This window comes from Ovis canadensis, chromosome 13 (genome assembly GCF_042477335.2).
Source record: "Ovis canadensis isolate MfBH-ARS-UI-01 breed Bighorn chromosome 13, ARS-UI_OviCan_v2, whole genome shotgun sequence".
NCBI lineage: Eukaryota > Metazoa > Chordata > Mammalia > Artiodactyla > Bovidae > Ovis > Ovis canadensis.
This window is the reverse complement of record NC_091257.1, coordinates 83,485,338-83,557,426: the sequence shown is the minus strand read 5'-3', so window position 1 is coordinate 83,557,426 and position 72,089 is coordinate 83,485,338. Positions and strand designations below refer to the sequence as shown.

General features: G+C 41.1%; 1 pseudogene; it reads left to right on the top strand.

Moving 5' to 3' along the window:
* Positions 1–33,450: 33,450 nt before the first annotated feature.
* Positions 33,451–61,931, top strand: LOC138416881 (ubiquitin-like-conjugating enzyme ATG3; annotated as a pseudogene).
* Positions 61,932–72,089: the final 10,158 nt, after the last annotated feature.

Below are 72,089 nucleotides of genomic sequence, written 5' to 3'. Positions count from 1 at the left end.
AGATAAGAAAGCCTTCTTCAGTGATCAATGCAAAGAAATAGAGGAAAACAACAGAATGGGAAAGACTAGAGATCTCTTCAAGAAAATTAGAGATACCAAGGGAACATTTCATGCAAAGATGGGCTCAATAAAGGACAGAAACGGTATGGACCTAACAGAAGCAGAAGATATTAAGAAGAGGTGGCAAGAGTACACGGAAGAACTGTACAAAAAAGATCTTCATGACCCAGATAATCATGATGATGTGATCACTAATCTAGAGCCAGACATCTTGGAATGTGAAGTCAAGTGGGCCTTAGAAAGCATCACTATGAACAAAGCTAGTGGAGGTGATGGAATTCCAGTTGAGCTGTTTCAAATCTTGAAAGATGATGCTGTGAAAGTGCTGCACTCAATATGCCAGCAAATTTGGAAAACTCAGCAGTGGCCACAGGACTGGAAAAGGTCAGTTTTCATTCCAATCCCAAAGAAAGGCAATGCCAAAGAATGCTCAAACTACCGCACAATTGCATTCATCTCACATGCTAGTAAAGTAATGCTCAAAATTCTCCAAGCCAGGCTTCAGCAATACATGAACCATGAACTTCCTGATGTTCAAGCTGGTTTTAGAAAAGGCAGAGGAACCAGAGATCAAATTGCCAACATCCGCTGGATCATGGAAAAAGCAAGAGAGTTCCAGAAAAACATCTATTTCTGCTTTATTGACTATGCCAAAGCCTTTGACTGTGTGGATCGCAATACACTGTGGAAAATTCTGAAAGAGATGGGAATACCAGACCACCTGACCTGCCTCTTGAGAAATCTGTATGCAGGTCAGGAAGCAACAGTTAGAACTGGACATGGAACAACAGCCTGGTTCCAAATAGGAAAAGGAGTACATCAAGGCTGTCTATTGTCACCCTGCTTATTTGACTTCTATGCAGAGTACATCATGAGAAACGCTGGACTGGAAGAAACACAAGCTGGAGTCAAGATTGCCAGGAGAAATATCAATAACCTCAGACATGCAGATGACACCACTCTTATGGTAGAAAGTGAAGAGGAGCTAAGAAGCCTCTTGATGAAAGTGAAAGAGGAGAGCGAGAAAGTTGGCTTAAAGCTCAACATTCAGAAAACGAAGATCATGGCATCTGGTCCCATCACTTCATGGGAAATAGATGGGGAAACAGTGGAAATAGTGTCAGACTTTATTTGGGGGGGCTCCAAAATCACTGCAGATGGTGATTGCAGCCATGAAATTAAAAGATGCTTACTCCTTGGAAGAAAAGTTATGACCAACCTAGATAGCATATTCAAAAGCAGAGACGTTACTTTGCCGACTAAGTTCCGTCTAGTCAAGGCTATGGTTTTTCCAGTGGTCATGTATGGATGTGAGAATTGGACTGTGAAGAAGGCTGAGTGCTGAAGAATTGATGCATTTGAACTGTGATGTTGGAGAAGACTCTTGAGAGTCCCTTGGACTGCAAGGAGATCCAACCAGTCCATTCTGAAGGAGAACAGCCCTGGGACTTCTTTGGAAGGAATGATGCTAAAGCTGAAGCTCCAGTACTTTGGCCACCTCATGCGAAGAGTTGACTCATTGGAAAAGTCTCTGATGCTGGGAGGGATTGGGGGCAGGAGGAGAAGGGGACTACCGAGGATGAGATGGCTGGATGGCATCATGGACTCGATGGACGTGGGTCCAAGTGAATTCCAGGAGATGGTGATGGACAGGGAGGCCTGGCGTGCTGCGATTCATGGGGTCGCAAAGAGTCAGACACGACTGAGAGACTGAACTGAACTGAACTGAATGGAATTTATCTGATAAGGGGTTAATTCTGAAAATATATAAGAAACTCCCAGAATTATGCCTTATTTTTATAACAAGAAAAAATCAATAAAGATATTGTCATCTTTAACAGAAGATAAAATTAAGAGAAATCATGTTTGAAATTAATGAATTCAGAGGAAAAAGAAAGCCTGAGAACACAATGGCAAAGAAGGGGCTGTTGCTATGGAGGAAATAAAAAAGGAAGTGGCGGGGGCTCTTGAAGATGACCCCAACTTAAACATTCAACAGCCAGCAACAGACTTTTTACCTACCAAAAAAAAAAAAAAAAAAAAACCATCCTTAGCAAGCTCCCCTAAAGATATCCTAGGTGGAAAAATATCTAGTGGTCACATATCTTTAAATAGACACATCTAGAACCAGCATACATGTGCCACACACACAAATAGTGTCCTTCAGAGGTTCCTCCTTAGAAACAAATGTTGATCCCTTATTGGCACAGTGATTTCACAGGCGCAAATGATTTCATACAGCAAGCCTGCCAAAGTAGTCCAAACTCAAAACAGAGATCTGTGAAAACTTCCAACATGTTAATGATGGGAAAAAAATAATCTGCTTAATGCATGATCTTTTAGACAGATAGACAAACAGGTAGATCGATAGACAATAGATAGGTAGATAGATAAATAGGAAGATAGAGAGATACCCTTTGATCATATCTGTTCCTTTATGTTTCTTCATGCACAGTTCTTTTGTGGCAGAGGCATTTTTCAAAAACACAGACCCTCTTCTGTTTAATTAATAATCCCCCCAGAGATAAATCACGCCAGCGGCACCCTCTCTAAGCAGCCCTGTGGCAATGACCTAGTTTAAGAGCCTTTCATGTTTAGCTTGGGTTTACTATGTATTTTGAAAATTACTGCTCAATAGCTATTTTGGGAGATCAGCACTTTCCTTAGTAAGTTTAGCAATGAAGACTCATTTTTCCACACAGGAAGAAAGAACCATAGAATAACAAAACTGAATTGACAACGAAGAGGGACTCTTTACATCCCTAGGAAACTACTAATAATAAAGCTAACATTTATGAAGCACTTTACAGGCACTGCCTTATTTGATTCTCATAGAAATCCTTTATATTAGATGGTATTATTGCTCCCTGTTTAACTGGTGGGGAACCTGAGGCACAGAGAAGTTCAATAACTTTCCCCCAAATCACACAGCCAGCAAGTGGGAAAGATAGAATTCAGACTCAGGGAGTCCGGTTTCAAAGCCCACGCTCACCATTATGCTACGTACGCCATTCTAACGAATATAAAATTGATATTCATGTACTGACAGGGACGTGCCAGACATCGGATAAGCATCATCACACTTAGCTCTCACAATGACACTGAGTTGGCATAATCCCTATTCCTAGAGAAGTGAATTGAAACACAGCAAAGAATTTAGTGAGCTCTCTTTTATTTTTAATTACTGTGATGTGCTGTGTGCTGTTCTTACTCACTCAGTCGTGTCTGACTCTTTGCAACCCCATGGACTGCAGCCCTCCAGGCTCCTCTGTCCATGGAATTCTCCAGACAAGAATACTGGAGTGGATTGCCATGCCCTTCTCCAGGGGATTTTCCCAACCCAGGGATCGAACCCAGGTCTTCCTCATTGCAGGCAGATTCTTTACTGTCTGAGCCACCAAGGAAGCCGCTAAATTATTGTGATAAGAACCCTGAACATGAGATCAATGTTCTTCACAGATATTTACATGTACGGTACAATATTGTTAAATACAGGCACAGTGTGGTAGGGTACATCTTTAGACCTTACTCATCTTGCACAAGGACTTCCCAAGTGGTGCAGCGGTAAAGAATACTTCTGCCTATACAGGATATGTAGGAGATGCGGGTTCGATCCCTGGGTGGGGAAGATCCCCAGGAGGGGGAAATGGCAATATTCTTGCCTGGAGAATCGCATTGACAGAGGAGCCTGGCAGGATGCAATCCATGGGATTACAAAGAGTCAGACAGGACTGAGCGACTGAGAACACACGCACAGATCTTGCATAAGTGAAACTTTATACCCAGGAAACAGCCACTTCCTATATTTCCCTCCCCAGCTCCAGACAACCGCCATTTTACCTTTTGTTCGTATGTGTTTGGCTTTTTATTTTAACTTTTTGGACATGCTGAGCAGCATGTGGGATCTTAGTTCCTCAACCAGGGATCAAACCCATGTCCCCTGCATTAGAAATGCAGAGTCTTATTAACCACTGGACTGCCAGGGAAGCCCCATATTTGGCTACTTTATATGCCTCATAGAAGTGGAATGATGCAGTGTTGTCCTGCTGCTGCTGGCTTTTCACTTTAAAATGATGTCGCCTCAATTCATCCATATTTTCACGTATCTCAGGATTTTCTTCATTTTATGGCTGAATGGTATTCCATATGTTCAGACCACACACATGCAGAAGCTGAAAGATCAGGCAGGTCCAGAATCAGGAAGAAAGGCTGAGAGGGAAAGTGAGTGCAAGGCATAGGATAACCAAGTCTAAATGGTCTCTATGGAAATATGGGGATCAGGGTGGACTAAAATGAAGTTACTAAGGGGAAGTAGATATTGACACCGCATTTGCCTTCTTCTTATTGACTCTGGTCTTGGCCCCAATCCAGGTTATAAACGAAGAAGTCTTTGGCTTCATCCATCCTATTAATTAAATTAAACCTTTATCTTCTCTTAGAATGACACAATTTCCTGGATGGCGCACTAAATCCCAGTGAATATCCTCTCTGGGGAAGAAAGGACCCCATTCTTGCAGAGCAACCTTCCACCACATCCTATGTTTCCCGCTGCACACAGCTACCTCCACCCTGGCCCAGGAATTCTGGAATAAAATGGACCAAAACCTAACTTCCTCTTTGCTACAGAACTGAGGTGAAATATTGGCTTGAGTTTGAGAAGACTAAAATAAATGTGATGGATGTTATTTGAAAAATCTAAGATGTCATTGTGTATTGCATTTGTTTGCCCTAAATCCATTTTCCTATTAGGTTATTATTAATTAGCATTTATTTAGCATCAACTAGGTACTCAAATATAAGAGAATAACCCTGCCCAGGATGGGTCCCAAGTAGGATTTCTTTAAGCAGCTCACCACCTACACTTAACCCCCAGAGGAATTGCACATACTCCAAAGAAATGTTCTGACAATACATTTTCAGGAAAACAACTCAAAAAGAATCACTTTCTACCAGTGGGACTTTACACGCATTCACCATATGGGACAGGCAGAGTCTTGAGCCAAATAAAAATTTTTAAGGGAAAAAAGAGTGAGATTTCATACAAAATAACTGAAAATGTATGAGATTCAAAAGTCTCCTGAAAGTTGTAAATAACTGAAAATAGGAAGTGAGAAATTATTTTTCAATAATTTTATGGCAAGAACACTTAGTAGAGATGTAGATAAATCTGATAACTTCATACAAATGTGATGGACAGATCTAGATAAAGAGAAGCATCTCTCTGAACCACATGATAAAAAAAAAATAACGCCTGGATGGATTTTTGCCAAATTTGGCAGATACCTGTGGGGATTATCTGCGGTGTATTGTCTCAATTTGAATTCCCCTAAGAGCAGACCCAAAGGATGGGGTGGGAGTTGATTATTCAGCAAGACACGCAGCACAGTGAGAAAGTGGGGAAGGGAGGAAAGCAGGTGGAAGGATGTGATAATGTCAGTTACCACTGTGGGTGCTGGGACTCAGTCTCATTGGGGACCCACCGGAAAGAAGTGTTGTCCCCACTGAGGGGGCAAATCTGGGGTATTTTTCTACCAATGCCTGCGCATCACTAGTTACAGAGTTCCCAGAGGAGCATCTAAACACCTTAGGCTCTACTGTGTGTGGTCAGACGTCTGGGCAGGAAGACACAGGTGCATAGGAAGCTGTGTGTGTTTTACTCTTTCATTATACATGTGCTCAATATCGAAGACACGTGTTGCACTGAATATGCATACTGTATGTTATATATAAGCTAAATATATAATATGTATTCTTAATCTATTATATATAGATTCAAACACTGAGCTTCCCAGGTGGTGCCAGCAGTAAAGAACCCATTTGCCAATACAGGAGACAAAACAGAGGCGGGTTTGATCCCTAGGTTTGGAAGATCCCCTGGAGGAGGCAATGGCAATCCCCTCCAGTTTTCTTACCTGGAGAATCCTCATGGACAGAGGGGCCTGGCGAGCTACCGTCCTTGGGTCTCAAAGAGTCGGGCACAACTGAAGCAACTTAGCACAGCCCACCCAGACTCAAACACACTCAGCTTCCTACAGGTATTCTAGAGAACACATGCATAATATGCATGTATTACATATAGAACACATATATTTTAAGTATATATCCTACAGAATATAGGTCATATAGAGAAAAGCTTCATCCATGAGCAGAACCTGGCCTGGGTCCCGCAGACAGACATAGTCGTGGCAGCAGTGATCCAGGCATCCTTGGGCGGACAGCCAAGGATGAGCTGGACAGCCTCTGACCCTCAGTAGAGAAGCATGCGCCTGTTGTGCCCACAGCCTGGCCGAGTCCTTTTGGCCATGACCTGGGGAGCAGCTGATGGCTCCCAGGTCCAGGTATGAAACTAAGACAAAAGAGACATGGAGACTGGTGGATACTTTGAGGCTGATGCTTCTGAGCAGTTGGCTGCAGCCTCTGACACAAGTGTTCACTTGGGTTCCACTTTATTAAATTCTTTTAGTCGCAGACTCTGCTCTAGTACCATTTCTGCCTCTTAACCCCAGCACCAAAACTAAAGCATATGTTTAGGTTTCTAAAAATGCACATATATAATATAATTTATATAATATGATGGATTTTCCAAGCAGTGCTAGCGGTAAAGAACCTGGCTGTCGATGCAGGAGATACGAGACACGGGTTCAGTCCCTGGGTCACAAAGATCCCCTGGCGGAGGGCATGGCCACCCACTCCAGTATTCTTGCCTGGAGAATCCCATGGACAGAGGAGCCTGGTGGGCGACAGTCCAAAAGATTGCACAGAGTCAGACACGTCTGAAGTGACTTAGCATGTATGCACGCATGCCTATAATACTATATAACTATACCTCTTTCTGATGAAGAGCAAAAATCAGCCTGGATGAAGAGACTCAAATAAGATAGAACAGTACAATCAACAAGTTTGTATTCAGTGGACTTTTGAAAGTGACAACACTTCCAATTTCAGTGGTATTGTAGGAAAAACTATAAGTTAATGGAGCTACTCAGAACACCCCTGCCCTTGCTCTTCTACCATAAAAAGTTAAATTATTTAAAAAAGAAACATTCTCTTGAGTGGTTGCAGGTCACTTTGGATTAGCGAAGTTTCCCCCATAGAGTTTAGATGTGAAATATTCATAGGTTTGAGGGAGACCAGGTTTATCAACTTGGAGAGTTATCTGCCTTACCAGCTCCACCCTGCATGTCTCCCTCTGAAGGCATTTTCTTTGACAGCCTAGAGCCTAGGATTTGGGGAATCAGTGATGGAGGGAAAAGGGAGAGAGGGAAAGAGGGCAGGACAGAGCTCTCTGGGGAGGGTTGAAGGAATGAAACGAAATATCCCAGCTCTGCTACAAGGATTGAGAGAATTGCTTTCAGGAGTTGTTGCTCTCAGTGTTGTGGTCATGAATTCAATCTTCTTTAATGTTCGTTGAGAAATAGGAGTCCTAATGAGAATGCCTTCTCAATGCTTTGCACTGTCTTTGACTGTGATGCATGTAAAGACCAACAACCTGGCTCTCTGAACCACCTACCTAAGCCACTGCTACACCAACTGTGGTCCTCCAGCCAGAGCAGCGGAATCACCTGGAAGGTTATTAGGAATGCAAATTCTCAGGCCACAGCCCAGACCTACTGAATTGTGATCACCTACTGATGGTGATGTCCAAGAATCTGCATTTTAACAAGCTTTCCAGGTGGTTCTTCCAGAAGTTAAAGTTTGAGAACCACTGATCTTGATAATTTGATGACCTCTCTAGAGGCCCTGAGAGTTTTGTTCCTGAGTCCAGAGAGAAAGTCTATTCCAGAAAGGCACTTAGTAACCACTCAATAAATGTCTATTTCTTTACTTGCTGGAATCATGTATATAAAGATTTCCTAATCAAGTTAAATCACAGATATTCTTATGGCATAAACACAAGAGCAATGGGAAGTAACTATCTTTCAGCCCAGATCTTGAACTCAAAGTTAGCACTGGGAATCTCGTGTCTCTTATTATTTCTCTTAGCATAAATTCTTTCCAAAGCTGGTTTTAGCAGATTGGTCACTAACTTCTCCTCCTCCCCATCCAGGTTCCTCTGTTTCCTTTATGAACTTAACCATCTTTTTGAACTTCATACAATCAGTCATCTGTGCCAGAATAGAAAACCAATATTTCTCCTATTTTCCTGAGAAGTCTGAAGTCTCCTTGTCCTGACTGGGCAGAGTGTGTAGAAATAAAGGAGGGGATATTTTCATAGCAAGATCAGGGTCCAGATGGAGGATTTTCATTGCCTTTTTGTCAAATTCAGAACTACCTCCCTTCTGTTTCTACATCCATCCTATTTTCTGCAGAACTCACCTGAGTTCTGCCACCTATGGGCACTTAATGTTTTCCATTGTCTGACTTTTCTAGGCTGATCACAGCAAATCTCTCCAAAACCCCCAGCAGTTGTTTGTTTCCACACAGAGCTGGCTTCTTCTTAAAGAAACCACACAATTCTTTCCTGAATTGATGCATTATAGTGGGACTTGGATTCTGGGTTTTGGAGGGTTCTAGAAGAAGTCAAGCAGCCTTGGAGGGAGACCAGCATTTCTCCCTTGGGTTCTCCTGAGAAGATGGGTTTAGGATGTCCTGAGTTTGGAGAAGTACGGAGTTCAAAGCCGGATGAGAAAGGTGGGAGGTTACTGAAGTTCCCGCATCACTCTGGCCAGCTCTGGAGCCCACTTTTTTGGTCTTGGTGCTTATATCTTAGACACAATCTGTCACCATTTCTAGTATCAAAAGCTCTAGCTCCAGTGGGGGTCAACATAAAGAGAGAACCGGGCGTCCTAGAACAGAGAGCTGGCAGGGATGGACACATGGAGCCCCCAGAGCTCTAATAACATATTCTCCCTCAGAACAAAATCAAAAGAGTGACTCTTAACCTCCCAAGAATCATTAGGTCACCACACAACCTCTCAGTTCCGCCCAAATAGAAAGAGGTACAGGTACAGTTCACTAAGAGAAAATGAAAAACAATCCCGAGTTGCTGGCCGTGAACATGTATAGGTGCTCCATAGTGGATATAAAGTATGACTTCAAAGACCCCTTTCAGATGGTCTAGGAGTCCTCTCTCACACAGCCCCCTACCCCACCTCCTCTCTAACATCCCTAGAAGGACCTTGAATTCTGCTAAAGGATCAGCTGGAGACTCTGTGTTAGAGTTTAGGGCATAGCTCCAGCCTGGTCCTTCACATTCCTTGGGGCATCTCTGAGACTCTCCCAATGTACTGTCCCAACCTGTGTTATTTTGATGTGTTCATTTCCTAATAAGGTCTTCATCTCATTACTCTCCTTTTCCACCCAAAGTAAAAGATGAAAGAAAGGTCACCACTATTGTATGGAAACTCGGGAAATCTGAAATGAAACCTCTTAGTCTTTGAAAGAAACCATGCAGAAAGGCTTCCCTGGTGGCTCAGTAGTTAAGAATCTGCTTGCTAGTGCAAGAAAGGTGGATTCAATCCTCGATCCCGAAAGATCCCACATGCCACGAAGCAACTAAGCCCGTGAGCCAAAGCAACTGGAGAGTAGCCCCTGCTTACTGCAACTAGAGAAAAGCCTGTGCAGCGGCAAAGACCCAGCAGAGCCAAAAATGAATACAAGTATTTAAAAGAAACTGTAGGAGAAAGATAAATGTCAGAAGAACCAGATAGGAGCTATTTCTCACTGCTTCCCAGACCTTCTCTAAGTTGGATTCTTCACTCAGGTCTTCCTGGATGGTTCCCTTCCCCAGCCACTCACAGCTTCTGCACAACCTGAATATGGAAGGAAGGAAACCCAATCAAATAATGATGATGATGTTGATGGAGGTGCTGGTGGTGACAGCATTAAATATAACCGTGTCATGTATTGTTACATATCCTGGGTCTTTACCTGAAAACTGTTGATCTATTTAGTTCTCATATAGCTTTATAAGGTAGACACCAACAGCATGCCAATTTTTTAGATAAGGAAACTAATGCACAGAAAAGTTATGCAAAATCCCACAGCTAGCAGATCAGGGATATGAACCCAAATAGTCTGGCTTAAGAGCCTGTGTTTATAATCGCTAGGGGAAAGTCTTGGAGCTTGACAAACCTCGGTTAGAATCCCACCTCCATCATTTGCCTGCATGCTGTTAGACTATGACATATCTTTTTTGAGTCACTGTCTCATCTCCTGTAAAATGGAACTTTTCAATAGGAACCCTTATCTCAGTTCACTGAGGGAGGAGCAAACGAGACCAAGTCTGCAAAGCTCATGCCCATCAAAGAGTCACGCGCAGTGCACACTCGCCTCCCACATCTGACTCTGACTCTGTTCCTCAACACAGCACAAGAGCCGGCCCGTTTCTCCCAGCCCAGCCACCCTCCTCCATATTGAAATACAGAAAATGACAGAAAAGGGAGAGATTCTCTTCTCCACTTTAGCAAACCCTCGTGACATTTCTAGACACTGCTCTTCAAACTAGCCTACCAAAGGGCCGCTGCCCATCTTGGATGTCTGAGGAGTGTCTGGGTCCCATCACCTTCACCTGACAGCCGCTCTCCAGTATGCCACGCTCCCCTAGTGACGCAAAAGAGCAGGGTCTCCCTTAAGTTCCATCACTTTGGCTTCGATTTGGCTTTCCAACTTACTTACTCAAACAGTTTTACCTCCTCTTGGTCTGTTTCTCCAGCTGTAAAATGGGGCTAATATTTGTTTTGACTGCATAACGTTGTTGCTAGGGAGGATTCAGTGAGACAGTATTATCTACTACCACTTGATAAGAATATCATGTATGCATCTCCATGAGAAAGAAGTTAAAAAGGGCTTAGACTCTCCATGTTATCCTCCACATAAGTCCCTGTTCAGGAGCCCCTCCATCCTAGTTTCTGTCCACAGCCCACCACCACCACCACCACCACCAGACACCATCACCAAACTGACACAAAACAGCAGCTTCCCCTGGTTTCTTGACAAGCTTTTCTGGTCTTGGATTGATTCTGATGGAATTGCCTTGTATGGACAAGTCTTCATCATGAAAATAGTAAATTTTTCCCTACATCTGTCTCCCAAAATGGAGGTGCACAAGTTTGTTCAGGGAGCCAGAAGGGGGCTTCTGAGCCCTCAGCTCATTCTCAGGCTCTGGCTTAAAGATAGACCCATGACTGGAGAGGCTGCTCCATGATTTCACCCAACTCTACAAATCATTGGAACTCAACCAAAGTCATTGTGGTGTCCCTTTGTTTGAGCCCAAGTAGCATGAAATTTCCATTTCCTATATTTATTTTTCTTCCTATATTTTATTTCCTGTATTTACCTTGGTTCCTGTCTTTGGAAAATATCCCACCTCAGCCTCCACCTCCTTTTCCCCTCTGGCAACAGCTGACCTCTGCTTCTACCAAACAAAGCTGGGTTTCCACTGCTTTCAACCCCATATAATGAAAGTGAGAAGGATACTAAGCTCCTCCCTCATCTTGCCAGTCTCAGAGGAAGCTCCTCTGACCTTCCACTATTGTTATTATATTATCCTCATTACCGTGACCACTGCCAACCTGGGCCCACCCTGCATCCCACCTCCTTATTTCCCAAGGCCCCATTGTTCAGGGTTTCCACGGTCACTCCTCTGCTCTGCCCACTGCAAAGCCCATAAAGTAACCCAACATCTCCGAGCCATCACCCCACTCCCCCAGCCATGTCTTGCTTCCTGTCCACACACAGCACCTCCGCCTCTGAGTCATTCTCCCTCCGTCACCTCTTCCTGCCCCACATCCTGGCCTGCTCCCTCACCAGTCTTTCACAACAAACTTTCCCTCAACTCCTCACACTCTGGGGTCCTGCACTCAGAGAGGAACTTGAATTCTTGCATCGCTCTCCTAAGTTAAGCCTTGGTGCTTAACTAAGCACCATTGTTTAACTTAGCTAAGTTAAACAATGGGCTTCTGGAATCATCTCCCCAAAACTCAGAAGGATCAGTCTACCCACCCCTCTGCTTCCCATCCTGCAATGAGTCCCCATTCTGTAGGAAATAAAGGGCAAATTCCTTATTGTTTTATTTTTCTTTTCACTGCTTTTTTTTTCTGAAGTTGCAAAACTAATATATATTCTTTGCACAAAATTTTTAAAATTCAGGAGATTTTGTTCTTATGGTTCAGTCACTTAGTCATGTCCAACGCTTTGTGACCTCATGAACTGCAGCACACCATGGTTCCCTATCCTTCACCGTCTCCCGGAGCTTACTCAAACTCATGTCCATTGAGTCAGTGATGACATCCAACCATCTCATCCCCTGTCATCCCTTTCTCCTCCTGCCCTCAATCTTTCCCAGCATCAGGGTTTTTTTCCAGTGAGTTAGCTCTTTGCATCAGGTGGCCAAAGTATTGGAGCTTCAATTTCAGCATCAGTCCTTCCAAAGAATATTCAGGGTTGATTCCCTTTAGGATTGACTGGCTTGATCTTCTTGCTGTCCAAGGGGCTCTCAAGAGTCTTCTTCAGCACCATCACTTATTACTTTCTACCTAATAATATTATTATAATTTGGTTTTAATGATACATATTTTAACCAACCCATTCTGAAAGAGATCAGCCCTGGGTGTTCTTTGGAAGGAATGATGCAGAAAAGACTCTGATGCTGGGAGGGATTGGGGGCAGGAGGAGAAGGGGACGACAGAGGATGAGATGACTGGATGGCATCATGGACTCGATGGACGTGAGTCTGAGTGAACTCTGGGAGTTGGTGATGGACAGGGAGGCCTGGTGTGCTGCGATTCATGGGGTCACAAACAGTCAGACACGACTGAGTGACTGAACTGAACTGAACTGATTTTAAATATATATATTATATATATTTAAATAATAATATATATATTATTTAAATATATATAGTTAGCATGCATGTGTATATTTAGAATATATATGATTTGAAACCAAATATTAATAACACAAAGCATATATTTTATGTCTGTATCTATGTATATATTTTAGATGTCTATGTAGGTCATACTAGATATATAAGTATATAATGGGATAATATGCTTTTTTGCTAAAAATATACTGTGAACATTTCCCCATTTAGTAAATACTCTTCTAAATCTTGATTTTTGATGGTCACATAGTACTCCATTGCTAAATCTATGATAACCAGTCCTCTGCTGTTTGACATTTTTTTTCTCACATGTTTTTAAAATTATAAATAATAACTTGATTTTAAAAACTAAGCATTTCATATTTAGTTTCTATTGACCTCAAAATATCATCCTGGCCACTGACCACAAAGTCCCAAACACATTGAGATTCTTATTAGTTATAAACGCACTGTTCCTCTTTCTACTTCCGGCCTCTATAGCTTTGCACATCCTAATTCTCCTGCCAGGATGACCTTGAACTGGCCCCTTCCTGCCTGGCACACTCCTCTGGATGCTTTAAAACCCAATTCAACTGCAATACTTTATAGGAAGATCTTCCTTGATCACACTAATCCAGGAGTCAGCAGACTTTTCCTATAATGGGCCAGAGTAAATGTTTTAGGCTTTGTGGGTTTCACAGTCTCTGCTGAAACCACTCTGCTGTGCTATTTTAGTGTGACAGCAGCCATAGGCAATATGCCAACAAATGGGATGGCTGAGTGCCTATCATTATTTGTGGACACTGAAGGTTTAATTTCATATAATTTTTATGTAACATGAAATACTATTATTTTTGATTATTTTTCAGCCGATAAAATTTAAAAAGCATTTTGAATCCGTGACTCATATAAAAAGATGCATTGGGCTGAAATAGCTCACAAGGTATAGTTTCTTGACCCCAACACTAAACACTTCCTCCTTCCTCTGCTTTTCCAGTGTCCCAGGGTACCATAAACACAGCCATCTGGGTGCTGGACTAAGCACCCAAGCACCGAAATGGCTAAACCTTTCATTCTGCCACTACATGAGTCATTTTCAGAGATGAAAATTCAGAAATCATACTGAGTTTCCACCTCTGAAAATTTCCATCTTTCCCAGACCCTGACTTGGGTCTAGAGTCCAGGAGATACACAATCCATGTTTGTTGAAGGAAGGACGTAGCAGGGTTGGGAGGAAGTGAAAGAGACAAAATCCAGACTAGGGTATCTTTCATAAAATATTTTCTTCCACTGACTTGCAGAAATGAATCCTTCATTCAGAAGAGTTTGCTTATTATTCTTTGTGTTACCGTGTCCAGTGACACAAAATTGAAAGCTATTAAAATTTTCTAATGTATTTTTTTTAACAGATTGTATCCGAGATGCACAGAACCACGGATGTGTCACAGATCAAGTTCCCAGGAAGTCACCTCTGAGATGGATATTGGGCCAGAGTACATGCAGTTACATGCAGTTATTGGCGAGTGCTCTCAAGATCGACTTGTAAGGGTACGGGAAGAAAGACTGGCCGGGGGAGAAATTGAACTGTGATGCAGTTGCAACAGAAGCATCAGTCGGTTCCATAAGGAGTCTTGGAACTGGGATCGCTTTTCAGAGCTGTTCCAGACTGGGGTGAGAGGGACAAACCATTACAGCCTGCACTGATTGGTCATTGGGTGCAAGTTTCCACAAAAAGTGACATGACCCTGGACCAAGAGGCTTTCTTTGGCTGATGGCAACTTCCTGAGGATTCACTAGAGGACTCTCCGCTGCCAATGCCACCAGTACCTATAAGAGTAAGTTACAGGACTTTTCTGGTGGTCCAGTGGTTAAGAATCTGCCTGCCAGTGCAGGGCACACAGGTTCCATCCCTGGTCTGGAAAGATCCCACATGTCTTAGGGCAACTGAGCCTGTGCACCACAAGTACTCAGTACTCTAGAACCCATGTTCTGCAACAAGTGAAGCCTCCACAATAAGAAACTTGTTCACTCCAACTAGAGAAAGCCCACATGAAGCTATGAAGACTTGGCTCAACCAAAAATTAATAACAGGTTTTAAAAAGATAGTATACTCCCCAAGAGTCTTAAAAGCTTTGCCTCGAGGACTTCCTTGGCGGCTCTATGGATAGGAATCCACCTGCCAGTGCAGGGGACTCTGGGTTGACCCCTGGCCTGGGAAGATTCTATATGTTGCAGAGCAACTGAGCCCATGTACGACAACTATTGAGCCTGAAGCTGGAGCCCGCAGGCTGAAACTACTGAGCCCACGTGCTGCAACTACTGAAGCTCACACGCTCTGGGGCTTATGCTCAGAGACAAGAGAAGACACCGCAATGAGAAGCCCACACACCGCAACAAAGAGTAGCCCCCACTGGCCACAATTAGAGAAAAGCCCGAGCAGCCACAAAGACCCAACATAGCCAAAAAAATAACAAAATACACAAAATCTTAATGTCCTTAGAGCTGCCTGTGTTCACACAATGGCCACCACTAGCCACACATGACTATTTAAATTTACATGAATTAAAATTAAATAAATTTTAAAAATCAGCCCCTCAGTTGCACTGCTAACTACCCAGTAGCCACGTGTGGCTAGTGGCTAGCTAACCTACTGCTAAGTACATATATAGAACATTTCCATCATACTAGAAAGTTCTACTGGACAGTGCCTCACTAGAGAATAGACAGTGGTGGGAGGTTTCTAATACTGAAAGAATAAAAATAGACATGGCCCTCTGACAGGTCAATCTAGTTGAGAAAATAAAGCTACAAGGCAGAAATGATCATTTCTTAATGATAATTAAATAAAAGAACCCCAAGTAAAGTATTTATATTGACCACAACCCTTCACTCACCCCTCCTGGACTTCATCAGGTCTTTGCAGTTCAGCTTACCCTTACACTAGAGAAACTTCTAGGACATTGGTGAGCATGAACCTTAGCTACATACCAGGTGATCCAACTGTATTAAGAGAATATATTTTTAGAGCAGCATTGGGTCTTCCACATAGGTGTGGGGTTATTAACTGGCTAAAATCCAAAGTGTCTACCTATAGGAATGCTATTTTTCTACACGAAAGCAAGCAATCAGTTCGGCCCAGCCGTCTTCCTCTATGGTGTTGTCATCAATTGGAAGTCAGTCTAGAGCAGAGAAGGGTGGATTTGTGGGTCACTGGGACTCATGTCCCATCTCTGTTGCCACTAAATAGCAGTGTGACCTTGGGCAAGTCACACCATCTGTGTTTTCTCATTTTTCTCACTTATGATATGAAGTTAATATTCCCTATATTACTTATCCCACAAGTGCTTGGGGAAGATATAAAATGGAATCATGAAAGGTAGAATATTTTATAAACCAAGTACCCAGCTAATATAAAAGGGAAATAATCCATTTAATGCAAAGGTCAAACCCAACTCATCACTTTATGGATCTAAACTGCACAGTACCAAAAGTGATCCGCCCATAGCAGGTGCAGGCATACGGTCTCTAGGTTCCCAAGCAAGGTTTCCCAATCCTTGAATGCCCTTTGAATCCTTTGAAATGTCCATAGTGTGCTTAGCAGGATTGAAATCTCTGAATAGTGGATTTTAACATCAACCATAAAAATATCAGAGTTACTCCCATGTTGTAAAGTTGTCTTGAAACATCTATAAAAGCACTCACACTCCATGGATTGCCTTTTCTCTCCCTTCATTACTGCACTGTCCTGGAAATGCAATATTCACTCTCTGGCCTTCTCCCTAGGTGACATTCTCATGCACTTCAGGAGAACAAGGTCTTTCCTGGTTGGCATGAAGTTGTAACTCCTAGCTCTTAACCATAAGATATTAAACGTCATCATCATTCCATTCAGCCTTAAAAATCCATGTATAGCCATGATAGCCACAAACCCAGTTGTAGCAAAAATGTATATTACATGCTGACAAGACTTGGTAGCATGCCTACAATGGGGTGGATGGACAACCACAAACCCTGGTGTCCCATTTGGGAACTACAAGCTCTGTGTAAGCCAGGACTTCAGAACTAATAATAAGATGTGAACATCAATAATGGAGACTGATTTTAGAACCAAAATGCCAGAACAGGTGCTGTGTGTTTTCTTCGCATTGTAGCACATACATTTGAACAGCCCTTCATCAAACAAAGGGTATTTTTATGTTTCATCTGTGGGTCTATAAAGACCCCCCAGATCTCTGTCATCTGACAATGCCCTCTGTTCACCCCAACAATATCCTGTCCTCTCCTACTCTCCATTTCATTCAGTCTACTTCAGCCACAGTATCTTCCTGCTTTTCCTTGCAAGTGTCAGACTTCCTCTGGCTAAAGACTTCACTTGGAAGTCTTGAACATTGGGGTGCATTTATCTTTTTGCATTGGTATTTTTGTTTTGAGAGAACATATACCCAGGAGTGGGATTGCTGGATCATATGGTAACTCTATTTTTACTTTTTTGAGAAACCTCTGTATGGTTTCCCACAGTGGGGGGACCAATTTATATTCCTACTCACAGTGTACAAGGGTTCCCTTTTCTCCACATCCTCACCAACTTTTGCTTTTTGTGTTCTTTTTGATGCTGGTCATTCTAGCAGCTTTGAGGTGATATCTGATTATGGTTTTAATTGGAATTTCCCTGATGATTAGTGATGCTGAGCATCTTTTCACATGCTATTGGGTCTGGACTTTAAGCCAGACTCAGGATTCAGAAGCAGGGTGGTCTAAGGCTTTACCTAAGCCTGACATTCTTCCTTTCCAAAATAAGCATGGTTATCTCCATCTCAAAGCCTTGTAAACATGCTGATGAAGAAAGTACAGAGGCAACAGGAATGGCAAGGATGGGGTACAAACAGGGGGCAGAGATGGGTGGTCTCACCTCTGTGAGACCACTGTGGCTGAGCAAATGAACTAAAGTCTCCAGGAAAACAGAAGACCTGAACGTAAGCCGCAACCAACTTAGGTCCATGGGACTCTCTCCTGGGACCCCTGAGCCTCGGCTTGTTTCTCTGGGAAGCCAGGCTCTTGTTAAGTAAACACAGAGACTGAGACCAGCCTCCAGTTCCCACCCACTTTCACTTTCGCAGGACACATGGCACGGAGCAGGCCTCTCTTTGAACCAGACCCAAGATATCCCCCTGAGCAGAAGCAGATTGACTGGTTCACACACACCCTCGGGGCTGTTTTCCATGGCAGGCCCTCCTATGGTTGTTATCGTTTTCCTCTTTTAGAAATGGCTGAGTTATCACGCCTGCTGTCCAAGTTCCCCCATTGGTACGAGGGAATATGGCTCAGAGATCAGACCTGAGCCGCCGTTCACCTCAGCTTGACATTTTCCCTCTCATAGGGCTGTTATTTGGGACAACGTCAAAAGGCATGAAAGGAAAAGAACATTTTCACTCTGGCTTGAAGTTGGCCACGATTGCAGGTGTTCAGATTGCAGCCGAAAGGAAGTAAGAGCTGAGGATTTGTGATTTGAGCTGAAAGGCCAAATGGCTTTTTGACAACTCACAGTAAAATGTCCAGAAATGTGGATGCCATGAGAAAAAAGAAGTAAAAATATAGATAACTTTGAGAAATTGAACCAGTTGCAGTGTTTATTTTTTGACGTCTAGATGGATGAAATTTTCTCTAGAGTCTCTTGAAATGCTAATATCCTCTATTTCAAGATAAAAGTAATTTTATTATTTTAGTCATGATGTGAAAATTTTACTGGATCCAAACTATAATATGCTTGACTACTTTCCTAGAAAATAAATACAAACTTACTAACTGAATGCCTTTTCAAGTTTTCTGAATTTCTATATACATTAAGTTATACTTGGCTAAAATTTAAAGGATTTGCATACTTTGGTTTTTTAAGAGCTTTTTAAATTTTTATTTATTCATTCATTTATGACCTTGCTGGGTCTTCATTGCTGTGTGAGGGCTTTCTCTAGTTGCTGCAAGTGGGGGCTCTTCTTTGTTGCAGAGTATGGCCTCAGTAGTTGTGGCACACAAGCTCAGTTCCCTCACAGCATGTGGAATCCTCCTGGACTAGGGATCGAACCCATGTCCCCTGCATTGGCAGGCAGACTCCCAACCACTTGACCACCATGGAAGTCCTGCATACTTTAGATTTGTGAATATTTGAGAAGCCATCAGTTCAGTCGCCCAGCCGTGTCTGACTCTTTGCGACCCCATGAACCACAGCACACCAGGCCTCCCTGTCCATCACCAACTCCTGGAGTCCACACAAACCCATGTGCTTCGAGTCAGTGATGCCATCCAACCATCTCATCCTCTGTCGTCCCCTTCTCCTCCTGCCCTCAATCTTTCCCAGCATCAGGGTCTTTTCCAGTGAGTTAGCTCTTTGCATCAGGTAGCCAAAGTATTGGAGATTCAGCTTCAACATCAATCCTCATAATGAACACCCAGGACTGATCTCCTTTAGGATGGACTGGTTAGATCTCCTTGCACTCCAAGGGACTCTCAAGAGTCTTCTCCAACACCACAGTTCAAAGGCATCAATTCTTCAGTGCTCAGTTTTCTTTATAGTCCAACTCTCACATCCATACATGACCACAGGAAAAACCATAGCCTTGACTAGACAGACCTTTGTTGGCAAAGCAATGTCTCTGCTTTTTAATATGCTGTCTAGGTTGGTCATAACTTTCCTTCCAAGGAGTGTCTTTTAATTTCATGGCGGCAATCACCATCTGCAGTGATTTTGGAGCCCAGAAAAATAAAGTCAGCCACTGTTTACACTGTTTCCCCATCTATTTGCCATGAAGTGATGGGACTGGATGCCATGATCTTAGTTTTCTGAAAGTTGAGCTTTAAGCCAACTTTTTCACTCTCCTCTTTCACTTTCATCAAGAGGCTCTTTAGTTCTTCTTCACTTTCTGCCATAAGGGTGGTGTCATAATGAGAGATAAGAGAAATCTTTCTAATTGATGTCAGACTCAGCTGCAAAAATCACTCGACTTCATATTGAAAATTCTCCTAGCTCCTCCTCCTGCCCATACTCTATAGAACAAAGGAAATATTTCCAGAAACTCAGTCACATACAGAAAGGCATCTGATAAAGCCTCTGCCTTCTCAGATTCCCAATAAAATGCCCAAAAAATTGTAAATATGAAGCAAAGTCTGCACCAGCCCCAGAAATATTCTAGATGGGAGGGGAGCCAAGAAGAAACCAGGCTCCAATTTCCTCTATAATATGGCAGCCCATCTGGAGAGAGAATGGAAGATATTCAACTGAAATCTACTCATAGGGCTGCGAACTAGAGAAAAGACAAGTCAAAAGGCAGTAGGGGTGTTCCATTTGGAATTTCTCACTAGAAGAGGTTAGCAAGATTGTCTCCACTGCAGCTCTAGATGGTTCTATACCTTCTCCTGGCCCTGGTAGCTGCCATATGTAGAGTAGAGCTACTGGTATGTAAGACCAGAGAGTGGAATGCTACTCTCGCCAATTTCTGGTTGCCATGCCAACATGGAGAAGACATCGTATGTCCCACTGATGAAGACCTTTTCTGCGCAACCACCAGGCCCACTCGTGTCTCTAGCTCTTGCTCCTTCCTGAATCACCAGAAACTTCTGGATGTCTGAGTCAGGAACAGAAAGTAAGAGCAACCCAGACATTTTTGAACTTTCAACCTAAAGGACTATATAGAAACTTAGGAGACTCTAAATGAGAAAACTCTATCATATCTTATTTAACTAGGATCTAATGCTGGACAAGCACTGATCTTCTTCAATAGCAATTCTTCAGTTGTATAAAATTTTCATTTAAATTGTAGATTCTAAGATTCTGTTTCCAAGGTCTTGAATCAGTTTAATGAAAGGAAGGCCATGGAAAATTTAATAATCAAGATGATTCTACTGCTGACAACCTGTGGCCAATATGTTGAGCACTCTCCTAAAATGTTTTATAAAGAGTGAAAAGATGCTAAATCTAAGGAAATATACTCTGATTCAAAAAATTAGGCGTATTCAGAAGAATCAAATTAAATCACTAATAAACAAGGCAAAAAGAGTATTATTTTTGTTCATAAGAAAAATCAGAAGGACATTGAATTTATGAAACTATTGCAGTCAGACACAAAGATGATATGAGATCTAGAAAAACTGCAGAGATAAACAACATGACTTCAAAATCTAAAATAAAATGAAAAGATTTTTAACTTCTGAAAATATGACAGACTAAGAATGATGAAAAGCTATTTCTTCCTACAATGAATGGATAGAAATCCTGGATAAATTGCAAGATTTTTTTTAATGCATAGAAATCCTTGAAGAAAAGAAAAGAAACCCTATGGTTCCAAGATAAGGGAGGGAGGTCTATGAGCTGATGTGGCAATGGTCCAGAAGGGGTTCAGGTTTAGGAAACAGGTTTCAGGTGCCCAGAAGTTTCACTGTTCACAGAAGGATGGGGATACACAACTGAAGACAAACCAAGGGGTAGAATTAGCTATGCGGCTCAGACAGTAAAGCATCTGCCTACAATGTGGAAGACCCGGGTTCAATCCCTGGGTCGGGAAGATCCCCTGGAGAAGGAAATGGCAACCGACTCCAGTATTCTTGCCTGGAAAATCCCATGGACGGAGGAGCCTGGTAGGCTACAGTCAGTCTCATGGGGTCGCAAAGAGTCGGACACGACTGAGCAACTTCACTTTCACTTTCTTTCATAAGGTCAAGATCCTCAAAAAGCTGTTCAAACTCTGAAGCTCAGGCATCACTGTGCAGATTCAGCAAGGAAACTTCTACTGCAAAGACATGATGGATTCTGACAGAAGACTCTCAACCATTGCTAAAGATGAGCTAGAAAGCAAAAAACACAGACCAAATGAAGAACTGGGACCACAATGGTGGTGACTCCTCAGATCGAAGAAACAAAAGAAATAGGAAGTACCAGCTAGTTTTATGAAAGAGATGAGTAAATTAAATATATTACAGATGATTAAAGAAAATGGTGATGAAAGAAAAGATGAGGATACAAAAAAGATGAAGCAAATTTGAAAAAGACTCCTTGATTCCTTTCTGGAATATAACTTCTAGAATTAAAAATATAGATAGTGGATTGTATATACAGTAGCTTCTTAAAACATTGGGAAACTGAACGCAGCAGTATATAACAGGTACAGAAGTGTGTATATGTATGTGCGTGTATCAAGTTGGAGTTATGCCAGGAACTCCAGCATAATTAAATGCTAGAAATATCCATTAATGAAATTCACCTCATTAGCATGTTAAAGAAGTAAATCATACAGGCATCTCAAAAGAGTCCCCAAAAAGCAGTGGATAAAATCTAATAGCCTTTCTCAATTAAAAAAAAAAAATGGTCCTAGCAAAGTAGGGATGAGGGAAGAGAAGGATAGCTTCCCAGTACAGCGTATGTAACATCTTGCTCTAAAAAGCCCACCACATATCGTATGGAATGATGTGAGTCCAACAGCCTTCTCTTTAAAGTTAGGACAGAGGAAAAGGATGCTATTATTGCACCCACACAGCATTACATTCTAGTCAATGCAGGGATGCAAGGAAAAGCAAGAAAACATTTAAGGATTAGACAGAAATAAACTTTCCTGCTAGTCAGATAGACAACATTGATTACATAAGGCAATATAGGAAAAAAAGTATTACAACTATTAAAAATATTTATCATTATTGCCAGAGTAGTATATTAAAATTAACATCACATCTATAAAAGTAGAAACTATAATAAAATTTAAAATATAATTATTAAGACCTATAAAAGGTATATCTAAGAATAAGTGTAGCAAAGGAAAGACAGAAAAGAAAACATTTATGAAGAAAATTATAAAAAATTTTTAAGGGCATAAAAAAGAATTCTAAATACAGAGATAGCTATTCTATGTCAATACATAAAAGACCTCACTTTTGCAAAGGAAATGATGACACCTAAATTAATTTATAAATATATTTTTCTAATGAAGTCACAATAGAGATCCCCAGGTGATTGATAAACTAATGTTAAAATGCAAATGAAAGAATAAAAATTCAATATAAACCAAGATGATTTTGAAGAAAAACTGATGGGTGATTTGCTGTGTAATTTATTTATCTAACCTATTATGAAACTACAGGAACAAAAAGAGTGTGGCATTGCTACAGGTAAAGATAAATTGACCTGGCAGAACTGAGGAAAATGCTCCAAGAAAAATTTACCAATATATAGCGGCATTACAAATTTAGAGAAGAGAAGATTTCTTTAATTACATTGCAGCAACTGGCCACCATCCAAATCGGGAAAAAAAGAAAAAAAAGAAGTAGACTCCGTACCTCACACCATATGTAAGCATCAGCTCTTTATGGATTAAAAAACTTAGTTGTGAGAAGCAAGTTTAAAACCTTCAAAAGAAAGCTGTAGGCAAATACCTTTATAATCAGTAACAAAGATTTTCTTAAACAAAAGATAAAAAGCACAAAACATGGAAGATTGATGAATTTACTAAAGTATAGTTTTGTATGAAAAAAAAGAATATAAGCAAAAAGAGAAGGTGCAGACATGCAGAAGTTATTTCTAATTCATTTAATAGGAAATCAAATCCAGAAGATATAATGAATGCCTTTAAATCAATTTTTTTAAAAGACAAACCAGTAAGAAAAGGGCAAAGACTATAATCAGAAAGCCATGAAAGAGAAAGTAAGAATAGCCAAAAAAGCATCTGAGTGATGATCAATTTCTCAGCAGTTAGAGACACGTGAAATAAACTACAGTGAGATACTGTTATGCAACCATCAGATTTACACAAATTTTAAAAGTCTGATGATACCATGTGTTAGAGAAGATACAGTACTTAAAATCAAACAACCAAAAAAAGCTTTCTCTTCCAGGACAACTTTTCCTAGAACATTTACAAAAATATGATTACATAATTAGGCCTTGATGAAAACCTCAAAACGTTCCAAAGAGGAAAAGTCTCTTACAGTCTATTCTCCAACCATAGCAGAGGAAAACCAGAGATTCATTTCTAGAATGTGAATTCAAAAAACAGTCACTTGGAAATGTGACCTAAAGGCAAAATGTAAAAAACTTTCAGAAGAATATAAAACCTTCCAAAGTAATGATTAGCCTGTGTAAGAAATCAAAACTGCAAATTCAGACTATTTTGGAAATTATTGTAATAAAAGAAACAATAAAGATGAAAATGTAACTAAAAATGCTAAGACTTCAGATGGCTCTCTTTTCTATGTCATTCTGTTAGTCTTTCTTTCTATATACATAGAAATGTAAAAATTAAGTAAAAAAGAACGAGCTGTTAGTACAAATACATATATACGTATTCACACATACTTGCAAATGTGCTGCTGCTGCTGCTGCTGCTAAGTCACTTCAGTCGTGTCTGACTCTGTGCGACCCCACAGACAGCAGCCCATTGGGCTCCGCTGTCCCTGGGATTCTCCAGGCAAGAACACTGAAGTGGGTTGCCATTTCCTTCTCCGATATATGAAAGTGAAAAGTGAAAGTGAAGTTGCTCAGTCGAGTCCAACTCTTAGCGACCCCATGGACTGCAGCCTACCAGGCTCCTCTGTCCATGGGAGTTTCCAGGCAAGAGTACTGGAGTGGGATGCCATTGCCTTCTCCAACTTGCAAGTGTAAAGGTACATATATACCTATGTATCCACAGACACCTATTTGTACACATATTTGTGTACAATTTGTATACATATTTGTACAAGTGTGTTTATTTATACATGTGCATTTTATGTAGAGTTTAGATAGACTTCCATGGGTTGAGTGAAACAAGATCCCTTCTCAGATTCCTCTGTAACAAATGCCATCAGTTCAGTGACCACAGGTTTTATAGCCATCTCTTTATACATCTGCTATCTGCAATCAGTGCTAAGTCCCTCAAGATCAAGGTGTGTATCAGAGCCTTTCTCGTCACTGGCACAAAGGATACTTTCACCAACACCCGACATAGTTTTAAATTTGGGAGTCTGATGGTTGTTAAATGATGTCTTGTTGTGGTCTCATTCACATCCTTCTAATTACTAACCATATTGTACATGTTTTGGGCCACACTTGTTATCTCGTCCATGAATTTCTGATGACATTGCCCTTTTTCCTATTGCTTTTTCTTCTTGTTGGCTTGCAGGAACTATTTATATCATTGGGCTTTCCTGATAGCTCAGTTGGTAAAGAATCCTCATGCAATGCAGGAGACCCTGGTTCAATTCCTGGGTAGGGAAGATCCTCTGGAAAAGGGATAGGTTACCCACTCCAGTATCTTGGCCTTGAGAATTCCATGGACTGTATGGGGTTTATGGGGTCACAGAGTTGGACACAACTGAGTGACTTTGGGCTTTCCTGGTGGCTCAGCTGGTAAAGAATCCACCTGCAGTGTGGGAGACCTGGGTTCAATCCCTGGGTTGGGAAGATCTGGAGAAGGGCATGGCAACCCACTCCAGTATTTATGCCAGGAGACCCTCATGGACAGACGAGCTTGGCAGGCTACAGTCCATGGGGTCGGAAAGAGTTAGACACAACTGAGCAACTAAGCACAGCACAGCACATGATATCATTATATATTCTGATTTCATTATATATGAAATCCTTTATATGTTATATATACATTAAATACAAAATAGCTTCTCCATTTCTTAGGCTATTTTTCTTTCTGCTTATGTAATCTTTGTTATACAAAGTTCTCATTTCCTCTTACTCAATTTATCAATCATTCCTATTTTTTGAAAACTTTTCCTACTGCTAAGTTACATAAGTATTCTCCTGTACTTACCCTTGAAGATTTAAAAATTGTTTACTTTTTATATTTAGATCACATTTCAAAGAGATCACTCCAGTAAGTGTTTCTGAATTAATAAAACAAAGTACGCTCAGCTCTCTACTTGAAATACTTGATCCTTGAGAAGTCAGGGAAGACTCTAAACTAGGATCTGACTGTGTCTCTGTGTAAGACAGATTTTTCTAAGCTCTGCTATGTAAAAAGCAACCTTCAAGTCTTAGCTTAGAAAACAAATATTTGCCACTGACCTCACACTTTAGCTATGGCTTGGCTGTGGCTCTGAGACTGTTCCAAACTGTGGGTAAGTTTCAAGTTTGATCATTAAGGAATCAGGCTAAAGGAGCAATCTCCATCTGGTTGTCGAATGCTTGTCTTATGATGAAGGGACAGAGTAAGAGGAACAGTGGAAATTTTCAATGGTTCTAAAATCTTCTGTGCAGTCAGAGTAAACAGGTCATTGGGCAAAGTAAGTCACATCACGCTGCTGCTGCTAAGTCGCTTCAGTCGTGTCCGACTCTATGCGACCCCATAGGCGGCAGCCCACCAGGCTCCCCCGTCCCTGGGATTCTCCAGGCAAGAACACTGGATAGACCCAAAGTTAATGGGATGAAGAGAATATTTTGTCCCCACGGAAGGATAACAAGGTTAGAAGGGCCTGAAAAATTGTAAATAAATAATACATTCTACCACAGTGTCCCCTCTCAAATCTACATGACCACAGGCTTGCTAGTGCTTTAGAAGGCTGGCTGTATATTTGTTAAAGATCATTCAAAAACAGAACTTAATATCTACTCTAGGTTCTCCTGAATGGTTGATATAGTACAAGGGGCAAACTTTTTGTTGGCACCCCCAGTTTAGTCCAGCAACTGTGTCTCTTGCACATGTTCACTGCTGGTGCAAAGAAGGTGAGATCTCCTCACCCCATGCCTTGAAGCAGTTCTACATTCCAGTATGGCCAAGGCTCAACCATCACATGTTGGTATCCTGAGCTCCACCCTGGCCAGGCTAGAACTGGCCACAGAGCAGCAGATTGAGTGAAAGGGATAATCAGAGTTGGAGGAAAAAGAAAGAAAAACACAGATTCCACTGGCAAGGGAAATGCTGCTTGGCATCTGCAATGTGAAACATTTGTTCTGTAGTTGGCTTGGCTGATCTTGGCTTTGCCTACAGCCATCACCTCCACCTGGCCAGCCTGTCTGTATTAACAGGTAATGCAGAGAGACAAGCCTGAGCGGTCACATGCCAATGTTCTCATTTCAGTTTCTCAAGACCTAATCCAAATAGCAACACCTCCCTCAAAGCAACAGTTGGCTGAGTATGACCACCCTCTGCCAGCAATCATTTAAATGAAATCTGAGCCTACCCTAGAATGCATAGAAGGTGTAGAAAAGAGCCTAGCAACACAGTTCCTACAACCATAAGTCCCACCCACAGCAGAAAGGCATGTGGGGTAAAATTATGCATTGTGGGGGTGGTAGGTAGGGGAGACAGGGCTCTGCATTTGCCTACTCTTTTCTCTGCACTAAACAGCTCAGAGGATTCAGCCTGAAGACTTTCGACATGCAGTAAGTATCGTGGCCCAATGATTAGGCAAGGCTTCTCTAAGTGTGATTCTTGGTGGTCCTTGGATCCATTAGCTGGCAACTTGTTAAGAATGCAAATTTTCATATTCTACCCCATCCTTGCTATGTCAGAAACTCTTGAGACGGTTCCCACCCTTCTGTATTAGAGCAAGACTTCCAAGTGATTCTGAAGCATGCTAAAGTTTGAGAACCTCTCTGTCAAAAGATAAAGTGGTCCTTGGGTTCACTTCCAGCCTTAATCCTAATTTTGGAGAACATTTGTGTCCTAGATAAAAGACACTTCAATCATAATCCCCAACAAAGACCAAAATCAAAGTTCCCCATTGGCAATCCATCACCATTAGGTACAATTCAATCAATATGACCAACACAGCAGGCAACAGACATACTTCCCAGTGAGAAGAAGAGATAGAATAACAGATACAGACACGCAGTATGGGATTTCTATTTTCTTCATTTGAATCCCAGCATCACTACTACCACTCATATATGTGACCTTGCATCAGGTTATTTTTAAAAAGCTTCCCAAGCATCCTGTATCCTGCATCGAATCTGGACTGGTGATTCGTTTCTTATATGATATTATACATGTTTCAATGTCATTCTCCCAAATCATCCCACCCGCTCCCTCTCCCACAGAGTCCAAAATACTGTTCTATACATCTGTGTCTCTTTTGCTGTCTCGCATACAGGGTTATTGTTACCATATTTCTAAATTCTATATATATGTGTTAGTATACTGTATTGGTGTTTTGCTTTCTGGCTTACTTCACTCTGTATAATAGGCTCCAGTTTCATCCACCTCATTAGAACTGATTCAAATGTATTCTTTTTAATGGCTGAGTAACACTCCATTTTGTATATCATATATGAAATGAATCGCCAGTCCATGTTCGATGTATGATACTGGATGCTTGGGGCTGGTGCACTGAGACAACCCAGAAGGATGGTATGGGGAAGAAGGTGGGAGGGGGGTTCAGGATGGGGAACACATGTATACCTATGGCGGATTCATGCTGACATATGGCAAAACCAATACAATATTGTAAAGTAATTAACCTCCAATTAAAATAAATAAATTTGAAAGCCTAGATATCACATCTAAAATCGGGGTGTTTTGTTTGGGCCTTCATACTCTTCTCTCCCTCTACCATATCCTGCTGGAGTTCCAGGCCCCATTCCTCTAGGACTCTGACCCTAGGCTTTCATTCAAGTTTGTTTTTGTCTTTTCTTGTTTAGATAACCAATCTTTTAAAGTCTTGCATTTTAGTAAGAAAGCAACCTTTTTATGGATGTTAGCAGTTTATTGACCTAATATTTGTAAATGGTTTGTTGGGGCAGGTAAAATTATGAAATGCAGTGTTTGCAACAGGGGAATTTTTTTCCTTTTTTTTCCTTTTTTTTTTTTAAACTGTATAATGTCCCTCAAGTTACAGCAGTGTACCTGTGCCACTGAATTTCCAAAGTGTACCATTTTTTTTTACCGTGCTTCAAATAAATAGAAAAAATAGTTAATAAATAAATAAATAAATTTATATTAAAAAAAAAAGCTTCCAGCAGAGTTTCTCCACCTGTATAATGGGTAGAGTAATAGTATTTTCCTCAAATTGCTATAGGGCAGTGATTCTCAAAGCACAATCCCTTGATTGGCATCTTCAGCATCACCTAGAAGTGTGTTAGAAATGAAAATCCCCTGAGCCACTGCTTAACAAATGACCCCAAAATTTAGCAGCTAAAAAAATCAAATGTATCTCAGCTTCTGTGTGTCAGAAATCTAGACACACTTGCCATATGGACCTCATCCTAGGACTGCCTCATGACACAGCAGAGTCTTCCACCAGGAAGAGAGATGTAGGAGAGAGCAAGAGAGAGTGACAGAATCCACAGCATTTTTTAAAACTTCATGGCAGAAATGGTACTCCATCTCTTTTCCCATATTCCATTCTTTAGAAGCCAATCAATAAGATCAGTTCGCACTCCAGGGGACACAAGAGCAAGAATACCAGGAAGGAAGACTATTGTGATGTCTGCCTGTCACACCCACTGAATCAGAAATCCCAGAGGTGAGGATCAGACCCCTGTGTTTTAACAAGCCCTGCAGGTGACTCAGATATACAGTTTTTGAAAAGTCAATGAGAAAATGGGGGCCAAGTACCTCCCACAGTGTCTGGCATATGGATATGCAAGAAAAGTTATCTATTTAGGTTACTGTTTTGATTTCTTTTCTATATAATTTTATTCATTCATTCATTTATGTATTTTTGGCTGTGCTGGGTCTTTCTGGCTGCATGGGTTTTTTCTCTAGTTGGGGCAAGTGGGGTCTACTCTCTAGCTGCGGTATTGGGGCTTCTCATTGCTATGACTTCTCTTTTGCGGAGCACAGACTTCAGCTGCATGGGTTTCGGTGGTTGTGGCACATGGGCTCAGTAGTTGTGGTTCCCAGGCTCTAGAGCACAGGCTTAATAGTTGTGGCGCATGAGTGTAGTTTCTCTGCTGCATGTGGGATCTTCCCGGACCAGGGATTGAGCTTGTGTCTCCTGCTTTGGCAGGTGGATTCTTTACCACTGAGCCACCAGGATAGTCCCTATTGTTTTGACTTCTAAAACTTTCTGCCTGCACTCAAATATCAAGTGTCATATAAACCAAGGGTTCTCAAGGTTTAGCTGAACCTTGGAATCACCTGTGGAGCTTTTAAATCATGATATAAAAGCTTCAACTTAAACAATTATATCAGAATCTCTAGGGATGGGACCCAGGCATCAATATTCTTCAAATCTCCCTTAGAAGATTACCAACATACATTTAAAACAAAGAACCACTGAAATAGACCCAGAAAGTAAGATAGCTTTTTTCTCTATTAATCTGGCTTCTTGGGGCTAGAATATTGGCAAAAGAATCATTGATATGTGATTATAAATCAAAACAAAACAAACATACAAGCAAGCAAACAACCAGGCTCTGCAGTGTATATCTTGTAAGTTACTTGAGATCTTTCCTGCCCCCTTGTCCTGTTTGGCCCCTTCACACTGTGCCTCTGGAGAGGAACGTTGCCATCCTGCCAACTGAGAAAGCAGACCTGGGAACACACGTGTACTGGCACCGTGACTCGTGGCTCAGATACTGAGATGGTGCTCCTTACAAATCAGAATATTGGAACAGAGGGCACATGCGTTCCCTCTGGCCCTGACGGGAAACGCTCAGTCACTTATCTTCGCCTGAGGCAATTGGAGAGCAAACTGCTAGCCAGGAGGGGTGAGGCCATGAGCCAACACAGAATCTGGAGGAATAGGACCACTCTTGCCATGACGTCTCTAGAGAACTGAGCTCAGCCAACCTGCCCTTCTCCTCATCTGACAGAGCCCTGAGCCTGTCCATTCCTGGCCCAAAATCTACCCTGATGCAAAGCAAGCTCATGTGAGGGCAGCTGCTCTACCCAACCAGCAGCGTCTGGAAGAGATCAACCAAAATACCGACTCTCTTCCAGCCGCCCACCCCAACTCTGCCCTGGGGAATTGAACTTTGGGAATCTGCTCTCCAGTGGTGCTGCTTAACATCATCATCCAACATGATGATCAGGGAATTGTCAGATGCTCAGATGCTGCTCCAGAATATTCTTCTTGGAAGCTCCCACCAGAGGGCTAATTTGGTCAAAATGCTACCTTTAGCAGCACGGCTTAAATAGAAGCAAAGAAGATGCAAGAGGAGAAATTTTGTTTAGTTAAAAAATAATAATCACAAACCTCCACTCCCACAGTTCTCATTAACCAGCTCAATCTTTCATGACTCAAGAACCAAAAACACTGCTGACAGCTATGGGGCAGCGTGAGAGGTGCAGCCTTGGGGCCGTGGAGAGCACAGTGGCAGGACCACAGACTCAGTGAAGGCGGGCAGAAGCTACACCTTCAGAAAGTCCTGGCGCCCCTTCCTGCTCTGACGCTATGTCATTTTGGCAGATATCTCTGTGCTCCTGTTCTCCAGTCTTTAGAAACGGAATTACTATCAATCTAAGGGTTGTTTAAGGATTAAATAAGATGATAAATGTAAAAGGATTTAGTGGTGTTTGGCAGAAAGTGAGTCTCCTTTCTAGGATAAGAAAGGGAGAAAGGGAACAGAGAAGAAAGGGGAGGAAAGACATGGGGGAGGAGAAAGGAAGGAGGACGACAGGATGGGGAGGGGAGAGGGAGGAGGGAGCGGAGGCGGGGAGGAAGAGAAGCAGAGGAGGAAGGCAACGAGTGAGGTCATCCCTGGTTGTCATGGGGACCCCGCAAGTCCCAGAGACTGCACTTGGGGACACACTCAGGTTGGAACACACAGCACAGGAGCCATCCCTGCCCTCTTCCATCTCTAAAGCAGACATCCCTAAATGACCACTTTCAGGCAGCCACTAATCAATCAGCATGGATATGGGAGAAGTGATCAACATACAACTTTCAGGCTAGGCTTGTAATTTAGTGAAGGAAATCTCCATGATTCACAGGTATCTATTTATCGTCTGAAATTTCTCTCGAAACTTGCTTTATAGCTTTTATGTCTCTAGCTTAATGATGTCAAACACACAGAGTGTCCTGACCGAAAGAGGAACCTTCAAGGTGGCTCAGCCTTGTCCATTGGCCCATTGTTTGGGTGTCCTAAAGGTTATTGTTTTCTTGATGGCAGCAGCCTCTGTTAAGGAAACATTTCTGTGGCCTCATAGTGCTAGGTCAGGCTCGTGGTTATTTTAATGAAAATAATATTGACAATAGACCCCCAACCCAGATCCAATATTTTTCACGCACTCTGTCTGAAAAGCTCTCTTTCCATGATGGCTGTAACCAAAGGGATGATGATTCCAAATAGACCTTCAAATCCCAAGACCCTTCCCCAAAAGACCTTTCCAACTTGACATCTGAACCTATTTCCTACATCAACTGTGCATTAGCACACATGCCCTTTACAATTAAAAATAAAACTGGGCAAGACATGTGGCTATTTGCAAAGGATTCCTTATTTATTACAAACTCTTGTTTAGGGGGAAAAAAAAAGGAAAGAAAAATCTTCCATGACAAATGTTTGCCTCCCTGGCCAGAGGTGAGCATCCAAGGAAAGTTCTGGAAAGTTCCCTGCTCAATGCCTGCAAGAACCAGAATCCAGGCCTTGGCAGCCTGTGGGGCACTCCTTGCCCACTTGCAGTGAAGTTGAGGAAAGGACATCATGGCCTACTTTTGAGGAATCCTGCTGCCAAATCCAGAAGAGGGAGGGAAAAAAGATGAGGAGGAAAGGGCTTTGATTCTGGAAATTATGACTTGCTGACATCCTTCTTCACTCCCCTTATAATCTGCCTAACTGTAGACACGACTTTAATTATAGATGGGCAGGTGGGGCCAGCCAAGAACAGGGCTGCAGCTGGAATTTGTGGCCTTGGGATAGCCGGGCTTAGAGTCTTGGGCTCCTCCTTGTGTTTTCCCTGCTCCCCAGGTTCTTCTTCCAGAGCTAGCAGTGCCCTCTGTGAGTGTTTTTCAAATGCTAAGTGAGCAAGAGGACTCCATGTCCTGACCAAATTCTCCCCCAACCTAAATAAACAATCAAGGATCAGAGGCTCAGAGAACACAACTTCTTCTGTCTTCTTGGAAGATTAGCTGCAGTAAAGCCACTTTGCTCTCAGGTGAGCCACAGGGAGGCTCATTTCTCATCTCTCATCCTAAATCAAGTATAAAGTATTGAGGGTTCCCTGGTGGACCAGTGGTTAGGACTCTGCACCCTCACTGCCAAGAGTCTGGGTTCCATTCCTAATCTGAGAACTAAAGATCCTGCAAAACTTGTGGTGCAGCCAGGAAAAAAAACCTCAAATAGAAAGTGTTACAAGAAGAAGAGGTGCTGAAGTCATTATTGAACATCTCGGCCGTGCCAGACCCTGCAGTCACTGTCTCGTGTGTTGTTTTCTCACTGGATTCAGATAGTATTCATGTGATAGAGGTTGATGACTCTCATTTTAAAGGCAGGGAAACTGAGAGACAGTACAAATAGGTCTATACAACCATGAAGAGAAAGAACCAGGCTTTGAAACTGGGACTAATCTGGTCTTCCGGGCTCCTGTTTCAGTCCTATCTCCTTGCCCATTTAGTCTTTTGCAATCACAACTTTGCTTACACTCTAGAATAGTTCCTCTTGCCCATGGGGACAAGTACAGCTGCACATCTGGAAGGGTTGGGGTACCGAGTAGGGGGACAGATATGCACCCTGTTAAATGGCCTGTGAGCTATACATACACGTGTGGAAGCTGGAAGAGGGGACTCCACCACCTGCCACGAAGTCGTTATCCATCAACCATGAAGGCAATTATGAAGGAAGGAAGGAAGAGACGGATGAACAGGTTCCTGAATGTGTAGAACTCCTTCCCATCCCTTGAGGCTTCATTACCAAGTGTGTCCTTGTTGCATGGAACCAACATACCTTCAGGATTAAGTTGGATAAAGACTTTGAAGAATGAGGAGCTTGGGAAATGACCTCCTCAACACACACACACGCAAGTGAAATAATAGCAGATCATATGAATTTTGTTGCTGGATAAGTTGACAATACCTTGAAAAGGTTTTTTGTGTTTTTTTTTTTAATTAAGAACTTATTAGAGCAGTTTTAGATTCACAGCAAAATTGAGCGGAGGGACTGACTTTTCGTGTATACCTTCTGTCCCCAGACATGCATAGCCTCTGCCATTACCAACATTCCTTCAACGGTGGTGCATTCGTTACAACAGAACACACATGGACCCATCAGAATCACCCAAAGTCCCTAGTTTACCTCATAGTTCATTCTTGGTGTTCTGTATTCTATGGGTTTGGGAAAATGTAATAATAACATGTATCCATCACTGCAAACATCATGCAGAGTATTTTCACTGCCCTAAAAATCCTCTGAGCTCCATCTACTCACCTTCCTCCCCCCCAACCCCTGGCAACCGCACATCTTTTTGCTGTCATAGATTTACCTTTTTCAGAATGTCATTTAGTGGGAACTGTATAGTATGTAGCCCTTTTGAATTGACTTCTTTCACTTAGTGATAGTCATTTTTTTAATTATATATTTATTTATTTATTTTTGCCTGCACTGAGTCTTCCTTGCTGTGAGCAGGCTTTCTCTAGTTGCGGCGAGTAGGGGCTGCTCTTCATTGTGGTGCCTGGGCTTCTCCCTGTGCTGGCTTCTCTTGTTACAGAGTACAGGCCCTAAAACGCATGAGTTTCAGTAGCTGGAGCTCTCGAAGGCTCTAGAGCGCAGGCTCTATAGTTGTGGTGCGTGAGCTCAGTTGCCCCACTCCTCGTGGGATCTTCCCAGATCCCAGGGATCGAACCCATGCCCCCTGCATTGGAAGGTGGATTCTTAACTACTGGACCACCACAGAAGTCTAGTGATAGTCATTTAAGATTCCTCCCTGTCTTTTCGTGACTTGAGAGGTCACTTCTCTTTAGCAGTGAATTGTCTGGATATACTACATCCAATGTATTTAACCACTTATCTACTGAAGGACATCTTGGTTGCTTCCAAGTTTTGGCAATTAGGAAGAAAACTGCTGCAAACATCCACGTGCAGGTGTTTGTGGGGACGTACGTTTTCAGCTCCTTTGCATAAATACTAAGGAGCATGATCTCTGGTCAGTATGATGAGTATTTTAGTTTTGTAAGAAACCACCAAACTTCTTTCAAAGTGATTGTACCATGAAGGCCTTTTCTTTTTCTATCAGAAATCATCTCCCACTGCCTCTGATCAGCCCTACGTGATGTCATATGGCTCCAAAAGGGTAAGAGCCATACCAATTACTACAACTACCCTTCCGAAGTACTTCCAATGTTCTATCCCTTTCCGCTTTCCTAATATACCTTCGAGAGAAGTTTTATCATTTTCCTGCTTCTTAAAGATAAGGGAATTGGAGGAAAAAAAAATAGACAGAAAGCAACTTGATTAAGGTCACATAGGAAACAACCATACTAGGATTTGAATCCCTCAATCTAACTCCAGCTCCTAACTCTACCCATGAGTGACAAGAGATCCATGGAAATTAATTACTGGTGATTGACAATAAATGTTCATCAACCAAACAACACCAATGGATGAGACCAGAGGATTACAGAAAAGATGCTTAGTAATTTCTGAGTTCAGTAATTACTTTTACATAATTGCAAATCATATCTTCTCTGGGCAGTGTTCAATGGGACTGTGAGCAAAGAAAAACTGATTCTTTAAAAACAGCCCCTTTCTTGGGAGGAGGGAGGGATAAATTAGGAGTTTGGGATGAATAGATACGTACTATTATACATGAAATAGATAAATAACAAGAACCTCCTGTATAGCACAGGGAACTATATTCAATATCTTATAATAACATAATTTAAAAGAACATATATGTGTGTGCACATGTATCTGAATCACTTTTCTGTACACCTGAAACTAACAACACTAAATCCAACCACACTCCAATAAAAAATATACATAACAAAATAAAAATTAAAAAGCAAAATAATTTTTTAATGCCAAAACTAATAAAGTAACTGCCTAAATAAAAGGCATAAGACAAACATTTCAGAAATCAATTTTCAATCTCAGTTTTTGCTACAGGTTTTCTGAGGGTTGTATAGCAATCATCACAGTGATTATGAAGAACTAAGCTGGGGTAGGGGACTACGTGGTTGGACTTCTTACTGGTCGTTTAATAAAATCACAACAGTTTATTTTTTGTATGTTGAGAAATGTATATACTAAATAAAACAATTTTCTTTCCAAGCTAATATGAAGAGAAAGTGTGAGGACAGGCCACAAGTCAGGATAGTAAGGCCAGGGTGTGAAAGCACATGGAAATATTCAGTAAATGTTTGTTACATCAACAAAGGAATGTCTCTGGAATGAAGATCCCTTCATGAACAGGTCTCTCTGGGAAACTTAAGTATACCTGAATCACTTTTTTAACCAAGACAGCCTTCACCAACCATTCTGAAAGCCAGCAAAAACATCCTCAACCCTTGCTATTGTTAAGACTTTATGTTAAATATTGTATTTTACACACACACACACACACACACACACACACACACACACGGCATCTTCCTGCAGTCAAAGAGTTGGATTTTTTAAATGTGCATTTAAGCAACTTATTGACATCATAAAACTGGGAGACTTAAGATCATTACTTAACAAAAAATAAATAGAGAGTAATCTGTCATTTTTCCCAAAGGAATATCAGCTAGTGAACTCACTTCTGAGGAATTTCCCAGAACAGGGAAAAGCAGGTTTAGGGAAAATGGGTCTTTCAATGTCAAGTTCAGAAGAACTGCAAGATGATAAGAGATGGCAGATAACAGTGTCTTCATCCTATGAGGGTCCCAAAGGAAAGGGCAAGACCTACCTCCAGGGCCCAAGTAAGAGAGAATTCCTGGGAGGGGGATTTTAGGAATAAAGAAGATAAGGGTTAGGGACTAAAGCCAAGCACAATAGGTGCAAATCAGAGAATTCCCCAGACGTTTTCTATTTTGCTGCTTTATCTTCTGTCTTATGTCCAAAGTAGAAAGCGCTAAACACCTTACACAACATTTGCCAAAATGTGTTCCATGAAACATGAGTTCTACCAGATGTTCATTCATTTCATTATTTATTCACCATTCATTACATGTTTTTATTGAGCCGCTACTATGAGCCTTCAATACACTAGGCACTGTGCTAGGAGTGGCTAAAACCATTATGTCTCCAACTTCTAACAGCATATGTTCTAATGAGGGACTCAGACAATAATAAACACATAAACATGTAGAGTAATGGTAAGTGTGCTCTGTGTTTTGGTGAAAAGTGAAAGAGCATGGAAAGAGACAGATGATGGAGTCCTTCTGTAAACAAACAAGTCAGAAAAACCTTTCTTTTTTTTTCAGAAGACGATATTAAGCAGAGACTTGAATTAAATGAAGGATAGAACCAGGGAAATTTCTGGGGGAAATGTGTTAAAGTAGGGAACAGAGTAATTGAAAAGGTATTAAGATGAGAACACACTCAGCCTGTTTGGAGCAAAAGAATTTAATGAATAAGGGGAGAAGCAGGATGAATTGAGGTAGTAGATGTGGAGAGGAGAGGGGAAAGATTCAAAGGTGTCACAGAAAGGAATTTGGATGTGATTTGTAAATATGATAATGAAACTATCAAAGGAAACCAGAGAAATGATATTAAACAAGTGTAACCCCATCACTATTTGTATTGTCACTAAAACACAAACAAGATACTCTAGGTAAGAAATGATGAGTGCTAAGCAGAGAACTATCACCTCCCACATTATGGATACTATACTTCTATTAATATGACCTGAACTCTCATTAACAATTTTTGTCAGGGGAATATCCCATTTTTTTGACACAAACTGTGTCTTCATCTGAAATTCTAGCTTCTTAATTTGAGTAACTGTTCACCCACTTCTTTATTCTACAGTGAAGCAGGAAGTTTTTCTAACTGAGTGGTTACTACTGGAACTTTCCTTCACGTTAGATTCATTCCATTATCCCTGCCTGTCAAGTTCTTTGTCCATTTCTGACTGTCATCCGGAGTGTTTATTCTCCCTCTCTCCCAGCTTCGTGTCATTCCTAAGAAGAATCATTCGATGAAGGAATCACGGTGCTGATTGGATTAAGGTCAAGGACATGACACTGGGACTCACAGGAGATCGCTCTCCCAGTTGACATGACTCTATTTGTATTTGACAGTAGTTCACAGATGTGATGGTGTATTTCATGTATCAACTTAACTGGGAAAAAGGGATGTCCAGATAACAGGTGAAACATTATTTCTGGGTGTGTCTGTGAGAATGTTTCTAGAAGAGATTGGCACTTGACTCAGTAGACTGAGTAAAGCACCCTCATCTGTATGGATGGGCATCATTCAACCCACTGAAGGTGTGAACTGAGCAGAAACAGAGGAGGAAAGGCTAATCCACTCTCTCTGCTTGACCCGAGACACCCATCTCTTCCTGCTCTCAAACACTGTGCTCCCAGTTCAAACCATGATTACATCATCAGCAACAAGATCCTCAGGTCTTCAAACACAGACTGAATGATGCCACCAGATTTCCTAGTTCTTCAGCTTGCAGACAGAGCATCGTGGCCCTTCTCAGCCTCATATGCACAGGAGACAATTCTTATACTTTAGATAGATAGGTAGATTAGATGCAGATACACATATAGAGACTGGAAATAGATAGGTAGGTAGATAGATAGTTCTGTTTCCTAGCAAGCTCTGACTGACATAGAAGACTACCAAACGCTTAGTAACCTGACAGTGTTTCAGTTCAGTTGTTCAGTCGTGCCCAACACTTTTTGACCCCATGGACTGCAGCATGCCAGGCCTCCCTGTTCATCACCACCTCCCAGAGCTTACTCAAACTCATGTCCATCGAGTTGGTCATGCCCTCCAACCATCTCACCCTCTGTCATCCCCTTCTCCTCCTGCCTTGAATCTTTAGTGTTTGACATATTACAGTAAACACTAGGCCTCCTGGGTGGCTCACTGGTAAAGAATCCACCTGCCTGGGTTTGATCCCTGAGTCAGGAAGATCCCCTGGAGGAGGGCATGGCAACCCACTCTAGTACTCTTGCCTAGAAAATTCAATGGACAGAGGAGCCTGGCAGGCAAGACAGTCCATGGGGTCACAAAGAGTTGACTGAGTGACTGTGCACACAAGCACAGCACACAAACACTAAATTAATGTTAACACTATTATCATTGCTGTATTGTCTTCTAATCCATGTTTAACCATCTTGTCCAAAGAGGTTTTATAAGATGTGTTTTCACATGTCCAGCTGACCTCCTAGATTCTAGGAAAAAAATCACTTCCATAGTCTACCAGTGTGTAACTATAAAAGAAAAGGTTAGAACTGATCTGCTATAACTTCTGAGTGAACACAAGCTGAACCTCTGTGACCATACTTTCCTCTTCCATGTGTTCACAAATTAACTCCTTTAATAATCTAGTCTAAAATCTTTCGGTATCAACAACAAACTCATTTCCTGGAGGTTCATGGAAACCTTGCTCCTCCTCTGTTGAAATTTGGGATGACATTTAGCTGTCTCCAGGCTTCCTTCATTGCTCATTTGGTAAAAAAGAAATCTGCCTGCAATGCAGGAGACCCTGGTTTGATTCTTGGTCCAGGAAGATCTACTGGAGGAGGGATAGGCTCCCCAGTCCAGTATTCTTGGGCTTCCCTTGTGGCTCAGCTGGTAAAGAATCTGCCTGCAATGTAGGAGACTTGGGTTCGATCCCTGGATTGGGAAGATCTCCTGAAGAAGGGAAAGGCTTCCCACTCCAGCTTTCTGGCCTAGAGAATTCCCTGGACTGTATAGTCCATGGGGTCACAGAGTCAGACACGACTGAGCTACTTTCACTCACTTTCACTTAGCTCTTTCCAGTCTTCCACTACTCTTACCTTTTTCCATGAGTTCTTCCAAAGTTCATTAGTGATGTTCAAGGACCCCATTCCTAAGTCCTCTGGGTATTTGAGGAGACCATGAGATCTGAGGTGGTGGAAGACATGGGACTTCTTTCCAAGTTCCTTCTCCTATTTTGAGGTTTGTGCCTCTTCCCCTCATCAAGATGTCTTCCACATTGTTCAGGCTTAAATTCTCTCTCCATTCCCCCATCAGTACCATAAAGCCAGTTTATCCCTTCAAAGATCTACTGCCTCCATGAAAAATGACTTTTAGAGCTTTTAAGAGCATCTTCTAAAGACCACCTTTTGGAAGATGACTGTTATGCTTTCCTCGACAAATTTTAACCCTCAGATCCTGCTGAACTGACTCTCCGAGACAGTCTTCTTGTTTCCCTGCCATCTCGTCTATATTGTTCTTGATCCTGAGTCCTTCTTTCCATCTTTCTGGGTGTCTCTTCTGCACTGGCATTCATCAGAGTTCCCTGGCTAACCACACTGGTTTCTCCAGTTACTTCTCCATGGTCTCCATTGCTGGAAAAATTTGCACAGGCAGAATTGCCCTTTGGAGAGATTTTCCAGCCATTGTCACCCTGCATTTTGAAGCCTTAGCCCACAGATTCAAGCTGACGTTTTTTTTTTTTTTCTCTCTCAATTGTTTTAAATTCCCCTTTCCCATCATCTGACTGTCCCCAGTTTTAACTCCTCACTCTGTCACCTCTCCCAAGGTTCCCATCACTTCCACTCAACCAAATAATGCCTTTTTGCTGGTGAGAATCTGGCTGAGAAAGTCAGTGACCCAGATGACTTCCTCCACCTGCTGAAGATTAAATTTTCAGATGGGAAAGACATGAAATCATCAAACACTCTGCTTTTAATTCAAAGAGACGTTCGGCATGTATCTGGACAGCCAGCATCCCCGTCACTGCAGTTATTTATCTTGCTGGGACAGTTTTGACTTGCACCTGAAGTGCATTTTCCATTTGCTGTGTTTGCATTTGCCAGACGGCCTCCAGTGTACAGCATGTAGATTCCACAAATACATTAAGGCCATCCCTCTATGCAAAAGCGTGGACAGATCCAAACATGGACAGATTCAGGTCAGGTCTGCACTAGCAAAGCCAAGTTTGTAGCAGTGAAAGGAAAACAAGGTAATTTAACTGGAAAGAGACAGGGAATGGAGTCAAAGTGTTAATCTGCCTCATTTTTCTTCACAGTTTTCTCAGTATGCTTGGCCTATAGTGAGTTCATTTTGCGTCCAACCAATATGATTTCAAGTTGATTTAGTTTTATCATCTGTAAAATAGGAATGATAAAGTCTTCCCTATCTACCTCATAGGAATATTTTCTTGCTCAAATGAGCTGAAGTAGTGAAAGAATTTGGGAAAGAGAACTAAAAAGTGCTTATGTATTAAACTAATACATTTTTTAGAAAGCTTTCCCCAAAAGCCAGGATGACTTGTCAAGAGCTCTCTATGGTCAGAGAATTCACAACAGAAAAACTTACTGCCTTGTGAGGAGAATAAGGTTAATAAAGGCAAGAATAGTATTAAACCCTTTGAAGGTCTTATATATTTTTTCTATTCTCAAAAATAAAGCACTCAAAACAATACATGAACTACACAATCAATTATGTTTTACATAATTTAAAGTCTATTTACTGGAAGTTAAACAATGTGAATTTATCTTGAATGCTAAATGACTTTTGAGAGAGAATTGCCAACTCTCACCAAACACTGTATGGGATTCACCAAACACTGTATGGGATTCACCAAAAACTGGGATTCATCTCAGATAGGGTTGCAATAGCTGAAACTCTATAGATAAGTAGATAGATTGTAGATAGATAAATGGAACCATCAAGTGAGAAAAATCTGAGCTATATCAGGAAACTTAAAGAAAGCTGAGTGGCAAGAGTAGAGGGGCAAAGGCAGAGGTGTGTCAAGGTGAAGCTGAGGGTAAACCGAGACGGAAAACTGCAGGGTAATAGAGAGGAGTCTAAATTTTAACCTAAGTATAATGAAAAGCTATAAACTATGGACTGGAAGAAACATAAGCTGGAGTCAAGATTGCCGGGAGAAATGTCAATAACCTCAGATATGCAGATGATACCACCCTTATGGCAGAAAGTGAAGAGGAGCTAAGAAGCCTCTTGATGAAAGTGAAAGAGGAGAGTGAAAAAGTTGGCTTAAAGCTCAACATTCAGAAAACTAAGATCATGACATCCAGTCCCATCACTTCATAGGAAATAGATGGGGAAACAGTGGAAACAGTGTCAGACTTTATTTTGGGGGGCTCCAAAATCACTGCAGATGGTGACTACAGCCATGAAATTAAAAGACGCTTACTCCTTGGAAGACAAGTTATGACCAACCTAGATAGTATATTCAAAAGCTGAGACAGTACTTTGCCAACTAAGGTCCATCTAGTCAAGGCTATGGTGTTTCCAGTAGTCATGTATGGATGTGAGAGTTGGACTGTGAAGAAGGCTGAGCACTGAAGAATTGATGCTTTTGAACTGTGGTCTTGGAGAAGACTCTTGAGAGTCCCTTGGACTGCAAGGAAATCCAACCAGTCCATTCTGAAGGAGATCAACCCTGGGATTTCTTTGGAAGGAATGATGCTAAAGCTGAAACTCCAGTACTTTGGCCACCTCATGCGAAGAGTTGACTCATTGGAAAAGATTTTGATGCTGGGAGGGATTGGGGGCAGGAGGAGAAAGGGACAACCGAGGATGAGATGGCTGGATGGCATCATGGACTCGATGGACGCGAGTCTGAGTGAACTCTGGGAGTCGGTGATGGACAGGGAGGTCTGGCATGCTGCGATTCATGGGGTTGCAAAGAGTCGGACATGACTGAGCGACTGAACTGAACTGATGGGAGGGTTTTAAACAAGCTGTGACATAACTGTGTTTAAGAGGATCATTTCTGCTCTGTCACAAATGGATTAGAGGTAGACCAAAGAAGTGGGCAATCCACACTGGAGGCAGCTGCGGTCATCTGCTGTGATCATTTTCATCACATTCTTGAAGGTCATGGTGGAAGAAGAAATGGGCTTCTTCCACAGACACCCAAAGGGCAGAGTCAGAAATTATAAGAAGCAGATTCCAACCCTACCTCTATAACAAATCATAGTTGACATACAATGAAATGGACTTCTTCCAATGATAATAAGCAACTACCATTGGCTGTTGTATCAGTTGGCTATACCTGCATAACAAGCCATCTCTAAACCAAGTGGCTTAAAACAGCAACCATTTATTATTTCTCTTGAGTTTATGGGTTGGCTGGATGGTTCTATTCTGGGCTGGGCTGGGTTGATCTTAACTGGGCTCTCTCCAGTGTGAGATGTGTCTGTCCTCAGTCTGTCAGTTTGCTGAAGGATGGCTGGTCTAAAATTGCCTAGGCTGGGGCAACTCATCTCTCCTGCATGTGGCCTCATATCCTCCAGCAGGATGGCATGGGCTTATTCTTAAGGTAATCACAGAAAACAATAAAGAGGAAGTAAAGACTCATAAGTGCTTCTTCACACTTCTGCTTGCATTAAGTTAGCTAACATCTCATGGGCCTAACCAAGTCACATGGCTGAGCCCAGAGACAGAAAGGGAGGGGACTACGAAATTAGAATTCAAAAGGGCATGGATACAGGGAGGGCATTAACTGGGGCCACCAATATAGTCGATCTATTACAGTTGTATTGAAGATGAATGACCACTTATGAGATAAGAATCTGTAGTGCAGACTAGAATGCCTGATCTTTATAAGTCTTGTCACACTCAACAATTCTACTTGGAAGAACAAATAGGGCACCCCCACATGAGAAGCTGCATGAAGAAGAGTTAATCCAGAGCCCTTGTCATTGCCCAGAGTTGTTGTTCATGATTATGTAGGAATTATTTTGAATGTATTCCCAGGACCAAGCAACTGAAGGACCATCCATTCAAAAAGCTGAGCACCATTCTCTTTCCCTGAGAGATATTGTCTCCAGTTCTCTGACATCAGTCTGGGAGAACATCCATGGGACTCCAATAATCAAGCTGCTGTATCCTCTTACAACTAGGATATTAACTGAAAAAAAAGATGCTGCCTAAGGAAATCACTCTATTTCAGGTCTGAAACTCACTTCTAAATAAAGATATTAACTCATAAAGACAGGGGTAAGGATTTTGGCCTTGCTGAAGCTGACTTACTGGAAATAAGAGAAATAAACACATGCACACACATAGTCACACATTCACATAAAGTATTCAGAATCCAGATTTTAAAAGGCCAGAAATATTGAAAATATAAAATAAAACCAGCCATTACGGTAACTGCAAATAAAGTTTGCATCTTGCTAGCAAATGTGAGCTATAAAAATTCCAAGATTCTGTGGTCTGGTTGAGGGCAAGACTATTTCCAGAACTTCACACAGAGACACAAACACCCATACAATCCTATACTCATAAAACACACACACACATGGCAGCTACACATTCACATATACAAAATACAACACAGATATAGTCACACACAAATATGCACACCAGTGTTCATGCTCTCATGCACAATGATACATTCATGCATATAGTTTCACAAACATACTCATAAATAACCAGGCCCACTGCTCCAGATGTCACCATGGTTAAAATATACGAAAATATATTTGTAACTATATATCAGAAATTCCATTTGAAAACATCAACAGAATGGTGCTTAAAAATAAAAACACACACACAGAGGCAGTCACATGAGTGAAGACATAGGCAAGATGAAAATACTTGCTATTCAATAACATACCACTGGGTGTACAGAAATACAAAAAACAGCTACACACACATGCTCACAAGGCATCTGCAAACAAGCGCACATACACACACATGCCTATCCACCTAGGCACTCTTCAAGGTCATGGATGCTCCCTAATCCCTACCTGTCTCCCCAACTTAATTGAGTACCACCCTTCTTTCTTCTTTTTTTAGTTCTCCTTCCATTTCAAGAAAATCCTCAATTCTTTCCTGTTCTAATCCCTTCGCACTCTCTGCTCCCTGAGCTCTTCACATGGCTGACCCTCTTGGATCCTTCAGACCTCAGGTTCAATACCACCTGTCCAGTGGGACCTTCCTCCACCACCACCTCATGTAGACTGATCACTTAATCCACCCACCATGCACCTTGTTTGAGTCCTAATAGGACTGAGTGCAACTTTGAAATTATACATATATTTGTGAGGCTGTTTATTATCCATTTCTCCCTCTAGATGGCAAGAACCACATCAACTTCACTCATCCTTCATATGCTGAGTCTAGAACAGTACCTGGCAAACCATGGTCACTCAATAGCTGTTGCACACACATTTGCTTGGAAGGAAACAAATAAATAATGCATTTTTAAACTGGTTACCTTGGGAAAATTTGGGAAACAGTACAGCTTATCCCACCCTAGAAGCAAATGGTCTGGGGCCTTTGTGTACCAGTACCTGACAGTCACTGATTGAGAGCTGTTTCTGGAACGTCCATCAGGCCTGCTGTTAAAACAGGCAGAGCAAATGCTCAGGGTTCTAGGAGGGAAAGACCCTAGGCACAGAGAAGCAGATCCTAGCAGTTCAAAGTCAGTAAGAGTACACTTAAAGACTGAAGTTGGAGTGGAGCACTAATAGTTTCCTCTAGATGAGAACCAACAGAGAGTAGGTCTCTGGGAAAGAGGACTTTTTTTTATGGCTGTGAATGGATGAGTAAACAGGGGAAATAATTCTTTATCTGGTAACACTGGAGTGCCAAAGAAAATGGCAGTGTCCAGGCCAAACAAAGACACCATGGCTGATCTTAAGCTAAGAATGTCTCATGGCAAGTCAGTCCCAAGAGAGGAGAGATGACTACTGCTAAGATAAGACATTGCACACTTGGAAAGTCCCAGACCCTTTTGACTAGAAGACTCTCCAGCTGCAAGATGGGAAATTCTGTGGTTACGACAGTGTTTTGCAAACAACCCTAAGCCTTTGAAATGCATGTGCAAAGCAAAAGAGTCATTTGGGGATGGAAAATGTAACAGCCTCAGCTGATCTTTTTGAGACACATGATGTACTGCATAGTAAACCTCATGACAGGGAAGCAGGCAGCTGGATCTGCAGCCTCTTTGTTCCCTGTCCATTCCCATTCACCCCTTGCTCCCAACACTAGTGCTTATGCCAAGTATAAAGCCAGTTTTTCTAACACAAAGAGAAATCAAGTCACAGTCATCTTGCCATGGGGGACAGTCATCACCAGAGACAGAGACTATGTCACCTGCTCAGATGTCCCTGGGTTTGCAGCTGAACTATTCAAAATGCCAAACTTCTAATGAAATCATGAGCAGGGAGGGATGTTCACTTATGAAAGGTTTCTCTGCCCACAGTGACTCACCAGGTATAAGAGCAAGGCATTGAGGCATTATAATGAAACTCTCTTTTAAAAACACATGTAATTAACTCATAAAATCCAGTTCTGGAGGTGGAAGAGACTTTCTGGAGAACCGGCTATGAAATGAATGAAATTGGGGCCTCATGGCTGGATATCTCTGAACAATGACCCAGTTTCCACCACCAGTAATAATATCTGGCTCTTCCTGTAAAGGACTCTGTGTGCTCTAGATCAGTGGGTCTCCAAGTGTGGTGTCTGGACCAGCAGCATTGGTGTCAACATCCCCTGGGAACTGGCACAAATGCAAACTTGGCAGACCAGCTCAGACCTACCTTAGTCAGTTCAGGCTGCTATAACAGAATATCATCAGAGACTGGATGGCTTAAACAATAGACATTTATTTCTCATAGTTCTGGAGACTTGGAAGACCAAAATCAAGGCACCAGCAGATCCTGTGTCTAGGGATGCTCTCTTCTGATTTGCACACGGCTTTCTTCTCACTGTGTCTACACAATGTAGAGAGCAAACAGAGAGGGAGAGAAGGTTCTCTTGCCTCTTCATTTAAGGGCACTAATCCCATTTTTGAGAGCTCCACTCATGACCTAGTGCTACTGCTAAGTCACTTCAGTTGTGTTCAGTTTGCAACCCTATGGACTGTATAGCCCCCCAGGCTCCTCTGTCCATGTCCCCATGGACAAGGCCTGGACAATTCTTCAGGCAAGAATACTGGAGAGAGTTGCCGTTTCCTCCTGCGGTGGATCTTCCCAACCCAGGGATCAAACCTGCATCTCTAGCATCTCCTGCATCGGCAGGCAGGTTCTTTACCACTAACACCACCTAAGTTCCACCTCATAAGATCATCCCGTGGCAAGATAGGATTTCAACACACAAATTTTGGCCTTAGGGGAGGGTCACAAATATTTAGTTCACAACCTCTACTGAGTCAGAAACTTTGAGAGCAGAGGCCAGCTACCCGTGTGATAAGAAACCTCCAGGAGGCTGTGTTGGGCACTCAAGTTGGAGAAACACTGCACTAGATTAGCAAGCAGAGCTCTCCATTTTCCCCCTCCTTGTCCCTCCCTTCTGTACCAAATAATGCTGTTGCCTTGGGAGAACTAGGCAGTGAGATCTTGTCAAACTTCCAAGGATGTTGCCTTCAAAATGCTGTAAGTGAGTCAGATGAGTTTTGTTATAATGGAAAAGTATTGGCAACAGGTCTGGGGATAACAGCTGCCTCCCCAGACACACAGTTGAATGTCCCCTGGGCTGCATTTCTCCAACAAAGATTTCAGCCTTTTATTTTAATATTTTTTTTTATTTTTGGCCACACCGCACAGCTTGCAGGATCTTTGTTCCCCAGTCAGATATTGAACCCATGCCCACTGTGCCCCCTGCAGTGGAAACATAGATTCTTAACCACTGGACAAGCCAGGGAAGTCCCAGATTTCAGCCTTTTGAAACTGACGAATTCCTTTCCTTCAACTGTCTGAAGTTCCTTACTTAGGGAAAACTTTATTTTAAATAATTAATATAGCATAAAAAACACATAGAAGTGTGCAGAGATCACACAATAAAAGCTTCCATAAACCCATAGAATCACCACCAGATCAAGAAACAGACTAGAACCAACATCTCTACAGCTTGCTGCTACAGCTAAGTCACCTCAGTTGTGTCCGACTCCGTGTGACCCCATAGACGGCAGTCCACCAGGCTCCCCCGTCCCTGGGACTCTCCAGGCAAGAACACTGGAGTGGGTTGCCATTTCCTTCTCCAATGCATGAAAGTGAAAAGTGAAAGTGAAGTCGCTCTGTCGTGTCTGACTCTTAGCGACCCCATGGACTGCAGCCTACCAGGCTCCTCCGTCCATGGGATTTTCCAGGCAAGAGTACTGGAGTGGGGTGCCATTGCCTTCTCTGTCTACAGCTTAACCACTTTTACATCTTTGCCATCAATTAGTTTTACCTTTTTTATGCTAACCTTTGTGTCTGCCTTTTTTCATTCAGCATTACAACTGAGAGATTAATTGAATCTACTAAGAGTATAAGTTTAAAATACTCCACATCTTCGCCAATACTTCGTAGCTGTCTGTCTTTCTCATTTCAGCCATTCTGGCAGTAGTGGGGAGATACGGTGATTTCAATTTGCATTTTGCCAATGACAAATTAGCATCTTTTCATACAATTATTGGCTACTTAGATATCCTCTCTTGTAAAAAGTTAGTTCAAATCTTATGTTCAAGCTCTATTTCCTCTTGGGTTGTCAATTTATTTTCTTATTGATTTCTAGAAGCACTTTCTATATTCTGGCTTAGAGTCCATTGTTGAATACGTGTATTTTAAATATCTTTTACACTGTTGCTTGCATTTTCACTCTTTTGATGGTGTATTTTGATAAACATAAGTCTGACTGTAATGAAGATCAATTTTAAAAAAAATTTTATGGAAAGTGTTCTATCTTCCTTAAGAAATGCGAACTTACTACTAGTCATGAAAATATTCTCAAATTTGTCTTTATAAAGTTTTATCATTTTTACATTTAGAACTATAATGCATATGAAATTGATTTTTGTTTATAATGTGAGATAGAGTACCAGGTTCATTTTTTTTCCATATGAATATCCAATATAATTTATTGAAGGTCATCCTTTCCACATTACAATGCAGTGTCACCATTGTCATGAATCAAGTGGACATATATGTTTGAATCTGTTTATAGATCTCTATTTGTTCTCCATTTTGTCTTGTCCCAATACCATACTGTCTTAGTTACTGTAGCATTAAAATAAATCTTCATGTTGAGAGTATAAGTCTTCCAACTTTGTTTGATTGCCAATTATTTAACTTGGCAATGCTGGACCCTTTATATTTCCAAATAAATGTTGGAATTAGCTTGTTAATTCTGCATACACACATTCTCACATGCACACATATTCCATGCAGATGTACCCAAAAAACCCACTAAGATTATGAGTGAAATTGCATTAAACCCATAGACAGTTTTTTTAATTGATGTCTTTATACCACTGAATCTTCCAGTGTTCAAGCATGTTAAGTCACTTAGGTTATTTACTTCTTTGATTTTTCTGAACCATGTTTTATTGTTTTCTATGGGTAGGTATTGTAAATCTTTTGACTTATACTTGGATATTTGAGAGGTCTGATGACATTGTAAACATTGTAAACACTTTAATTTTTTACTTTTCTGTTTGTTCATAGTGATAGAAACATAATTGGTTTTTACTATTAACTTTTTATTCAGAGGTCATGCAAAATCTAATTAGTAAATATTATAGTATCTCTGTATAGTATTTTGATTTTTCTACATGTATCAATACATCTATGTCATTTACATATAATGATAGTTTCCTTTTTTTCCACTAAATCTTTATTCCTCCTATTTCTTTTACCTGACTTACTGCTTTGGATAGGAACTCCAGCACAATTTTGTCTAGATATGGCAATAGTGGCCATCCTCAGCTCATTACCAATTGAAGGGACAAAACTTTCAACATACCACTATCAAATATTATGTGATATATGCTGTAAGAATTTTTATAGCTATTATTTATCAGGTTTTGTGAATTTCCTTTTGTTCTTAGATTGCTGAGAGTTTTTATAATGATCAAGTATTGAATTTTTCAAATGCTTTCACTGCATCTATTGAGATGATCAAAATTTTTTCTCTTTTATGTCATCAGTGTGATAAATAACATAATTGTTTTTTAATGTTAAATCTACTTGTATTCTTAAAACAAATACAACTTTATCTAGATATAAGGTCTTTATATACGACTTGATTTAATTTGCCAATATTTTGTTTAGGATTTTTATACCCATACAGAATGATTTTTTTATAGCTTCCCTTTTGCATAATGTTCTTGTCAGGTTTTACTGATCTTATAGTATCTATATTTTTCTGTTTATAATTTTTGCAAGTATTTGTATTATAGTGATATTATTTCTTCCATAAGTAGTTTTAAGTTTATTGGTAAACTAATTAGCACTTGAAGATTTTGTGTGTGTTGGAAGATTTTAAATTGCAATTTAAATATCTTTATTTACATGTGACTACTCAGATAGTCTCTCCTTGGTCAACTTTGATTATTATGTCATTCTTGAAATTTTCATATTTCTTCCCCATTTAAAAATATATACTAGCATAAAGTTGTGTGTTTTATTCTCTATATCTGTATGATCCATAGTAATATCCTCTTTCCCACTATAAAATCATGATTTGCACCTTCTAATTCTTGTCTAATTAGCCTTGCTGGAGATTTATCTATTTTATTAGTCTTTCAGAGAATCAATTTTGGAGTTTTTCCTATTGTATATTTGTTTTCTAATTTATTATTTTTTAATTATTTTCTCTATTGCACATTCCTGGGGTTTAATTTTTTTTCTAACCTTTGATATGGAAACTAAAATCATGAACTTCTAAATTTTCCTCTTTCTCTTATGTAGATATAGGACTATAAATTTCCTTCTACCACAGCTTTAGGTATATTCCCCATGGTTTTATATATCTTATTTTTACTATCATTCATTCCAGAATAATATATAATTTCCACTATAATTTGTTCTTTCATTCACAGATTTTTTAGAAATCAATTGTTTAATTCCTAAGTATTTGAGCATTTCTCATTTTCATTTTGTTACTTATTTCTAGTTCAATTTCACTCTGGTCAGAGGACATGTGCTCCATAGTTTTAGTGCTTTAAATTTGGTGAAATTTGATTTTGTCCCAATATACAATGAACTTTACCAAATAGTCCATGTGTGATGTTAGAAAGCATTCTATTCATATTCAATTATTATTTAATCAAGTCAATTAGGTCTAGTCAGTTAAGAAAACTAGGCTAGCTTATGTAAATTAGGATATGTATATTAACCACATCTTCTTCATCATTATAGGTATACCTCTTAGGTATCACAGGTTTAGCAAAGTGAATATCAAAATAAAGCAAGTCTCACCAACTTTTTGGTTTCCCATATAAAAAGTATGCTTTAAAAAGAGTTATGCCTTTCCTATACACTAATAATGAGAAAGTAGAAAAAGAAATTAAGGAAACAATTTCATTCACCATTGCAACGAAAAGAATAAAATACTTAGGAATATATCTACCTAAAGAAACTAAAGACCTATACATAGAAAACTGTAAAACACTGGTGAAAGAAATCAAGGATGACACTAATAGATGGAGAAATATACCATGTTCATGGATTGGAAGAATCAATATAGTGAACATGAGTATACTACCCAAAGCAATCTACAGATTCAATGCAATCCCTATCAAGCTACCAGTGGTATTTTTCAGAGCTAGAACAAATAATTTCACAATTTGTATGGAAATACAAAAAACCTCGAATAGCCAAAGCAATCTTGAGAAAGAAGAATGGAACTGGAGGAATCAACCTGCCTGACTTCAGGCTCTACTACAAAGCCACAGTCATCAAGACAGTATTGTACTGGCACAAAGACAGAAATATAGATCAATGGAACAAAATAGAAAGCCCAGAGATAAATCCACACACATATGGACACCTTATCTTCAACAAAGGAGGCAAGAATATACAATGGAGTAAAGACAATCTTTTTAACAAGTGGTGCTGGGAAAACTGGTCAACCACTTGTATAAGAATGAAACTAGATCACTTTCTAACACCACACACAAAAATAAACTCAAAATGGATTAAAGATCTAAACATAAGACCAGAAACTATAAAGCTCCTAGAGGAGAACATAGGCAAAACACTCTCCGACATAAATCACAGCAGGATCCTCTATGAGCCACCTCCCAGAATACTGGAAATAAAAGCAAAAATAAACAAATGGGATCTAATTAAAATTAAAAGCTTCTGCACAACAAAGGAAACTACAAGCAAGGTGAAAAGACAGTCTTCGGAATGGGAGAAAATAATAGCAAATGAAACAACTGACAAACAACTAATCTCAAAAATATACAAGCAACTCATGCAGCTCAATTCCAGAAAAATAAATGATCCAATCAAAAAAATGGGCCAAAGAACTAAGTAGACATTTCTCCAAAAAAGACATACAGATGGCTAACAAACACATGAAAAGATGCTCAACATCACTCATTATCAGAGAAATGCAAATCAAGACCACAATGAAGTACCATTTCACACCAAAGTCTACAAGCAATAAATGCTGGAGAGGGTGTGGAGAAAAGGGAACCCTCTTACACTGTCGGTGGGAATGCAAACTAGTACAGCCACTATGGAGAACAGTGTGGAGATTCCTTAAAAAACTGGAAATAGAACTGCCTTCTGACCCAGTAATCCCACTTCTGGGCATACACACCAAGGAAACCAGAACTGAAAGAGACACGTGTACCCCAATGTTCATCGCAGCATTGTTTGTAATAGCCAGGATATGGAAGCAACCTAGATGTCCATCAGCAGATGAATGGATAAGAAAGCTATGGTACATATACACAATGGAGTATTAATCAGCCATTAAAAAGAATACATTTGAATCAGTTCTAACGAGGTGGATGAAACTGGAGCCCATTATACAGAGTGAAGTAAGCCAGAAAGAAAAACACCAATACAGTATACTAACACATATATATGGAATTTAGAAAGATGGTAATGATAACCCTGTATGTGAGACAGCAAAAGAGACACAGATGTATAGAACAGTCTTTTGGACTCTGTGGGAGAGGGAGAGGGTGGGATGATTTGGGAGAATGGCATTGAAACATGTATAATATCATGTAAGAAACAAATCACCAGTCTAGGTTCGATGCAGGATACAGGATGCTTGGGGCTGGTGCACTGGGATGACCCAGAGAGATGGTATGGGAAGGGAGGTGGGAGGGGGGGTTCAGGATTGGGAACTCATGTACACCCATGGTGGATTCATGTTGATGTATGGTAAAACCAATACAGTATTGTAAAGTAAAATAAAGTTAAAAAAAAAAAGTTATGCTTGCACTTAACTGTGGTCTCTTACATGTACAACAGTGTTATGCCTTAAAAAAAATGGTGCACATACATTATTTAAAAAAAATTTTTTTTGCTAAAAAATGCTAACCATCATCTGAGCCTCCAGGATGTTGTAATCATTTTGCTGATGGAGTGTCTTGCCTCAGTGGTGATGTCTGTTGACTGATGAGGGTGATGGTTGCTGAAAGTTGGGGTGGCTGAGGCAATTTCTTAAAATAAGACAGCAATGTTCATGGCACCTCCAAAATTATTACAATAGTAACATCAAAGATCACTGATCACAGTGCACCATAACAAACATAATAATTTTTAAAAGTTCAAAATATTGTGAAAATTAGCAATTCTCACAATAGTAGACTCAGATGATGGTTAGCATCTTTTAGCAAAAGTACATATATATATATTTTTTTAATAAGGCATGTAATTGGTTTTTTAGACATAATACTACTGCACACATAAGAGCTTTCCGATGGCTCGGAGAGTGAAGACTCCGCCTGTAATGCAGGAGACACAGGAGATGTGGGTTTGATTCCTAGGTCCAGAAGATCCCCTGGAGAAGGAAATAGCAACCCACTCCAGTATTCTTGCCTGAAAAATCCCATGGACAGAGGAGCCTAACAGGCTACAGTCCAAACAGTCACAGAGTGGGACATGACTGAGCAACTAACCGTGAAACAAATCCACAAAGGGAGAAAATACTGTAGGAAAAAGGGTGCCAACAGACTTGCTTGATGCAGGATTGTCACAATCCAGGATTTTTCCATTTGAAAAAATGCAACATCTGCCAAGTGCAATAAAGTGAAACACAACAGAACGAGGTATGCCTATAACAGAATTTTTTTCTGTTTTTTCTCTCAATTCTGAGAAAACTATATTAAAGTCACTCACTATGATTATGGTTGTATCTGTTTTAAATATCTTGAAATTATATTAGTTAAGCAAATATAACTTAAAATTGTTACATCATCCTAATGACTTGACCCTTCCATCCTTAGGCAATGTCTGTCTTAAGATCTCGTAGCACTACTTTTCTTAAAGTAGGTTTTGTCTTATATAAGGATAACGATTTTAGCTATTTTTTGGTTAGTTATTGCACTGTTTTCTTTTCAAAGCTTGTGTGTCTTCATATTTGAAGCAAATACTTTATAAGCTGCATATGCTTTTATTTTAAAATTTTCCCTTTTAATTGCAGAATTTATGCCATACACATTTAATAGAATTATTGATATATTTTGACCTAACTCCAACACTTTTTACAGTTTTCCCATCTATCTTATGTTCACTTATCTCTCCTTTCTTGCCTTCTTTGGGACTAATCTAGTATTTTGTATTATCCCATTTTCCCCTCAATTGCATTTTTAGCTATACTTTCCTTTACTCTTCTTTTAGAAGTTATCCTAGAGATTATAACATCTTTGAATTATTCATTTTATTGAAGTTACTACTTTTATCTCTTCCCAGGTATTATGAGAACCTTAGAATACAATAATTCTATGTATCTCTCTATTTCCCTTCTGCTTTAATGTTGCAGTGACAAAATACTTTTGCCATTTATTTTATAGTCAATATTTATTTAGATGAGCCCACATATCTCCTCCTCCTGGTGTTCTTCATTCTTTCATAATTTCCATGATTTTGTCTAGAAGTATTTAACCTACTGCCTAAAGAAAGTCCTTTAGCATTTCCTTTAGTTCATACTGATACAAATTATATTAAGTTCTGTTCATGTGAAAATATATTTATTTATCCTTTGAGTTTAAATAATATTTTTCTGTATATAGAATTTTATGTTGGCAGTTATTTTCTTTACTATAAGAAAGTCATTTTTCCTTGTTTCCTGCTTGCATAACTTCTAAGAAATCAGTTTTAAGCATTATTTTTGTATCTTTGAAGGCAATATGCCTTTTTCTCCTTGGATTGCTTTTACAATTTTCTTTTATCTTCAGTTTTTATTTTCATCAGTTTCACTGTGATGCACCAAGTGTGGTTTTCTTTGGGTTCACTTTCTTGGTTAATTACATAATGTCTTTCATTGCATTTGGAAATTTTTTGGCTATTAATCACTTAAATGTTGCTTCTGCTCCATTTTGTCTTCTTTGATCTTCTGTAATTCCAACTAAACATATGTATTCACCATGTCTCATATGACTCATACGTCTCTGTATTTTTCATCTTTGATAAATTAATAATTCTGAGATTCATTTTAACCTTTGAAAAAATTCACAGATATTCATAGTCTCACACAGTATTGTTTTCTCTTAATGAAGTTTGTGTAAAATGTAGATCCAATGTTGATTAGTTAATGGTTACTCAATAAATATTAAGTCCCTTTACCTTTTTTCACTGGTATCCTATTGCTCAATAATGCTGATGACAGTGGTATTTATCCTTTATAAAGTTTTTCCAAGAGAGAAGCAGGATTTTACATCTTTGACATATATTATTTCAATTTCTTTATGTTGGTCCTGTGAGCTACCATTCTAACATTCATTCTAGAAATGAAGAGACTGAGGCATTAAGAGATAAAAGAACTTGATAAGCTGGGAGATTCTGGCTCAGGGTCAATCATGAGGTTTCAGTCACACTGTCATCCCAACCCCATCACCTAAAAAAATAAATTTGAATTGCTCCCCCAAAATTCAGTTGAACCACATGAAACTGAAGGTATATGACCATTTTGACCTATGAAAATGTCACTTTCATATGGTTTCAGCCTAATATATGCTTCCCAGAATAAGTTCTGTGACTAAAATGGTGCAAAAAAAAAAAAAAAGAAAAAGCACAAGAGAGGGGATTTCAATCCTACTAAAGCAAAAGCTTTTTTTTTTCTTTTTTAATTTCTATCCATCTCCTTGATGTGGTAAGAGCCATGGGGGCAAGGCCAGAACTCAAGAAAGCAACATCTGGACGGAGCAGGAGGGATCAATTTTTCTGTGGTCTTATAATAAATTAGCAAATGGAGCTTCAAGAGTCTGGGATTGAAAAGACTCCTCTTCCTCAGTCCTTATGCCCCCTGCTTGCTCCCCTCCCCTTCTCTCTCCAGCATTCTGTGCCAATCCACCTCTTCAGAGTCTGGTTCGAGTCCTCTTGGGACTTGGAAGAGTCATGTTATATTGTCTGGAATTCCCCAGAAATTCTTTCTGGTTTTCATAATATCTTCATTTTATAACCAGCCTTGTGGCTATTTCAGGATTCATGAGAGAGTGACTGAAGAGCCCTTAATTTGAGGAAATGGACCCTCATTAAGACAGTCCACACTCAAAAGAAGCCCCCCAAAGTTGAAGCCACATTGGAACTGGGAATAACCCAAATACCCACAATAGGGGAGAAGTTAAGGGCTTCCCTGGTTGCTAAGCTCATAAAGAATCTGCCTGCAATGCAGGAGACCCCAGTTAGATTCCTGAATAGGGAAGATACCCTGGAGAAAGGTAGACTACCCACCCCAGTATTCTTGGACTTCCCTGGTGGCTCAGAGGGTAAAGATTCCACCTGCAACGTGAGAGACCTGGGTTCGATCCCTGGGTTGGGAAAATCTCCTGAAGGAGCGCATGGCAACCCACTCCATTACTCTTGCTTGGAGAATCCCCATGGACAAAGGAGCCTGGTGGGCTACAGTTTGTGGGGTCACAAAGAGTCAGACACGACTGAGTGACTAAGTGCAACACAGCACAAGAGAGAAGTGAAGTAAACTGTTAGCTTCATCGTGTGGTGTTATACAGCATTTAAAGAAGTGAGAAAGAACTCCAAAACAAAAAAGTACATTGCAGGTCTATATGCAAAGTGGATTGTGTGTGTGTGTGTGTGTGTGTGTGTGCGTGTGTGTAAATGAATAGAAAGTGTCTGGAGGAGAAATATTAAAATGATGACAATGGTCATTTCTGGGCAGAAAAGTCAATGGGGAAGAAAGTCAAGGGGGACTTTGAAAGTAACTATAAAGTTCGTGAGATTATATTTATGTTTCCTAGTGCAATAAAAAATAAACCATTCATAAAGTCATAAAATATTATTTGCAATAGGCTTATGCCTAATGTTAAAAACTAACCTAATTTGATTTCTCCAAAAGCAGACATTGAGATAAGGATTCAGGTGCAACTGTTTTACTTGGGAATTGATTCTAGAAATTACCAGTAAAAGAGGGAAGAAGTGATCCCACCATGGGCAACCGCAGTGTAATCTGCTGGGGGCCACGTGCTGAAGAGCATCTCACCTGAGGGTTAGGATGATGGGGTATTTGTACACCAAATTCCATCACTCTCTGTTAAAGGATGCTTCTGAGGAACATTAATTCCCTGGCACTTCTGACACAGCTGGACAAGTGAACCATCACAGATAGAGAAAAGCCTTATGTAAAGAAATGAGGGGGCTGGCAGTTGGAAGTCAGGCTGGCAGGCATGCAAGTGGTAAGAACCAGGGAATTTGAACAAGAAGCCAACAACATCTACAAGAGCTATAGCTATATCCCCTGTTCAGGCAGCCTCTGAGGTTCTCTGGATATCTGAGGTGTGTGTTACCTTTCAAAGGAGAGGCACCTCTCAGAGAAGTTCCCAACAGTGCTCATAGCTAGAGCTTCACATGACTCACATTTCTGCCTAGGAAAACTCAGCCAGCCCATCTCCCAGACTTTCACGGAAAGCCACACAGGCTCAGCTTCCCCTCCAGGAAAGAACATTCTCTCATCTTCAGGCATTGGCAACAGACGAGTTTAATGGCAAAACCAATAAACACCAAGCATCACTTTCTACAGGACTCAGCCATCCAAGGGACCATATAAGATGGTGATTAGAAACCTAGATTCAAACCAAACTTTTCCTATGTGTATAACACACACAGGTCCCTCCCTCTTTAAGCGTCAGCTATAAAATTTGAAAAATGGGAAGGTCTACCCCAGTGGCATGCTGCAATTCACGGGGTCGCGAAGAGTCAGACACGACTGAGCGACTAAACTGAACTGAACTGAACCCCATAGGCTCCTGTGACATGCGCATACCTTTTCAGAAAGCACCCATGAAGCCCTGAGCACAATCCTTGGCACAGAGTTAATACTCAACAAATGCAGCAGGTCCAGAAAGTAGAATTTCAAAAATTAATTTCACACCTGCTGTTTTCTTAACTTTGCTCTGGGAACCATGAGAAAGAAAAAGAGGAAACCTCATGTCTCCTTGAGCAGCAGTAATATGTCCTCATGAATCACGAGGTTATGAGTCTTCAGACAGGAAATTGAGTCCCTGGGGACTTGGAGAGTCTGCGCCAGGAATGCAGAGGTGGAGCCCGAAGGAGAAAACTGCTTGGAAGAGGGGACAGTCTGTGACTATAACTTCAGGCAGCAGGAAAACATCCTCCTAGCCCCTCACATCCTGGTCCCACTAATATGAGTGCAGCAAACCTGTTTCTATTGACCAGCCTTGCTCTGATTTAAATTTCAAACAACCCACGGTTTTATTCCACCCCCGTCCCCACCCCCCACACCCGTTCACCCCCCCACCCCCACCCCGCACCATCTCTGAGAACTAACCATTTATGGATTTTACAGGCCTCGGAGCCCTCGGCTCAACACACTCGATTTGCACAATCTTTGCATAAGGAAAAAGGCAGTCGATGCAAACTGAATTAATTGTAATTGACCATAATATGCTTACAGAAATGCCATGGAGTTTTCATTAGTAGATAAGCCCCAAAGTATGTGCCGATGATTTACATCTGCAAGAACACACTGCGTGGCCACAGTTAATTACGAGACCTGCCACGGGAGGTGCTTCATCAAACCCTGGCAGAGGCCTTCCGAGGGCCAGGGACACCTCCAGGGACCGACACATCTTGACTCACTTCCGATGAAGGGCTTTGAAGTCACTTCCCAGGAAGGCAGAGCCAAGCTGGCCCTGTGGGGATCAGCCTGTGTCCTCCTTGCTGCCCCAGCCTCAGTGTCCCTCTGCCTCCTCCCTCAGAGTTGCCAGTCCCTCCCACCCCATCCCAGGATTCCCAGGTGGCTCAGCAGTAAAGAATCTTCCTGCCAGTGCAGGAGATGCAAGAGACATGGGTTTGATCCTTGAGTTGGGAAGATCCCCTGGAGGAGGAAATGGCAAACTACTCCAACATTCTTGCCTGAAAAGGCTCATAGACTGAAAAGCCTGGCAAGCTACAGTTCATGGGGTCACAAAGAGTCAGACATGACTGAGCAACTAACTGAGCAGGCATTAACACTCTGTTGTGTAGCAAGAAACTGAAGATTAAAAGGTTACTGGTCTTTCCCAAGATCACACAGCTGCTAAGTGGTTGAGCGAAGATTGGAATCAAGATCTGCCTGTCTGACCAATGGTGTGCTCTTCATGAGGAGAGAAAAGCCACGCAGCAATGAAGACCCAGCCTAGCCAAAATTAAATAAATAAAAAATTTTTAAATATTTTTTTAAAAGATGTTCACGTTTTCCCCACCTTTCTGGAAAGAAGTACAGAGATCACCTCCAAAGCAGTCTGTCAATCGAAGTTTAATTCCAATCAAAACCCAAATGGAAATGTTCCGCACCAAATGGTATATACATGCCAACATTCATAGGTACAACTTGAGGGACTCCCCTCGAACACTCAGTTGGTAGAGGTTAGACTGGCTATGTAATTTGTGGGGCCCACTGCAAAATGCAGAGCCCTACTTTTATTTTTAATTATTAAGAATTTTAAGATGGTGACAGCAGAAAATTAAACCAAACAAGGGGAGAAATCTGAACAAAGGGACCTTTGTGACAGCCCAGGTCACATGCCCAGGAAGCCAGTTCCTCTAAGACCTAACGTCAGGAGGGACAGCTAGCATGTGATAGAAACATTCAGGGCTGACAGTAATAAATTGAGATGGAGACCCTATTTCCCCAAAGGAGAAGTAGACTTATTTGCTGTGAATGAGGGAATGGAGTAGGAGAAGGGACAGAAAAAAGGTAAATGGACCTGTAAAAGTAAAGCCCAGGGGTCTTCAGAAAAATAGTCAATCAGTAGTGCATAGGGCGTCCCTGGCTGCTCAGCTCATAAAGAATCTGCCTGCAATGCAGGAGACCCTGGTTCAATTCCTGGGTCAGGAAGTTCCCCTGGATAAAGGATAGGCTACACACTCCAGTATTCTTGGGCTTCCCTGGTGGCTCAGAAGGTAAAGAATCTGCCTGCAATGCAGAAGAACTGGATTCGATCCCTGGGTTGGGAAGATTCCCTGGGTTGGGAAGATCCCCTGGGGGAGAGCATGCAACCCGCTCCAGTATTCTTGCCTGGAAAATTCTACAGAGGAGGCTGGCAGGCTACAGTCCATGGGGTCACAAAGCATCAAACATGCCTGAGCAACTAAGCACAGCACAGCACAGTAATCATTCTTTTCTCTGAAAATATGTGAATGCCCCGTGAAGACAGATGTAGCAGCGATGAGCTGGAGCACCTTTGAGAGCCATGCAGCATTTGATTATACACCGCGGCATACCCGTCATCTACCAGCCGCCCTGAACAACCATTATTTGCTTATTCCAGGGCTCCCTAGCTGTTCTCTAAAATCAAAACTTCACTAATAACCATATTTAGGATTGAACAAGCACTTGGTATTTCCCCAGGACTTCACAAGCAGTAATTAGTTAATTCCGTGTACTTGAAGAAAAGGTGCAAGTCTGCAAAAGCCAGGTACCTTTCCTGTTCGTAGTGTAGGGAGAGGGTCCTTACACCAGATAGCAGAGGCCTGGAAGTGTCAAGTCGTATACAATGTACGATTGTGTGTGTCTTTCTGTCTGTCTGTTATGTGAATAAGTGTGCCTATGATTGTGTATATGCTTGTATGTAAGGTTGTGACGTGTGTGAATGCATGTGTCTGTGTGTACATGTGCACACATGTGTTTGGAAATGTCTGCATTGAGTCCTTATAGGGGCATCTGGGCCCAAAAGACGAAATAATCACAGCATTGAAGAAGGAGCTTAAGATATAGACTCAGAAAACTCGGGTTAGGACCCAGGTCCAGCCACCTAGTGGTTATCCAAACTTGTTCACGTCAGCTCCCCCCTCTTAGTTTCCTCATCCGTAATGGAAGAGTACCTTCTTCTCTCAGGAGTGAAGATTAAATAAAAGTCCTACTGCAAAGTCAGAACCCATCAGTGTCTCAACTCTCTGTCTTCTACTTTCTCATCCATTCCATTCCTGGACAGCAAACCCAGTCTCAGTCTCCAGGTCTGTTCAGCATTATGTGAGGAGAGAGAGAGGAGGAGGAGGTAAGGAAAGCTGAAGAGACGGAAGAGTATGGAGTGAGTGGATTGCTGGAAACATAAAGTTTCCCTCAGTGCAAGGAAAACAGTAGGAGTTTATAGAGCTAAGACTGATGGTGCTCATTTGCAAACCGGAACTTATGAACTTTACATCACTTATCTAAGTATTACCAGATCCCACAGCTGCAGTGGTGAGCCACAGTGAGCAACAGCAGCCTTTATCGGTTGAGCACATGTGAAGTCAAGTTCATTAGAAGAAGACAGTGACCATTTAAATCACTGCTATCTTCCATGGTGGCTCAGATGGTAAAGAATTGGCCTGTGATGCAGGAGACCCGGGTTCAATTCCTGGGTCAGGAAGCTCCCCTGAAGAAAGGAATGGCAACCTACTCCAGTATCCTTGCCTAGAGAATTTAATGGAAAGAGTAGCTTCTCAGGCTACAGCCCATGGGGGTTGCAAAGAGTCAGACAAGACTGAGCGAATAACTCTTTGACTTTTCACTATCTCCCACCACCTCCTGTGTGTTCAGTTCTGCTGGGCCGGCATGCCTGATGATGAAGAAAATCATTGAGACTGGTGTGGAAGGAAGGGTGTTCACATATATCTTCTAATTTTCTTGAAATGTGTACAAACCAGCATTCCAACCATAGACTATAACTGCAGCAGACACTAAACAATGAAAGTAGAGCATAGTATCTATCCTAATTATTGGTTCTGATTGTTAAAGAATCTACCCATATGCCTGAGCACTGGTCATACTCACCAGTAGGTACAATTTCTCTAATAAAGGGACCTGCATGTTTATGTACTAAATTTTGTAAATGTCGCATTACAAAAATAAAAAAGGACCTTACATATCATTCCTGCTCTGTATTTCTTGCCTCAGTAAAAAGATTCTTCCATTTCACTTGCTATTAAGAAAATCTTATATCTTTAATGCAGTCTGTTGCTGTCTTTCTGTCAATCACTGTCTTCACGTAGCTACATCCCAGCATCTTTTAGTCAGATTGACACATTCAGAGACTTGGCCACAAGGTAAGTAAGAGAACCAGACTTCAAATTGAGATCTGTAGTCCAATCTTGATTCCTGGACCCCATTCAGGGGTCTTTATTGGCTTAAAGCAAAATGTGCTGGAAAGATCCTGAAATAGGGATGGCCAGACAAAGAGACCCTGCATCTCAGCCTTTGTCTCCCCCAAGCCCCTCTGCTCCAAATGACTGAACCCACCATCTCTGAGAGCTGAAAACAGATAGACCATCTCTGGGTGGGTATGATTCAACACAAGTGATTTTAAGACCTGAGAAAGACTTACCCTGCACAGTCACCCTGGCATTTGGAAAGGAGGTTGATAATAGTGATCAATGACTAATAGTGAGCAGATCAGCTAAGAAGACAAAATCTTGGGTTCAGAATTAGGCACAAACTTGCATGTTATTTAGAGTATAAAAATAAGTTACAACACACTACATTTTTTAAAAAGTGACAGATAACACCAACATTACAAAATGCTGGAAAATAACATAAGATTTGTATTAAATAGCACACAGATGCAACACTACAATAATTCTTAACTTTGGCTGGCTGCATATTCTTTGATCTCCTTTTCATATGTTGATGAGTATGTAATAAGTTCTGTGGGAAAAAAACAAAGTGAACTCAGACTTTCTGCATTATTTTCACCCTCTCATGGTACAGTGAAACTGGGTTATTCTTTCAGCTTTACTGATTTCTTAGAAATGCCACCAAAAATTTTTGGATTGTTGATAAATTTGAGAATTCTTCTATCCAGTTTATTTTCTATATGATCTATGAAATTTTAGGACTCTTCAAAAGTTCTCCTGTACAACAAGTAAAGTACTATTTGAATGAGCAACATCCATGGAGCGGGACTTTGGCGGAAAAGAAAAACATGCAAACAAGAGGCTCCAAAGTGAAGTGTTACTAGCTTCTCAGTAAACTCCCATCTGATTACCTTACAAGGTCCTGCCTTGACAGTCCTTGGTTATCTGTTCCAACTCATTGCTTGTCACATCACTCTTTGATCAGTCTTCTCCAGCCACTCAGCCTTTGTGTTTTCACCTAATGTTCATGCTTTTTTTTTTTCCCCATTATCAGACCTTTGCACAGGCTGTGCCCCCTGCCTGGAGTTTCTTCCCTACTACGTAATTCTTCATTTCACTGATTCCTTCAGATCCTCCTTCAGTCTTCATCATCATTCACTTCTGAATGTTTTCCCTCCCTACATCAAATCCTCTATTTTTCTTAACCCCATGCACCTTTCTCTCAAAATAACAGACTCAAGTTTACATGTTGTTCTGGAATTGTTTAACTCACCCGTCTCTCTCTCCTAAGAGATCTCTAGGAGAGTGGGAGCCACGTTTACTTTTGTTCCTGCATTGTAATCCCAGTGCTTCATACACAGTCTGGATCATAGTAGGGGCTTAACAAATATTTACTGATCACCTCTGGATAACTAAAGGAGAAGAGACATATGTTGAAATTGACCAGTGGTGTCCTTTCTCACTGCAAGAAAAGCAATTGAGAAAATAAAGCTTGGTTTCCCTTTGGCTTCGTTTCACCTGAGTCAACTGACTGCCTGTTGGTGGATCTCAGATATCCAGCCAGCCTCTGTGAAAATATCTTCGTCCTAAAACATGCCTTCTGCACTTTGAGAAACCACAGGTGTTGCTATAAATACCAGAGAAAACCAAAATCTGAAGTCTGAGGTGAAAAGAAATATGGATGAAATGTTTAATAAAATAGTTCAGGAAAGGATACAGATGTAGCATAGCTTAGAGGAGAAGTTGAGGTTGGGCAGCTGTGTTTTCCAAAAAGATCAAATATCCTCTCTCCTACCTTGAGACGCTGGCCTAAACTTCACACCAGAGCATGCTTTGTAGATGAGTCTTAGCCTGTCTGTATGGTGGGAGCATGGACTTCTGAAAAGGCCTCCTCCTCTGGTCTCTCAGCCCACATTTCCACCACTAGAGCTAACTTTCTTTTGGTTAGACATCGTACTTGAAGAGTTTTAGACCCTGACTTTTCTGGCTCCATACAACTTCTGGGATGGGGCCCAGCCTTTTCTTATTCAGCACCTAAGCAAAGCTAATAAGAAGAAGGACTCAGCCCACCAACAGGTGGGAACTGAAATTATATCACTATCCATCGATTTCAAATTACATGAGACCCAGACATCTACTTGCCCTTTAACTAGTATCTTCTTCTGATGAAGACTGGTTAGTGGGTTTCAAATTGCATGCCAACTTTGTTACTTGTCAGGGGTGATATTTGAAAGGGATTCCATGTTGAGTAGGCTCAAAGTCGTGTTTGATTAGCAATGTCTGTTCCGATCAAGGGCAAGGGTGGTAATGGCCCACATGTCACATATTTGGTTTCCTTGTTTTAACTCCTAAAATTTGGTCCAAGGCTTATGACTGGGTTTTAGCCCAACGTTAACTTAAGTTTCTCCAGAGGCAGAAAGTCTGCCCTGAATCCAATTGACATGCTATAATATAATATTTCACAAGTGTTGCCTTGACCTAGTTTTGAAATCATGGCTAAAAACTTTCAATTCCCCTTCATGGGTAGTTTGCTAAGCCTCTACACGAAGTGAATTAAAAAGCAGAGACATTACTTTGCCAACAAATTTCCATATAGTCAAAGCAATGGTTTTTCCAGTAGTCATGTACTGATGTGAGAGTTGGGCCATAAAGAAGGCTGAGCAATAAAGAATTGATGCTTTAGAATTGTGGTGCTGGAGACGACACTTGAGAGTTGCTTGGACAGCAAAGAAATAAAACCAGTCAATCCTAAAATCAACCCTGAATATTCATTAAAAGAACTGATGCCGAAGCTGAAGCTCTAGTACTTTGACCACCTGGTGTGAAGAGCCAACTCACTGGAGAAGACCTGATGCTGGGAAAGACTGAGGGCAGGAGAAGAAGGGAGCAACAAAGGATGAGATGGTTGGATAGCATCACTGACTCAGTGGACATGAGTTTGAGCAAGCTCCGGGAGAAGGTGAAGGACAGGGAAACCTGGTGTGCTGCAGTTTACAGGATTGCAAAGAGTCAAACGCAACTTAGCAACTGAACAGTAACAAGAACTACACCAACCCTGTCTCTTACTGGGGTCCAGGGTCAGATGCCCAACTAGCTAGGGACAGTCCCTAAGCCCAGGTGTCCCTGTAATTACTCAACAGATCCAATCTCCAGGAAGCTTTCAAAATCCACTCCACTTGCCATGCATAAGCCCCTCCTACAGCTCCAGCTTGCTGTGACTTTGCCCCCATGTGTAATCCCCCATGTGTCCCTACATGGAAGCCTTCTCTTCTTTTCTTATTTGGAGCCATAAATAACAAAGAGTTCACCTTTCATCTATCTGAGTGTTAGGGTGTTGTGTCTGTTATCCAAAGAATCTTTAGATCTTATAAAACACATGTCCAGTGGCTTTGTCCTGCCTGGCCACTGTCATCCCTTACAAACTAAACTCTCACTTCCAAAACCCCCACTCCCAGGAACAACTGTGCATTTATTTCATATTGCAAAGCTCTTTCTTGCTGGGGATGATTTCTCAAGCCTTCTGCTCAGCCTCTGAGAAGCTATTTTAGCTAAAACTCTAGATTTCTTCCACTTCTGGCATGTGAGGGTGTTGCTTGGGGTGTGGGGTCTGCAGAAGCCCTAGGAGGTCCCACTTTGTATCTGAGGTACCTTCTCCCCAGTTGGAGAACTCTGGCCTACAGATAGCTACAGAGCCCTCTAAGGATGCAACCCTCAAAATACCTGCAGGATAGACTATGGCAAAGCAAGGAAACTCCATTCCATCTTGTTAGATTTGTAAATACTCTTCTTTTTCTTCCTTCATCTTATCTGCCTCCCAGGTGAGCTTGCTTCCTGAGAAGGAGGTCATGTCACGCTTTCTTTCTCAAACATGTCCTTAAGACAGACTTTCCACTCAGACTAAAGGATGAAAACACTTACAACCATGACATGGTCAATTATGAGAAACTACCTAGAATTCAGAAATGGTGGAAAGTTCTATTGGGATACCCAGGATAGATTTGTGCTATTGGGAAGGCAGACAGGGGGCATGAGGAAGGGCCAGTGGGGAGCTGGGAGCAGACAGACAGTCCTCTGATCTTGAGGGGCAGAGAACCTCCAGGAAAATTCAAAATAGGGGAATTTCTCTCAAATTTCTAATGAGGAAACTTTATCAGTGGCAATTAAAACTGAGTTCCCTGAGATGCATCACACTGGGAGGATGGCTTCTATATCCTAAAGCCATCTTAATGGTAGATTTATAGCTTGGTCTGGTTACAGCAGACCAAAATGGAGAGAGTCTAGGACATATATAGTGCAAAGACTTCGTCAAAGAACCAAGAACTCTGATCCTGAAAAAGAGATGATCTGTGCTCAGGAAGAAAGGAATTAGAGAAGTCTCTTATTTTAAGATGATGATAAGAACTAACATCTACAGAAGGTGTGCCTGTGCCATACACTTTATTTCTTGTGCTTCACACCGATGTACCTCGTAGGGTAGGTGCTACCATTATGCTCACTGAACCAATGAGGAAACCAAAGTTCAGAGTTGTGAAGCAACTTAAGCTCACAGCAATATCCACAAGGGTCAGGATCCAAACCCAGACCAACCTGGCACAAAAAGCAAGTCTCTTAGCCACTGCCCTATTATACAAAGAACAGGTGTCCATCATTATGCAAAAACTGCATCAGATCCACAGTCTGGCCTCCAGTGGCGTCTCCTCCAGTGAGACTGCCTGGACTTCAGTTCCTCAAGTCCCTATCAGCAACATGGAAGGAACCTCAGTAACAGCTGCCGTGCTGATCTACAGAACATGGAATGATCAACCTTTAGGGCACATTTTTACATCAAAACCAGATAAAAGTGTGCACTTTTATTTGGATTACACTAGAAGGGAGGTTTCCCTGGTGACCCAGATGGTAAAGAATCTGCCTGCAATGCAGGAGACCTAAGTTTGATCCCTGCATCCAGAAGATCCCCTGGAGAGGGGAATGGCAACTCACTTCAGTATTCTTGCCTGGAGAATCCCATGGACAGAGGAGCCTGGAAGGCTACAGTCCATGGCGTCACAGAAAGTCAGACACGACTGAGTGACTAACACTCAGAAGCAGACCAGGAGATAAAGATTCGAGTACAGGCAGTTTATTTGAAAGATAATCCCAGAAAATGAGTAAGACTAGGAGAAAGTGAGATGGGGGAGAAAAAACAGCCAGTAAGTGTAGGTTTTCAAGCAAGTTTCCACGGTGGGTAACTGGAGCTTCATAATTCTGGAGAACTTAGGGGTCCATGTAGAACATGCTGTCTTGTTGATTTGATTTGGAACCATGAAGACATTTTATATAATTATAACACAATGTTATAAATAATTTTATAGATCAGTGGGTGTTATTTATGTATTAAGTTATAATTTTCAGTTGCAATTTTAAAGGCAATCCTTATAAAAAAATAAACAAATTCAGCAAATACATCTACGTATTGAGCTAGTGGTACAATCACAATCACACAGATAGAACTATGTCAAGTGATTTTAAGATACAGTAATCAGACTCTTCATCCCCTGTGGGATATACCCAGCCTAAGCGAATTTAAAAAATAAAATAAAATTTAGAGTATATTCAGTAATCATGCCATTGGTGAAGGCGTTATTCTGGGACAGTTGAGTTGGTATAAAACACGTGTGTTTGCCTTTGGGAACTGGAATATTATTCAACAAAAGAAATAGGAAATGCAGATATAAGATCAAAAAAGGTGAGTAAAAATAATGTCATTTCTTAGATCCAAGTTTCAGTGAAAGCTCAAGAAGTATTTTCCATTTAAAAGTATGTTATGCCCAACATGCATTCACTGAAAAGCCTTTGAAACCATGGTAAACCCAATAGCAATGAACACCTTGAAACCCAAATTGTGGGTGTCTAAATGTCATTCTCCACTGAAAGAAACAAGGACTGTCTAGTTTGGAAGAGAAACCATACAAGAAGAGTCTGGACTATATCATGAAACCAGACAGCAAGAAACTATGGAAAATCATGCAGTCATGTCAGAAGGACTCAGAAGTGAACTTAAAGCATTGTCCGCAAGAGAATTTGATCTCAGTGAGAGAACAACTGTGACGGGTTGAAATCCATCCAATACTTTCAAATCCATGCGTGCAAAACGAGAGTCATAACAAAATAAGCTCACTGGTGTCCCACATTGAATGCTGGAGAACCAGCTCATTATTTTGAAAACTAGAAAGTAAAGGGAAAGAAATGCAATCATTAATTTGTCTTTCCCATATAAACTCTATCTTTGGACGATAAATAGTTGATGAGAAGAAGCTTTTCTTTAAAAAGAGATTCAGAAAATGAATGAGAAAGAATGATGGGGTTAAAAGTATTGTTGATTAAAACGATCATTGGTGGTTGCTACCATCAGAAGAGTCAACCAGACTTTCTAATATTCAGTACACTGTACCATGAAGTATGAAGTATGTCTGCCAAAAACCAAAACCTGAATCTGATCAGAATTCTAGATCTAACTTCTAATTTACAGGAAAAACCAGGGGGCAAAGGAACATCATGTTTAACCACACCACTAAAATGCAAACAGCAAAATGCAGACGGTGAGGAATTCTTTAAGACAAACAACCCAGTTTTTTTTTTTAACAAGTAAATCTCAAGGGGAAAAAAATAGGTCAAAAGAGACTTAAAATACCTATAAATTAATTGCAATATATAGACCATATTTTGATACTGATTCAAACAAACAAATTACTGTCAAAATTATATAATAAGTTTAGGGAATTTGAGCAGATTAGATAATAAAGAATGGTTATTAATATATTTGGATATGATCAAAGTGTTTTGTTTATTTTTAAGAAACAATCTGTATCTTAAAGATATATATACTGAAGCATTTAGAGAGGAAATAATATTTAGAGTTTGCTTCAAAATAATACAAGGAGGAGAGAGGAAGTGTGTAGAGCTTACATAAAAACAAGATTGGGCACTAGTTAATAATTTTTTAAGCAGAGCAAAGGGTGCATGGATAGAGGTGTGTTATACAATCCTGCCTCCCTGATTTCTGCTTAATATTTTTCATCATACAATTTAAAGTTACACACACACATTAAAACTTAATATCTGTGGCCAATTTTGCTCCAGAGAAGAAAGGGTGGAACTGAGCTAGGCAGACGCAAGTCTGGAGCAAGCAGAGTCAGTCCAGGGCATCCTTTGCGTCTGCAGAGGCTCTCACAGAGCCACAAGAGGATGAACTCAACAGCCTGAACTTTGGCATCAAGCAGGTCATCCAGCTCCATTACTTAGTTGCACAGAGGTGCTCCAGTGTCCTCACCTGATGAATGGGAATCACAGTAGTAGCCCCCTTGCCCAGGATAAAGAGGGTCAGATGAACTGATGCATGGAGGATGCTTAGCAAAGCCCTTACTGCACAATTAACTATTGACATAATTATCTTCATCTTCCCTGTAAGCTACCATGAACCAAGTGGATATTGCTGGCACAGTAACTCATAGGAACCACAGCTGGTGGCCCAGACTCCAGACCTGTCTACATCTCTCCTCAGTCATCCTTGGCAGCTTCTGGTTATAGCAGCCAACTGGAGCGCTCATCTCAAATCCCCGTTTTCCAGAGCCTTCACTCTCCCCCGTTCCCTCAGTTTCTCTCTTGCTCCCTCTCTGTTTTTTCCTCCATCCTTTCTTCTTTCCTTCTTTCTCCAAAGCAGCACTTTCCAAGTGACAAGTGAAGCAATAATCTAAGCAATAATTTAACTCCTTGCTTCCTACTTAAAAATCCCCTAATTACTGGGTAATGGGTCCGCAGAGGCATTTGGGCTGGGTGAGCTCAGCCCTGCAGGCACAGCTATAGTTCATCTGTCTGCTCCCTAATAGCACTCTAAAGTTCACCCTTATAAACATGTCACTGAGCCTGTAATTGAGTGACTGGTCATTAGGTTCCACGAGCAGTACCTGTGGGTCACCGATCACTCAGAGGTGATGGATCTTTCTCCAATACCTCTGCTGGGCTAGCCACAGAGCTCTCTATCACCTCGGAGCAGAGCATTACTCTACAGGAAGTCTACAGTGGGCCCCGGTGGGCTGCCTTAACCTTGGACTTGCGTGTGGAAGGGCCAGACAGAGGAGAGGGTAGGGTAGGAACATACAGGCTCCTGCTTCTCTCACTGACTCTCCCAGAAGCCTGTCCTGGGATGGTCTTATAGGAGACACTGAAGCAAAAAGACACCATGAGGCAATAAGGATTCAGTGCAAGAATAATTGCTCTGTGGAGTTAAAGTCGATTTGAGAGCAGAGGCATTGTTGTAAGACAAGGAAAAAAGGATTGGAGCTTTGTGTTACTAGATTTAGCTTAACATACCAGAAACATCTGTCACCTGTGAGCTGTGCTCCCTTGAGTAAGTCACTTGACCTCTCTGTTCCTCGATTTCCTCATTCAAGGAATAGAATGTTTCCCTTCTAGGATTGTGCTGAAGATTATCTGAGATAATATATATCGAAGTGTTTTTCAGAGTCCAGCACTCGAGAGGCATTCAACAAGTATTAGTTCATTCTAAATAAACCTATTTTTCCTGAAAGAATGTGAAGTCGCTCAGTCGTGTCCAGTTCTTTGCAACCCCATAGACCGTAGCCTACTAGGCTCCTCCATCCATGGAATTTTCCAGGCAAGAGTACTGGAGTGGGGTGCCATTTCCTTCTCCATTTTTCCTGAGATTCCCTCAAAAATGCTATTTTGTCTTTTTGATGATGATGGAGACATCGAACATAGTAGCTAAGGCTGTGACGCTAGGCTGATTAGAATCAAATTCTGACTCTACCTCCTCAATCGCAGTGTGACCCTAGACAAGTTACTTAACCTCTCTGAGCTTCAGCTTCCTCCTTCATAAAAAGAATTTTAACAGTAGCCAGCAGCTACCTCAAAGAATTCCTATAGGGATTAAATGAAAGCATACACATAAATTACTAACCATAGTTGAAAGTCATCTTTCAATAAATACTGGCTCTTTCACGAGGCCCATGTTTAGGGAAATGAAGGGGGAAAACAACTTTATTCCAGCTCCATAATTAAATATCATATCCTGAACTTTCAAATGTCAAAGAAATTCAACGTTTTAAAATTTTAAATCTATCTCCAATTATACTGACCTCAAAGAGTTCCCCAGCCCATTGGTGGAAATAAGCCTTGAGGAAGAGAACAGCTAATTTAGAATTAAATCAGTCTCTTGTTTCCTGCCAGACTGAGTGTTACAGAGTGGAAATCCCACAGGAGGAGGAAGAGGGAGCTGCTGAGGAGAGAAGGCTCCAGTAGAGATGGGGCTATTCTGAGCTGTAAGGACAACAGGGCAGGATGGTGGTAGCGATGGGCTGGGGGAGGGGGCATCCAGATGGGACCGATGAGGGTAAAAATCCACAGGCAGGGACATGGGGGCATGAGGAGTCTAGCCTGCTGAGTGCCCCCAACCCCAGAGTTTGTGCTACGAAGGAGTAAATAGGTAATTCAACAAACCAAAACTGTTTCCTGAAAGCCTATTCTGTGATGAGCATTAAATTAAACATTTCATTGGTTCCCATATGAACCTGATAGGCTGGACTCACATTTTCAGTCCATGCTGCTGCACACTCTAACCACCATTAGACACCACGTCTGGATTCTCCAGCTGAAGACAAGATGGCCCTGCGCAGTGACCCATCCTTTAGCTTGGGCAGCATTTACACCTTCATCCACTCACCAACATCTCCTACTGGCATATTTCACTTTGCTTTTATCATGTTATACTATTGAGTGCAGAGACATCACTTTGCCAACAAAGGTCCATCTAGTCAAA